The sequence below is a fragment of the Polypterus senegalus genome, chromosome 12 (assembly GCF_016835505.1).
Source record: "Polypterus senegalus isolate Bchr_013 chromosome 12, ASM1683550v1, whole genome shotgun sequence".
Classification (NCBI taxonomy): Eukaryota; Metazoa; Chordata; class Cladistia; order Polypteriformes; family Polypteridae; genus Polypterus; species Polypterus senegalus.
This window is the reverse complement of record NC_053165.1, coordinates 162,659,558-162,731,646: the sequence shown is the minus strand read 5'-3', so window position 1 is coordinate 162,731,646 and position 72,089 is coordinate 162,659,558. Positions and strand designations below refer to the sequence as shown.

Here is a 72,089-nt window from a genome sequence, read left to right as displayed (position 1 = left end):
AGGCAGAGGGGTGAAATTATGTTTCTTAACAAGGGGTTTAACTACAGCAGTCTTAAGACAGTCTGGGAAGACCCCCGTATCTAATGACGAATTAACTATGTCCAGAATATTGTCAATTAGCACGTCTGATATTTCTTTGAAAAACCTATAAACCAAATGTTTGTTGTAATGCCATTGTGAGTTGTTTTCATTTACTTTTCTTTTGTTCAAAATAAACAGGGTTTGCCTAGTTGGCACCCCTCATCACAACCCTCATCACTTGCCCGCTACACTGCACATGCAGGCCATCCAGTCCTGCCTTACTTCAGGGTCAGATTTAATTCGACCGTATGCTACTATTCCCCCAGCTCAGTGAGCCAACCCAGGGCCACCGTCCACATCTGAGGCTCACTGGCGGCCACACATCAGGGCCTACAGGGTGTAGCAGCAGGAAGACAAGTCCGAAATGCTCTCTAAGTGCTGTGTCTGTGCCCATCTCACTACTCAGCTTTTTATAGCTATCTTCCCAGGTGTTACTAGGGATGGGTCTCAACCACCTGTGGAGTGTGTCCCACTGACATTTGGACTCCTGGATGGTACAATACATCCCTCTTTCTAAAGTAGTTTATATATTGGATGCATTATATTTATGTTTATTTGCTTAGCAGACACTTATATTCAAAGGTACTCACAACAAAGTTTAACTGGAGATTATCTTGGCAGCACTGGGTAAAAATCTCTACCAGAAATGGTAGCTATTGTTTCATTTTTTTAAATCCCACCGCATTATGAATTCCTAGATCTCAAGTGCCGCAGTCACTCCTAACAGCACAGAGTGTAAGGCAGGAACCCGTTCATTACAAATCACACCAGGACTCACCTTACAGCTTTCAGTCAGTCTGTCATGCCCATCCTTGGAGTGTGGGAATAAACCTAAGTGTCTGTTCAAAAATCCCAGGCAGACACTGGAGAACATAACATAATCGAGTTACGGTTTGAACCTAGAACCATTTTATCATCCGTGATGACATTCAGCTTTAACCCGGCCAATAGCAGAACGCAGATCACAGCAAGTGTAGCCGACGCGAGTAACCAACCTCCTGCACACGCACGCCGTGAAGGCTTTTATTTTGACACACTCGGCGGGCCTCATAACAGGAAGTTGTAGTTCCCGCTACTTCCTCTCCGCGCAAGATGTCTGCCCGGGTGCTTGTAGGAGTTAAGCGGGTCATTGATTACGCTGTTAAGGTAACATGCAAGCTTTGCGATCCCGTTGAAGAGGGCTTAGAAAATCAGAGTCGTGGATTTGAATCACTTCTTCAGTAAAAAAAATTAAAGATACGTGCTTAGTTTTGCCTGCGTTGTGGGGCAAGGTCAGGGGTGACAGTGGTGTCCAGCAGCGGAGTCGAGTCTCTCGGCTGGCTGCTTGAGTATTGATTGGGCAGGTGGGACACAACGTCATGTCGGGCTTCAAAGTGCATACAACGCTTTTGTTTTCAGTAATGCCATTCGTGTGGCAGTCCTTACAATCATTTGCCGAAACGCTCACGCTTTTCTTGTCTTTTAGAAGGGAGTTTTCTACGCGATACGCGAATTCTATACCTCGCGCGGCTTTTAATCTTTGCCCCGCTTATCATGAGGCAGTGATGACAGGGTAAGAAAAGAAGAGCAGACTTCACAGACCTTTATAATACAAACAGGAGCGCCGTGGAAGTCAGTAAGCAGTTCCTTAGGTTTGCTGATGTTAAGTTGCAGACGGTTCTCAACTCTCCTCTGTCTCATCCCCCTTATGAATACACCTCAGTAAGCCTAGAATTACCTGAGAATTTCAGCAAGTGACCGGACCTGCCGTTGCATTTCTAGTCTTGAGTTGTGCTGAGTGAAGAGTACAGGAGGCAGAACTGTGCCTTGTGTGGCTCACACAGTCCTTGGGGCTCTCAGACTGTAATTGGCCTGACAGACAGTCCATCATCAGGCCACCACAGGCACATCTATCCACCTGCACATCTCTGTGTCTGTCCCTTGACAGGGATGGCTGGATTGTATTGAAGGCACTGGAGCCATAAAAGAAGACATTAAGTGTGTACTCACACTGGCACTTTGTTCTGTGCCCAAGCACATCACTCCCAAAGTGTAGTTTGTGTGACTAGTGTGATTGCTCCGTGCCGGGCCAACTGTACCGTGCCCTGGCCTGCTTGGATCAGAGATGGGCCCGAGCATGGTTCTTTTTTTTTTTTATACATTTTTTTGATTTTTATTGTACTCGCACAACATTCCGTACAAATAGATCAATTTTTACAAAAATAGCAGAGCACAGTTCAGTAGCATTCAGGAACAGTGTGAGCGCTAAATGTTTCGAAATGTTTTCCGAAATATCCTCCGAGAGCAACTTCTGCCAACCATCCAAGAACAGTTTGGTGACCAACATGATGGAGCACCAGGGCCATAAGGCCAAAGTGAGAACTGAGTGGCTCAGGGAACAAAACATCGACATTTGGGGTCCATGGCCAGGAAGCTCCCCAGAACTTTAATCCCATTGAGAACTTGTGGTCAATCCTCAAACACAAACCCACCAATTCTGACAAACTCCAAGCATTGATTCTGCAAGAATTGGCAGCTGCCATCAGTCAGGGGTTGGCCCAGAGGTTGATTGACAGACAGCCTGCCAGGGTGAATTGCCGAGGTCTTGAAAAAGAAAGAAGGGCCAACACTACGAGTAGGGACTCTTTGCATAAACGTCATGTTATTGTCTATAAAAGCCCTTGAAACTTCTGAAATGCTTGTAATTCTACTTCAGTACACCAGAGAAACATCGGACAAAAAGATCTAAAAACACTGAAGCAGCAAACTTTGTGAACACCAACACTGGGGTCATTCTCAAAACTTTTGGCCATGACATTATAATAAAAATGAAGAACAAATAGAATCGTCCAATAAACACAACAGAGAAAAATATCCCGAACAATATGCGAAAAAAAAAAAACGTTTAATGTTAGGAGAAACAACTGACAATGTGATTGATGCCAAATATATCGATAGGCCCTGCATACTCTTCTGTATACCATCTCCTTACATACAATTGCTTTCTCTAATGGAGGGGCTCCCCGACACCCTTTGAGTGGCTCAGCCGCTAGATAGCCAGTTACCCAGCGCCCTCCTCCAGGGGTTGGTGAGCAAAGTGAGCAGGGGGCAGAGCCCCCTAGTTGTTGTTGTTAATGTTTTTTTTAATCAAGGTATTCGTTAGATCTCTTCTACTTTTTGTTACTTGATTTGTCAGAGCATCTTTAGAGCATAGCCGCTGTCCATCAGAGCTCACTACTTATGCATGTCTATGTGCCTTAACTTTCAGATTCGGGTGAAGCCGGATAAAACAGGAGTAGTAACCGATGGAGTCAAGCATTCCATGAACCCTTTTTGTGAGATCGCCGTAGAGGAGGCCGTGCGTCTCAAGGAGAAGAAACTCATCAAGGAAGTGATTGCTGTGAGCTGTGGGCCCCAGCAGTCCCAGGTATTGTGTGCTCTTAACAAAGATAATCCTCACTGAGATGAGTATATAGTGCCTTTCCTGTCTGGTTATATAAATCGCATAGTAAGACAGAGACACAGTTGGAAACTTGCGAAGGGTAAATTTCATACAAACATTAGGATGTTTTTCTGCACACAGAGAATCACAGACACTTGGAATAAGAGACCAAGTCGCGTGGTAGACAGGAGGACTTTAGGGACCCTCAAAACTCAACTTGGTGTTATTTTGGAAGAAATAAGTAATTAGACTGGCCAGCTTTGTTGGGCTGTGCTCGTCTAGATTCTTCTAATGTATGCTTACTACATGAAGAAGGCTGAATGGCTGTTTCTGAAATTTTGCAAATGCCTTGCCAGTGGCCCAACTTAAAATATAAGCCATATGTCGTATCTGGAAGAGTAGTTATAATGAGGAGTGAGAGCAACTCTTAAAAACATTGCCAACACTGGGACTACAATTCCCATCAGGCAGCAGGAGTGTGCTGGACGGGATATTTTCACCTGAATGCAGAAAGATTTGTAGCAAGCACAGGTAGGTACAGTGTTTTCTACTCAGTTAATTTGGATAACAATTTAATTGTCTCGCAGAATTACAGCTTTTGTCTCAGGGTACATCTCTTATCTCATCTTGGGCTGCGTTTAGCCACGTTGAATTTTCAAAAGACAGTTTTTCCTTTGTTTATTTATACCCAGGCATCGGCAGGTACTTTTTTCTTTTTTTATTTTAAAGCATGTTTTCTATGTACCTAATAGTCATACTGCCTTTCTTAATTATATCTCTTTTGCTGTCCATATAATCATAGAGTGCCTTTCCTATTACAATTCTATTTAGTTTTTTTGTGAGTGCAGGCTTAGAGCACTGTAATAGGTACACAGGTCAAATATAATTAACGGTTTAGTAATTACTAATTATGTAATTGTTTTGATTTGGGAAAATGGTTCAAGGGGTTCTTTAGAATAAGTGGGCAAAAATCAGAGAGAAGAGGTCCGATACTTCAATAAAATTTACTTATTCAATTATAACATATAAATACATATGAATAGTATAATGCAGTAACAATAGGTTATAGAAATAAATATATATGCTTAAAGAGACAAACTTATACTTACAATAACATACATACAGTAACATACATCAAAAGACCCAGAGCCATCATCCTAGACCAGTAGACTGAGGGAGCCCGCATGTCAGTCTCGTCAGAGGATCAACCCCGTGTGCCTTTTATCAGATACCGGGCGGTGTGCGCCTTTCCTCACGGTTGAGCGTCCAAAGAAACTGAGGGCGGAACCTTCCCTTATATACTAATTGGGTGTCCTTGCCCAAAAGCGGCCTACGTGGAAGCAGTGTATGCAGAAGTGATCAGTTTCAGCATACCCCCTCCTTCCACGGGACACGGCGCTATTTTCTTCTACTCGGCCTTGAGACTAGTGACTGATACCAGAAGACACAGTAATATGCTTACATGTGAAAAAGCCTCTCGAAGTGAAAAACAACTCCTTACATAGCCTTGGCCGTATCTTTAGAACATTCCCGGCTGTTTTTCCCAAAACATTAGTCTCTGTAGCTGATTCTGCGCTGAAGCGACCAACGCCCATCTGCTCTCCTGATTCCCCCTTTCTCTCTTTATTTCACCTTTGCTTTTTACAGAGAAAAATCCTTCCATTACAGTAATGCATACCCATAAAAAAAAAAACAGATTTGTTAAGCACACTCTAAAGCGAGGCAGTTGATTGACACAAATGGATCCTAACAATATCTATTTGTTACTCTTATTGATGAACTATGGCCAGTTGACAACAGGAGAGGAGGACCAACTCCAGTCAGCAGCATCTCTGGAGAAAATAAACCTCTGGGCCCGAGGTCGGGTATAACAGGCCAAGTCCTGGACACCGCGGCCAACTGGCCTGCCTACACCTCCTGACCGTTCTGCAGTAAAGTCTGTTTATATGAGGACAGAATCTTTATGTTGTTTGATTCCAAGGCTCCTAGCATCGCATGGGCAGGACAGCGGTAGAGCAGTGGAACAGCAGAATACCAAGAAGAGAAAGACAATAGAGAGAGGGTTAGTAACAATTTATAATTATTATATTGCTTATATTTTTATACAAACAAGTGACAATCAAAAGATACCATATGCACAGCTAACCAGCAGCTCTAATCAGGGTGTGCCAGACTACAGAGTCTTCAGCCTGAGCCTAAAGGGGTATCTCTCATAAAAGCACTTAGACTGGCCCATGGCTTTGCGGCCCTGTAATTAGATACTTTATTAATCCCAAGAGAAATTCACAATTAAGGCTCGACCTCCCACTTTTAATTTACTTTGTCATTGCTTGGAACCTTTAGTAGGCCAGGATCATGAGATCTTAATGCAGAGTCTTGTGTGTAGCTAATGGTAAGTTCAGATATGTAAGCAGGGCCTTGACCATTTAAAGCTTTATATGTAAGAAGCAGGGATTTGAAATCCTCATGAAGCTTAACGGGAAGGACTTAGCAACAAGGGCAATGTGGTCGTACTTTCTAGTTCTTGTAATGATTCTTGCAGCAATGTTTTAAATTAACTGAATGCAGCACATAGAATGGTTTGAATCCTACTAGAAGTAAATTCACGAATGTATCTTATCTGTCAGATCTAGTGCTTAAAAGTTTGATATCATCCAAAAACATGTATTTTTTTTAAGGGACTATTAAATTTAGTCAAAACCATAGCCAAGTCATTTACTATTGTTGTAAATGGCTATTACTGTTTGAAATGACTGGTTTACAATTCATTATTCCCTTGTGACTGTAGAGCCTCATTTCCAGCAGCCTTTACTCCGGTGTCATAATGGTAAACTGTCTGAGCTCATCCTTAATTAATTAAAACATTTCACTGTAATCTGTACATCTGACAACACGAAGTGGCTGATATTATGACGAAGTCAAAAGGTAAGAAGAAATCATTTGAAGTGGTTGTTGAAGGAAAAATAAATTGTTTAAAAGGTTCACTGTAAACAATTCTACAATATGATAGTGTAAGAAAATATATATTTTGTCATTTTTATTATTTTTTTTAAAGTTGTAACTTCAAAATTTTAGGAAACAATTCGTACAGCTTTGGCTATGGGAGCGGACAGAGGGATTCATGTTGACGTCTCTGGCAAAGATTATGAAAATTTAGGGCCGCTTCAGGTATCGAAGATTCTTGCAGCACTGGCTAAGAAGGAGGACGTCCGTCTTATAATCTTGGGGAAGCAGGTAAGACCTGCTGGTTGTTGTTCATTATTTTTTGGCATTATGTTCAAAAATAATTGTAAATGCACACACTTTTGATCATGAGAATATTTTAAAAGGACTAGGGGGCTCCGCTCGCCCACCCCCGGGTTTGGTTTACCGGATATACAATTTAAAGCGATTGTTACTTTCATGGATATTGTTACATATGCATTATTTTCCCTTTTACTTTAAAACTTTAGTAAAAACAATATTTGGAATAAACTTTTCTTCAAAATCGCATTGAATTTTGATTCCGTGTTTGGACTTACATCGTGACAACGCAATGTATAACTGCCTGTGAGTGAATATCGTTTCTTTCTCTCTAATAAATAAAATGACTTTCTCGAATGTTTGTCCATGCTTTTTCTTCTTCGCTTTGTCATTGATGTGTCATTAGAACGTATAAAATTATCGTTCTGATAAAATTTATAAGAGCTGAGAGTGCAGGACGTGTGTCTGACAAAAGCATTCACACGACTGAGGTTAAATGAAAATAGTTGTAAGTGTGGTGTGACTTGAAAGAATCTCATGTTAAAAGTCTCCGTCTCATGAAACTTCCTACCGCACCAACGTGCTTGGAATTGTTTAATTCTCGCTGGCAACACGAATTAGACGATCTACAAGTCTCCGATTTAAAATTTAAATTCAATATATTCGATCTCTTTTCGCTGTTCCGTTATTTCACCAAGTAATAATTTCCGTTTGTTTGCGCTAATGCGATCTTTACAATCAGTTTTTTTTGAGACTTTTGAATTGTCGTACTTCCATTATCTCTAACCTGCTCTGCATGTGTACCGCGACAACGTTTTTGAATTCTTTACGACGTTCTACTTTGTCATCTACTCTTTGTCCATTATTTCCGTCCCCGGGCATGGTCAAATCTCTCGTGGGACGTATAATGCTGCTCGCATTGTGTTTGGGGGGCTGATCGCACGCTAAGGAGATGCGGTTGGATCAGCTGCTGGCGAGCTGCGTGTTCTGCTTGTCATGCTGCGTGTCGATCGTTTAAAAGCCTGTACAGCAGCTGTCCTTTTGTCTCACATTGAAGTGTTGCTCATGGGACGTCCGAGTGTCTTCCTAGAAGATCATGTCTCGTCTCCCTCCCAAGATTTTTTTTTTTATAATTAAGAGATGTCCAAAATGACACAATAAACAACATGTCTTTTCATCTTGCGTGTAGGTTTATTTCTTTCACAGACGAAAACAACAACAAACTGACCTGAAGAGTATTAAAGGCCCTCTTGTACAGTCATGCGCCATTTTACAGACGACTGAGTCAAGGCAATTCATATTTACGTCCGAGGGCCACAGGGAAACAGTAGGGTGGTAATGTTCTAGAAACTGTCAAAAACAGCTGCCATAATAAATCTTTTGTTTTTGCCATTAGTATTGTTTTGCAGGATCTAATATGTTTGCTGACTCTCGGAGGGCCCTTTAAGGTTTATTTGATTGGTGCTTTCCTAATTCTTATGCATTTGACCCACATCGCCTTTATTACACCAGTGTTTCTCAATCTTTATATTCCTGCACCACAGTTTTGCTTTTTTAAATTCATTGATGACACACCAGCAGCACTTGAAAAACGGATCACGTAGAAATGGGGAAACGTATCGCACAGCACTGCTAGTATCTTAGGCCACCCACCATGACCCACTCGGGAACCAAAGATGGCAAACGCAGACCCACTGGCTGTGAGAAACACTGCCTTACACGGACCTGGCGGCCGACCGCTGAGAGGCGAAGATCAGTTTGTGCTACTCCATAGCAGCAGGTGCCGCGTGTGCCCCCCTGACCCACACCAGACCCACAGAGCCTCAAATGCAATGCCCTGTACACGTTGTTACCCGAAATATGGCCAAGTGCAGCTGTGAGTTGGCACATCACTCTACTTGGTTGGTTGGTTTGTTTTGTTTTGGTTTTTTTTTCTCCAGCCTAACTGGAGTTTGTTTTTATTTTGTTTTTTTTAATTTTGTTTTTCTCTGCCCTCCTGGCCATTCAGCCTAACTTTTTTCTTTGTTCCATACTGTACAATCTTCTTCTTCTTTCGGCTGCTCCCGTTTGGGGTCCCCACAGTGGATCATCTTGTCCGCATATTCATTTGGCAAAATTTTACACTGGATGCCCTTCTTGATATAACCCTCCCCATTTATTAGGGCTTAGGACTGGCACGAAGAAACACACTGGTTTGTTACATACTGTACAATATAATTGCCTAATCTTGTTTGTCATATTAACTTTTATTTCATTTCATAAAGCACTTTGAGCTACCTTGTTTGTATAAAAACATGGTATAGAAATAAATGTTGATGGTTATAGAAACTTTAGCAATGACGATGGCATCCAAACATTTCTTGTAACCATCTGTAAGCTCTGTGCCCATTTCTGCTGCCTGTTTCTCCCATTCTTTAGTTTGAAGTTGTTCTCACTCTTAAACATTTGCAGGATTCCTTTTCTCAGTAGCAGGTTTTAGCTCTTTGCGAAGGTTTTCCATTGGACTGAGATCAGTATTTATTTTTGTCTGTTATCCAAATTGTGCCCAATTAGCCATTTTCCCTCCCCAGTGTCATGTGACTCGTTTGTGTTACAAGGTCTCAGGTGTGTTAAATTTGGTGTTATAGCTCTCACGCTTTCTCATGCTGGTCACTCAACATGGCACCTCATGACAAACAACTCTCTGAGGATCTGAAAAAAAAAAAAAAGAATTGTTGCTCTACATAAAGATGGCAGAGGCTATAAGAAGATGGCCAACACCCTGAAACTGAGCTGCAGCACGGTGGCCAAGACCGCACAGTGACAGGTTTAACAGGACAGGCTCCACTCAGAACGGGCCTCGCCATGCTAGTGCACGTGCTCAGCGTCATATCCAGAGGTTGTCTTTTGAAAATAGACATATGAGTGCTGCCAGCATTGCTGCGGAGGTTGAAGGGGTCGAGGGTCAGCTTGTCAGTGCTCAGACCATACGCCCGCCGCACATGGCATCAAATTGGTCTGCATGGCTGTCGTCCGAGAAGGAAGCCTCTTGTAAAGATGATGCACAGTTTGCTGAAGACAAGCAGACTAAGAACATGGATTCCTGAACCATGTCTTGTGGTCTGATGAAACCAAGATAAAATTATTTGGTTCAGATGGTGTCAAGTGTGTTTGGTGGCAACCAGGTGAGGAGTACAAAGACAAGTGTGTCTCGCCTACAGTCAAGCATGGAGGTGGGAGTGTCATGGTTTGGGGCTGCATGAGTGCTGCCGGCACTGGGGAGCTACAGTTCATTGAGGGAACCATGAATGCCAACATGTACTGTGACATATGATGCCCTCCCTTCAGAAACTAGGCTACCGGGCAGTATGCCAACATGATAATGACCCCCAAACACACCTCCAAGACGACCACTGAGGGTAAAGGTGCTGGACTGGCCAAGCATCTCTCCAGACCTAAACCCTATTGAGCATCTGTGGGGCATAATCTCCATGAAGCCGTCATGGAGGAGTGGAAGAGGATTCCAGTGGCAACCTGTGAAGCTCGTGAGAACTCCATGCCCAAGAGAGTTAAGGCAGTGCTGGAAAATAATGGTGGCCACACAAAATATTGACACTTTTTGGGCACAATTTGGTCATTTTTCACTTGAGAGTGTACTCACTTTCGTTGCCAGCGGTTTAGGCATTAATGACTGTGTGGGGGACAGAAAATTTACACTGTGATACAAGCTGGACACGGACTACAGTACTTTACATTGGATCAAAGTGTCATATCTTCAAGTGTTGTCCCATGAAAAGACAGAATAAAATATTTACAAAAACGTGAGGGGTGTAGTCACTTTGTAAGATACTGTAATTTCTGGTATTTTATAATGTCGGTCGTATAAGTCGAATGCGGAAAACTCCTGCTATTGGTCCAAGAGATTATGATCTGCTAACGCCCGCCTGAGAGAGTCACCACGGAGCACACAACCTTATTTTTTCTATGTGGATGCGGCAATGCGCTGTATCAGCAAGTCTCTCGCTCTACTGTGCCTACGTGACCACATGGTGATACCCGCACTATTCCGAAGTGGCGTTTGCACTGTTTTATGTTTTTTTGTATCTCACACCCTCATACACCTTTATCGTAAGAGCATCCCTTATCTACGATGGAGCGTTCGATCAGAAGAAAATATGAAGCAGGTTTTAAATTGAACGTTGTTGAAGTGGCAAAAGAAATTGGTAACTGCACTGCTGCAACAAAATTCAATGTGTCTGAGAAACTGATACGAGATTAGAGGAGGAAATTTAAGTGTCGCATTTTTGAACGGGCGTATAAGTCGGGGTCTGGGTTTATGGGTTTCAAGACCCGACTTTTACGCCAGTATATACAGAATATTTTTCTTAAACAATTAAAGAACAAAAAACAATGTAATATCCTCCCTGGCAAAGCTGGGTACTTCTGCTAGTCTAATTATAAACACTAGTTTGAGCCTTATGTGACTGCCTAGCTGTAAATTTTGCCAATCTATACAGTGATCTTAAATTGTTTGCTTGTCGAGGACAACATTTCTACACTTGCTGCAGGTTTTAATGCATTTTTGTCTTGCATTCAAGTCACGTCATCTGTTGCAAATGCTTTATGTAATATCAAAGTGAGTAAAAAAGAGGCCCGATGTAAAGTGTTGCAAAGGGTTTAGAAATATAAATATTGTGTGAGCTGCATACATTGTCCTGCTCCATTATAGGTTTATGTGTGCAGAGTTCAGCATTAACACTTAAATAGATTTTACATTCTGAATTTACTGATGCAGTTGATTCTTTTCTTTTTATCAGGCGATTGATGATGACTGCAATCAGACCGGTCAGATGACTGCTGCCCTGCTTGACTGGCCACAGGTAACCTCATTTCTGTGTTTGACATGCACACATTTCTATTTAAATGTTTAGAGTAAGCAAACATATGATGCAGATTAGGACAACATTGAAAAAATATTTATGTTTTCATAAAGTGAAAGTGGAAACACATTTGTTTGAAAAAGTGCAGGAGTTTGAGATACGGGCTTTGAGGAAAGATTGAAGGAGTTGAACCTTTTTGTTTAAGCAAAGAGAAAAGGCAAGATGACTGTAGTATTTAAATTATCTAGAGAATTAGTACAACGGATGCAAGCTGTTACTTTAAAATTAATTCTGCAATAACATATATATTATCACAAGAACGACCATAAGACATGGAAAAGGTTTGGGGAAGCCACCCGGATAATTTTTCCTGGCTGCAAAACTGCAACAAAATAATAGACATGTTCACACAACTGAGTCCAAAACAGAACTGATTAACTGGAAGCAAGACGGCGGCTTTAAAGGCCAGTGGAGGAAGTGATGTCATCAGGACCAGAGCCGGATGTGATGTCATTGGCTGCCCCAGAGCCGGGTGAGGTTTCCCTAGAATGGTCTGTAAAGGATCGAGAGGGAGAATAAGTGCACTTCAATACCCCCTGGTCTGGCGTGGAATTACATGTACTCAGGCCCTTTAGTTGTCTCCTAAACACGCGTGTATGACTATATATATACTGTATGTATGTATCTATACTAATAAAAGGCAAAGCCCTCACTGACTCACTCACTCACTCACTGACTCATCACTAATTCTCCAACTTCCCGTGTAGGTAGAAGGCTGAAATTTGGCAGGCTCATTCCTTACAGCTTCCGTACAAAAGTTGGGCAGGTTTCATTTCGAAATTCTACGGATAATGGTCATAACTGGAAGCTATTTTTCTCCATTTACTGTAATGGAGTTGAGCTGGATGGTCTTGGGTGGGGTTTCGTGTGACATCATCACGCCTCCCACGTAATCACGTGAACTGACTGTCAACGCAGTACGTAGAAAACCAGGAAGAGCTCCAAAAAGCTCTGAAGAAAACATGCATTATATAATTGAGAAGGCAGCGAAACAATAAGGAGCGAGCAAATGACATACACTCACCTAAAGGATTATTAGGAACACCTGTTAGATATAGATATATATATATAGATATATATATATATATATATATATATATATATATATATATATATATATATATATATATATATATGAGAACAACACTCATATCAATGACAAAACAATTACATTAACAATCATGTTAAGTTATTTTTAAAATTTTTCCTTTTCTTTTTCATAACTTCTTTAACACACTACTCCTCCGCTGCGAAGCGCGGGTAAACAAACCCAGGGCGTCAGTGAGCCCCAAACCCCAACACGATCACACAAACAGAGTCCTTTATCAATAAACAAAGGTTTTATTTAAATACCAAATACAAAACACTGGTCTTTTCCTCTCCACAATATACTCTCTCACCACCGCACTGCCCTCCTCCAGTCGACTGTTGCCTCTCTACCACCCAGCTACTGACTCTGCCTGAGTAAGGGAGTGCAGTCCCTTTTATTACAGACCCGGGAGTACTTCTGGTGCCGGGGCGATTGCCAGATGGAAGTACTTCCAGGTCACGCAGAAGTCCATTATTTGAGTAGGGAGCTTGTTTCCCTGGAATGCCCTCTTGCGGCACCCTGTGACACCAGCAGGGTTGCCCTGCCAGACTGCATTTCCCGGCATGCCCTGCTGGCTTCCCATTGGGTGGGGATATCCGAGACTGCTGCCTTCTAGCGTGCCGAGGGAATAACAGTTCCCTAGCGATCTCTCTGCTTCTATAGGGGCTGTCCGTCCATTTTTTCCTTCTGGGTCTGCTTCCTTTCCTGCCGGGATGTCCATCCAGCCCGTGTGGGATCTACAAAATATCTATGTATATTTATATATAATTATATTTATATATATATATGTTTATATATAATTATATATATATATATACTGCTCAAAAAAATTAAAGGAACACTTTGAAACCACATCAGATCTCAATGGGAATAAGAAATCCTCCTGGATATCTATACTGATATAGACTGGGTAATGTGTTAGGAACGAAAGGATGCCACCTCGTTTGATGGAAATGAAAATGATCAACCTACAGAGCCCTGAATTCAAAGACACCCCAAAAATCAGAGTGAAAAATTGTGTGGCAGGCTAGTCCATTTTGCCCAAATTGAATTGCAGCAACTCCAAATTATGCAGCACTTTGTATGGCCCCTGTGTTCTTGTATACATGCCTGACAACATCGGTGCATGCTTCTAATGAGATGACAGATGGTGTTGTGGGGATCTCCTCCCAGATCTGGACCAGGGCATCACTGAGCTCCTGGACAGTCTGAGGTGCAACCTGGTGGCATTGGATGGACCAAAACATAATGTCCCAGAGGTGTTCTATTGGATTTAGGTCAGGAAAGTGTGGTGGCCAGTCAATGGTATCAATTCCTTCATCCTCCAGGAACTGCCTGCATACTCTCACCACATGAGGCCAGGAATTGTCGTGCACCAGGAGCCACTGTACCAGCATAGGGTCTGACAATGGGTCCAAGGATTTCATCCTGATACCTAATGGCAGCCAAGGTGCCTTTGTCAAGCCTGTAGCGGTCTGTCTGACCCTCCATGGATATGCCTCCCCAGACAATCATTAACCCACCACCAAACTGCTCATGCTGAATGATGTTACAGGCAGCATAATGTTCTCCATGTCTTCTCCAGACCCTTTCACTTCTGTCACGTGCTCAGGGTGAACCTGCTCTCATCTGTAAAAAGCACAGGGCACCAGTGGTGCATCTGCCAATTCTGGTATTCTATGGCGAATGCCAATCGAGCTGCATGCTGCTGGGCAGTGAGCTCAGGGCCCATTAGAGGACATGGGGCCCTTGGGTCACCCTCATGAAGTCTTTCTGGTGGTTTGGTCAGAGACATTCACACCAGTGGCCTGCTGGAGGTCATTTTGTAGGGCTCTGGCAGTGCTTATCCTGTTCCTCCTTGCCCAAAGGAGCAGATACTGGTCCTGCTGATGGGTTATGGACCTTCTATGGCCCTCTCCAGCTCTCCTAGAGTAACTGCTTGTCTCCTAGAATCTCCTCCATGCCCTTGAGACTGTGCAGGGAGACACAGCAAACCTTCTGGCAATGACACGTATTGATGTGCCATCCTGGAGAAGTTGGACTACCTGTGCAACCTCTGTAGGGTTCAGGTATCGCCTCATGCTACCAGTAGTGACACTGACTGTAGCCAAATGCAAAACTACTGAAGAAACAGTCAGAAAAGATGAGGAGGGAAAAATGTCAGTGGCCTCCACCTGTTAAACCATTCCTGTTTTGGGGGTCATCTCATTGTTGCCCTCTAGTGCATCTGTTGTTAATTTCATTAACACCACAGCAGCTGAAACTGATTAACAACCCCCTCTGCTACTTAACTGACCAGATTAATATCCCATAGGTTTCATTGACTTTATGCTATACTCTCATTAAAAAGTGTTCCTTTAATTCTTATATACATATTATTAATTCTTATATATATACAGTATATGTTTATATATAATTATATATATTTATATATTATAATTAATAATTAAGATTAATATATATATATATATATATATATATATAGATAGAGAGAGAGAGAGAGAGAGAGAGAGAGAGAGAGAGAGAGAGAGAGAGAGAGAGAGATAATAGTTGCAAAAAAACAACAATAACAACTTAATAACTTATTTTACAGCTAAAAAGGAATACTGTACATGCAGATTTTTAATTGATACGATAAATTGTAGTTATTTAAATTTGTTCCCCCCTGTGAATTAGAACACAAAGACACAATTGGAAACTTTTAAAGAGAAATTTTGAACAAATATTTTCAAAGTTTACTCTTGCGCATAGAACTATAGACATAAGACTTTAGGAATCTTCAGATTTCGACTCAGATATATTAGCTGAATAGAATTGGCAAGTTTAAAGGGCCGAATAGCTCATTTCCATCAGAACTGTTCTAATGTTCTAACCAAGTGTGAACCTTCCGTTAGTTTTACTAATAAGTCAAAAATTGGTTGTTGTCTTCTTGTTATCAGTTCTAAGGCAGGGCTTTTGATTGCCAGTTCCTCCATTTTATTCCATCTTTTATCATCCAGCAGGGGGCGATTGCTCCCTGGGAATACACTGGTTAGAGGTTGCTGCTTTTACTAAACTTGACTTAAGGACGCGTTCGACTCTGAGAATTACACCTGTTTAGTCTCGAGCAGAGGGTACTGAGTGAGGGGACGTAATCTTGATATTTAAAAATCCTCAAAGGCATTGATAAAGAAGACCCAGCAACATTCATATTGTGTATGTATATATGTATATTGCACATGTTTTGTTTGTTATATTTTATTTATCAAAATCATGTTTATTGGTGTATATGTGTGTTTTTTTTTTTTTAAACAGGGAACATTTGCATCACAGGTCGATTTCCAAGAGGACAGCCTGAAAGTGGAACGTGAAATTGATGGAGGTTTAGAGACAATAAAGATCAAGATGCCGGCAGTCGTGACTGCAGACCTCCGCTTGAATGAACCCCGTTATGCCACATTGCCAAATATCATGGTCTGTATTTATTTACTCTGATCATTTATTGGCAAATATTGATGTTTAAATGGAAATCAATAGTTCTGCAGTTATAGCATAAATATTTTTTCCTACTAACTTCTGTTGGAGTTGGGATTAAATGACTCTTAAAAATTTGTCCTCAGATGCCTGCAGAGAAGGGTGACCCTTTTTAAGTGCTGCAGCACAAAAACTTCATTTTGAAATGACCCCCATGAGTCAGTGGCACATTGGTCAGCAGATCAACAGAAATAGATAGAGAATGGAGATTATACACTTTTATGAAAGGACGTTAAATTACCAGATTAGGATACCAAATCTATCGTTGCGTTTCAGTCACTTAATGCTTTAGGCTTCGGTTTTGATCCTGAGACAGGATCCGTTGGTCTAAAGGAGTCCCAGGGTCTGCAGCGTTGTTCATAATGACCATCAGTTTGATTTTCATTCTCTCCTCCATCACCACCTCCAGTGTGTCCAGAGAGCTTTCCATAACTGAGCCAGCCTTCTCAATCAGCTCGTTGATCTGGTGGGCCTCTCTTGAATTGTTGTTACCGGCCCAGCACACCATAGTGCAGAACGTCGCACTGGCCAGCACAGAAACGATAACATAACAGATACAACAATTTACTTCAAAATCAGTTCCGAGAAAACGTAGTAAAATAGAAATACAGGAGCAAACAATCAAAACAAAATTATTCCTGTCCAAAAGAAGAAGAAGAAAAGCACAAGAATAATCTTTAATATTTTATTTATAATAGAATTATTAATAGCATATGAGTCAATTATGGGCCTGGCATGCATTTTCTGAAATTGTATTAATGAAAAGTGTTGATATATCCTCAAACGGAAAATGATTTTATTTTTATTATTATTTATTTATTTTTTTATTTTTTTTTACTAATTTGAGATCATCTTGAGTATTGCATACCCACTAAGATGTAGAAGGTGGTTTGGGATTCTTCCAGTTAACTAAAAAAATAAATATACCCACTAGTAGAGTGCTAAATGATACTACAGTCAGTTTTTCCTGGTGGAGTTTGATCCTATTTGAGAACAGACCTGATATCATCATTAATGGATTAGGAGTGGCTTTGGCACCAAACCTAACCAAAAAGTATGTCCAAAATGATGTTAAAGCTTTTCCTGATGTTAAAGTCATCTGACTTTGTGGTGTTCTAGTCTGTTTATATTTTTAATTGCCTTCTCCTGTAACCCCATGGGTTTTTTTGGTTAGGAATCACTGATTTGCGTAATTTTGTTTAGTGGTTACTAGTGGCTTTATCAGAGGTCACGAACAAAGTGACATCAGTGGTCACAGGGTATAAAATTGAATTCCAGGGTCACTTAATTTCCCAAGTTTGTGGATATCTCACAAATAGAAAATAAAATCTAAGTTCATTTATATTTTTCTGATTTCTTTTTACGTTTACGGTTTGGACACTTTGATTGCTTGTCTTGTGACTTTTGCTTGACTCCTGTTTATCTCCTGCTCCATCCTCATGCCCTCGTGAAATAACATCCAGCCCCGCCCCTCTCTGCACCGCCACGCCCAGCCCCGCAGCTTTACCTACAATAACTGTGAAGATGATCTGCTGTTAGTGCCAGTGACACGTTCGTATTGACATTTGAAAATTGTCCGAGACTAGTCCTTGTAGCCGTACAAATTCAGCTTTGTTGTTGTACATAAGATGACAAATGTAATTTAAATGACTTTTTTTAGACACCACAATTTTCAAAAAATGTGTAATTTGGAGGAAGCCTGTATTCTTCTTTTAGTTGTGTTTGGCTCAGGTGCCTCACATTAGCCTGGTGATGGCTGTCCATCCGCTCTTCTTCTGTAATTTAACAGATGTCCTCTTTCTGGGCCAGTAGAGTGGCTGCTGCTTTCCTGGCACCTCCATTACTCTCCCTTTGTCTTTCCCTCTCTCCATAGGTCTGTTGTCCATGGTGAGGAGATGCCTGTTCGTTTTATTTTTGTTTTAAAACCTGCCGTATTCATGTCACTTTTTCATTTTGTTCAATTCAACAACAGCTTAATTACATTGAAATAGAAATGATAAGGCATTACTGTGGCTTCTCTGATAAAACAAGTTGTGATTTGTTACTCAGTTAAGTAAATAGACAATGTCATTTTAGACAAAGGCTGCCCAATGAGATTATATTTGTTTTCTTTTCATTTTTGTATTTCCAGGAGCTGAAGAGATCACGCTCACATATGCTTTTACCTTGTAGACTGTAGTAGTAGGGTGTTGTACCCTGTTAGCCATTATGGATGCAATGAGAAGTCAAGCAAAATGACCCCTTTAATTGTCTAACTAAGAAGATTACAATACGCAGGCTTTCGAGGTAACTGGGGCCGCTTCTTCAGGCAGGATGTAATTCTTCGTGTCGGAAGAAGCGGCCTGAGTTACCTCGATAGCTTGCATATTGTAATCTTCTTAAGAGGTCATTTTGCTCGGCTTCTCATTACCTTGTAGACTGTAAATGAATGAGTTGCGTGAATTCCTCTAACATCATAGCTCATAAATGTCATGCTTTATCATTCTTAGAAAGCAAAAAAAAAGAAGATTGATACCGTCAAGCCGTCTGACCTTGGGGTGGATTTGAGTCCACAGCTAGAAGTGCTGAGTGTGGAGGAGCCTTCCCAGAGGCAAGCAGGGGTGAAAGTGGAAACAGTAGAAGACCTCATAAAGAAACTCCGGGACTCGGGCAGGATATAGATTGCATTTATGGAGAAGGGTAAGCTAATCTTCTTTTTCTTCTTTCGGCTGCTCCCATTAGGGGTTGCCATAGCGGATCATCTTGTTCCATCTCTTCCTGTCCTTGTCATCTTGCTCTGTCACACCCATCAGCTGCATGTCCTCTCCTAATTCCATGCCAGACCAGGAGGTGGTGGAGCACACGCTACCGTGGCTGTCCATTTGTCTGTCCAGGATTTTAAATCCCTTGTAGCTCACAAACCGTTTGACCTATTGACCTGAAATTGTAGAATCAACTCTTGGCAGCAGGGCGGCCGTTTGGCGCATGCGTATGGGTACGGGTCTTATCCCTACCACCTTTGCCATCACTTCCTCTACTTCTTCATATCTTAAATCATTCTTGATGCAGATAGCTAGAGGACGCTACCACCTTTGACGTCAACTCCTCTGCCTTTTCATATCTTAAATCATTCTTGAGGCAGACTAAACACTTAAGTAAAAAAATATGAAAAACATACTAAGTAATTACAACACAAACACTGACTTAATCAGTTTTAACGCAAAAAAGATGCAGACGAAAGAAGAGAAGAAGTTGGCCGCTAGGGTGGAGACGAGAAGAGCTGCTCAGGAAGCAACAACCGCATCAACCTCTGAGGAAACGAATGCTAAACGTACAGAGAAAGACGATGAAAACTGTAAGTCAAGTGTATTCACTGCGCGTTATTGTGCAGTCCGCCGTTACTGGTACAGTGGTACCCCTGGTCACGACCGTAATTCGTTCCAAAACTCTGGACACGACCCGAACGTATTTTCTCCATATGATTGTATGTAAATACGATTAATCCGTTCCAGCCCATACGAACTGTATGTAAATTTTTAATTACTAGCAACAGGGAGCCCAATCGAATCGGGCTACAAATTCTACGTTTGTGAAATCCATACTTTCTCTGCAAAGAATGATTTGTTTTTTTAAGTCCTTGAAATGATTTTGTTATCATGGCACTGATTTGTGCTTAAAATAAACGTTTTCGGCCGATGTAATGAAGAGCTTCCTGTTTAAACGGGGCTGCGAGACGTGAACTCAGCTCTTCGGCGCACCTCATTTGATTTTTTCCGGCAAACAAATTTTCAAAACAACCCGTATTTTATGACTCTAATCAGAGTCGGAGTAATAATTATGTTGGCGCGGTCATTTTAGATCTGAGATCGGATAAAATTTAAACAGTGACCGTTGTTAATACCCAGCCGTCATTACTCAGTTTGCCAATAGATGTCCAAAACCGAACTGCCCAAAGATAGATTTCGATGTACCAAACAAATGGCGATACGTTCTAAATTACTTACGGTTCCGGAGCTGTCGAAGGGTTTAAGTCAGTCGACGATGTTAGTCCTGGAAAGTACGCCCCACCAAACCAACGTTCCAAAAGCCAACCAAACTTACTGTTATCTGCTTGAACCAACACGACTTACTATACTCGGCCGTCCAGTGGCGTCACTGAAGCATTCGAACATTCTTAGCCAATCAGGCAATACTGCGTCCGCGTTTGCCATGTGATGTTCTAACTACAGAGGCAGGGTCTCATTGCATGGTTCTAACTTGTATTGAGTCGAGGTATTGACGCGAACACCATACATACGGATAGTATCAAATTATATATAAGGATACCATAGAATGCACAGTGTAATAGTAAACTAAATGTAAAAACATTGAATAACGCTGAGAAAATGAACATTGCAAGAGTTCACACTACACTCTTATGAACCGCTCGCTGTAAACACTTTTATTTATGAGTTTTAAGCACAGGGAAGAAAATGAAAGTTTGAAAAATCCTTAATTTATAGAAAAACTAACCCTAAACAACCAAGAAAACTGACCTTACATGAGTCGAGTTCTGGTGTGAAGGAAGTGAGGAGGAAGTTGGGTGGAGAGGAGGTTACAGTTTTGAGGGAGAGTCCAGCTTGGCGAAGGAAGATTTCGATTTAGATTGATTTAGACAGATTTCTAGTAGATTTTGGCCTCTTGTACTCGGCGGCAAGATCGGTAACATGAACGCCACGCTTATATTTTTCAATGATTTCCTTCTTTAATTGGATTTCAGTTTTCTTTGAACCTTTCTTCTCACCAACACTACCACTCTTCACTTGCTTTGAGTCCATAGTTAATTGCAGAATTAATGCAAAAGCACACGAAACAGAGCACAAAGAGTTCACAGCGAATGCACGCACGTCTGACCGAGAACAATGTACAGGTAGAGACTGATCACTTGTGGAAATCATCAGTGCAAACGAACCGTTTTTGTTCTCCACCAGAGCGTGCGGTCGTGAACAGATGCAAAAGTTTGGCAAATTTTTTGATTGTAACCCAATTTGTACGTGTTCAGAAACGTTCATGACCAGAGGTTCTACTGTACTGTAATAAGAGCCAAGACAATATATGAAAGTTTGGGGATTCCACTCCGTGTAGTGTCGGGTTTGTACAAAATAACTCAAAACAACGAGTAGTCGTTAAGCACTGAGTCAAAACATAGACTGCAACTTAAAACAAATGCTCTGGCTTTATAGTTGAGGGAAAGGAAGAGGTGTGTCTTCGGGCGGAAGTGAGGTCAACCGGGTTGTGAACTGCTACCGGAAATGGGAGGAGATTTAGGTGGGTGTGTCTTCTGGAGGTCTGCAGGAGAGGGAGAAGAGGCATTAGTACAATGAATTAACCCCACACTCGGTGTTTTACCCCTTCTTAAGCCCTTAGGCCGGGTTTATACTTCACGTGACACGTGCTGCAGCGGATGCTCCTGCTACGCAAGCATTGTACTGTTCATACTGCGCGCGTACTTTATGTAAATCTGGAGGAATCCACCAGGTGGCAGTGCGAGATATCATCACGGTGAGAACAGGTTTGTGAATTGCCTGGAACAGCCATTAAATTCCAATGATGCCTTACCGCCATATCTCTGAAAAGAACGTTTACTGATTAAATTCATCAATCCAGGGATGTGCCCATTCCAGCTAGCATTGGGCACGAGGCAGAAACAATCCCTGGACATGGCATCAGCTCATCGCAAGGTAAATACGAGCAAACTCACATACACTGACGTCCACTGACGTCCGTTCAGTGTCACCAAATCTGCATATCTTTGGAAGGAAACCAAAGCCCACTGTGGAAATCCAGCAGGAAAACATGGAAACTCAAGGCAGGGAATATCAGCAACGTGACTTCCTGCAAGACAGCAGTGCCACCGCTTCACCACCGTGTCACCCCCATGTGTGTAATTATTAACAGTATTCATTATTTAAACGAAATTAACGATTTGTCTGTAAAATGTAATATACATGTGCTAATGCATTTCATCATGAAAGTGATATCAAATATAAATCTAAGGATTCTAAACGTGCAGAGAGTTGGAATATCATACGTTTAATGTGTTCTGTGTGGCGATTTCTGCTGTCAGGTCGGGAAGAAGCCCCAGATAATAAAGACAGCACAGAAGACGGTACGTGAGATTTTTAAAATGTGTTGTGTCAGTACGATCAGGAATATGCAACACTTGAATATAGAAGCACCACAATTGCATCTGTATGTCGGCATTTGGCTTCACCACATCGAACCATTCATCAAACATCGAAGCGCGCACATCGATCTTGTAGGATCCTCAAAGCTGCTTTCTGTCACATCCATCCATTATCCAACCCGCTATATCCTAACTACAGGGTCACAGGGGGTCTGCTGGAGCCAATCCCCCCGCATCATTTTAATTTACGAGGACCTGCTCAGAGGACGCGTCAAATGAACGCTGGGAATGCGTGGCAGCCGTGATGCGTGAAGTACAAACGAGCCCTTAGACTGCTTAACCTTGTGCACGTGTGTGACAATACATACACACGCACTTGGGTCTGAACACACACCACGATGAGCACATAAAAAGAAAGAAAAGTTCCGATTTGGCTGTCACAGTGAGCCCCCTGCAGAACGTATTGCTGTTGGTATAAGTGTTACCACCAAAACAGCAGAGTAGGAAGGGGGCTCATGTACCGTATGTGAGGTTGTGTTTCTGATGCTGTTTTGTCTTTGGGTGGATCTGTAGGTCATATTTAATGTTAATAAAAGAGCTTAGCTTTACATCCTGTGACCGATTAGGGTTTTGCTCGCACCCTTGCACCCTCAAGACACCACGTCAGACACCAGATAAAAGTCCAATAATAGGATTTATTATAATAATAAAGTGCACAAAGCACGCTCCTCTCCACAATTCCCAATAAACAAACAATACACCAATAACCAAATCCTCCAATCTCCCAGACGCTTAGCCACCCTGCCTCCCAACTCAGCTCATTGTCTGAGAGTTCCCATGATCCTTTTATACTCCCTGACCCGGAGGTGTTCCTGCCCAACAGTCCACAAGTCCTTATTCCTTCCGGGTCAGGGTAAATAGTCCTTTTCTCACCCCGGAAGCCCGTCGCTCTTCCTATGACGAACTTCTGGGTCATAGGGCACGAAGAACTCTTCGGTCCTCCCTGCAGCTCCCTCTTGTGGCCCCCATGGCATCCAGCAGGGCGGTGCATAAAAACTCCATTGTCCATGATGCCCTGCTGGTTTTCTGGGGACCTCCATGCTGCAAGGAGGGCTCCACCTGGCGGCTTGGGGGTATTGGCCGGGATAAACAGCCGGCCATCCTCCACAATCCGTTAAATGTTTCACTCTGTCGGAATCAAATCAAAATGTCATTTTTCTGTTTTTGTGTTTCTTCTTTTCTTTCTGCAGAATTCTGTCCTTGTGAAGTCCTAGCAGTCTTGTGATATCAGAGACGAGGCCCTTTTGTCGAACGCGTTGGCTGTTGAGTCGGTGCGACCGAACCACCCTTTCCTTGCTGATGGAGTCTCGTGATTGCGTCATCATGGACAGACAGAATGGGAATTTCCTAGCACATATAGTTCAAGTGGTGGTCATCTTCACCCAAGTGCTTAATTCACACTTGATTGTATTGGGGGGAGCACGATGCAGTTTAAAATAAATCGGTTTGTAAGCATCATTTGGTAAATTAGGTACATTAATTCACTGCAGATATCACAAATACTGATTGTATCGGGAGGGCAGTTTCTAGTGCTGAGCTCTTTGAGGTTTAGAGCTCACGTATTTAATCTGAAGATCATAAAGAAGCATAAACAATCCTGATGATGTTGCTTTGCATTTGTGCACCGCCTCATGAACATTTGGAGTCGGGTCGATTTTATAGTTTTGGTACAAATCTGCAGTTGGTTTGAAATACTCCGCTTTTCTTCCTCATTTGATGGAAGGTGACTTTAGGTCTTCATTTTTACTGTTAATGGTGGTGAAGTGGTTGCAGATCCTGCATGCTGGAGTTATTGTGTATGTGGAGTTTTTCAGGGCCTTTCCGCTGGTAACCACAGCTTTCTCCCACAATCCTTGTTTGTGTGCGTTATGTAAATTGGCAGTTACAGGTTGGCTGTGTGTGTGTGTGTGTGTTGCCAGGTGGCACACACTCAACACGAACTGGCAGGCTCTGTTCTCTCCTCTGAAAATGCGGGCCAACCTGCTCCACTCGTCAGACTGGCTTGCATGTAACTGATCAGGGACTCCTTTCTTTGTGAAGTGGGCAGACATTGTGGAAGGCGCACCGAGCCGCGGTGGCTTTATTATCAGGACATCTGAACATCACCCAAACTGTTTAGAGCTCGACTTGACTAATTCAGTGTGTCAGCAACATTAAGCAGTTAAACACACTACATTCAAGCAAACTTCATTTTTCTGTTTCCCTAAATTCCTACATGATTATGATCAGGCTGACATAACGTTCGTGTTCAGCTTGAAGCATAATCACCCAAATATTTTCAGGAAGCAAAATCTGTGGCTAAGGGCGCACACACGCCCATCGATGGTGTACAGCTGCGTTTCTTCGTTTTTTAATTTTTTTTTTTTGTTTATCATAGCCCATACTTACCCTTTTTAGTATCCTTGACATCCATTCCTCATTGAATGCCGGGATGACCGTAAGTGCGGGGTGAGGGTGTCGTTAACACGGGTGTCGAACTCCAGTCCTGGTGGGCCGCAGTGGCTGCAGGTTGTCATTCTCACTCTTTTCCTAATCAGTGCCCAGTTTTCACTGCTAATTAACTCCTGTTCCCATCATTTTAATAGCCCTTGTTTTTTATGGATTTAGTCCTCTGAATTGATTCCTTTCTTTATTAAATGGCAGCCAAACAGAAATGAGGCGTGAAACGAGCCAACAGATGACCAGGTAAATCGGGGCTTCAGACTCCAACCAGTTTCACAATGAGCAGATGATTCTTGCTGTTAATTAAACTCATTATTTAATTCCGTGGCTTGTTGCTGCTCTCATTCTGCCACAGCAGACATTTCCAGAACTGTTCATTTTTCTGTTTTTTCTAAGACCAACCTCACAATGTTTTGGTGAGCTGAGAGATCAGCCTTACTGATATTTTGTGATGGGCACAGGTGAGCAGGTCATATGGATTCTTGTTTTGCGTCTCGCTATTGTTTGGCTGCCAATTAAGAAAAAGGAAACAACTAAAGGGCCTGAGTCAAGGTAATTCAAACTAAGGCAAAAGAAGGTAATTAGCAGCTGAAACTGGTCACAAATTAAGAAGACAGAATGCGGCCCTCCAGGACCGGAGTTCGACACCCGTGCCTTAGAAGAATTGAGAATCGTGGACAATCGTTGGGGCAGGGGGTGGTTTCCGTCTTGGAGAACTGAGGCCAATCGCCAGACCGGGGGGTTTGGAGTTTGGTTCCCGTTGGAGAATCATGGACGACTGTCAGAGTTGAGGAGGGAGACCCCGTTGCAGAATTGTGGATGATTGTCAGAGAAATTTCGATTGCTTAATCAACTCGCCGTGACCCATTTCACAAACCATCTGCAACCCACCACCATTAAACTCACAACCTAACTGTAACAACCGAGGCATACGTTAAAAATCACTGATGCAGAGACATGGAGACACGTGACAAAGCGTCTGGTACCACATTGGCACACCTTTTATGGTAGAACACCTGGAACAGAATGTGTTGCAACAACAACACCACCCACCTGGTGAGACAAGAAGACATCTTTGGGTGGTTAAACAGTGAGATGGCTGCTCGGTAGTGTGTGGAGACTTCAGGCGCTGCTCTTCTAGGCTGCGTCTCCATTTTGCTTTTTCTGTGGAGGAGCACCTGACCAAGATCTTGACAAATAAGATGTAACCTGACGTCTCCCTTTTTAATTTGTCCTTGGTCACTGGCATCTCACTAGAGACAGTTGTCACACCGAGTGCACTATGGGGCCTGAATGAGAGCAATTCCATGCCCCTCTAACAAAGTAAATGGGGTCTTTTTTTTTTTTAAAGCCGGCCCCAGCGTTTAATAGCTAAAAGCACCAAAACTAATAATAAAGCATATTGATCCTTAATCTAAGTTCTCAACAAGGTTAGCGCACTTCGTAAAAACCTGCTTTTGATTTGCGCCCTTAGCCTGCCTGCCTCCCAAGAGCGCGTGTGTGACACGCTATAAAGACGTATTATGTCATCCTCATTTCCAGAGAAAGAGAGTTGGCAGCCCTTCACTAATAGAGAAAACGAAAGGCATTGTGGCAACACGCAGACAAAATGTACGCCTCTAAAACAGGCCGGTTCTTACCAAGTGGTTGAGATCCTTGCATATGAGAAATCCCAGATTCCGTAATATTGACTACCAGGAATATTAATGAGAAAAGCCATTAATAAATTTATGAAAACTCGAGAAGGTTCATACAGGTGCTGAGGACGAGGGCCTTGAGAGGGGGGTACCTGGGCCGGCAGGTCCGTATGTCTGTTGCGTTCCCAGCATGAATGTGAAGCTAGAGGACCGGTCCCTCCCCACATATGGAATGTCATGAGAATTTCTGGAATCTCACCGAACAGGATATTCCCGTAATCGTCAGACAAGCTGCCTGGAGATGAAGGAGTGAGGAAGTGATAACCCCGTTTCTCAGAAAACACAGTCGTGGTGACACTTAAGCTTTCTTTGACCTGAAATGTAAAGAATGGAGTGAAATTCCTGCTAAGACAGAATCGCAGCAGAAAACAGTCAGGCAGGTTTGATATCTAGCGGGTGACTAACAGACCATTCAGTGCGCTTACTTGAGCTCTAATGAGCCGCTTATTCACAGAACGCTGATTTCTAAAATGCCACACAAAGCCTTCGAGGAGTCGAATTCACGGAGGTTGAGCTTTCCATGAACAGCCAGCTTAGGGGGGCCACGTAAACCCTTAACCGGGTTACTGATAAGGACGTTGTAGTCTGCGCAAGTCCACTCTGCTCTCTTCTTGAGCACACACTTTGACTTGTCACGGGTAGAAGCGTCCACACATTAAAATTTCCTGATTCAAATGTTCTGGTGTTCTTAATATTTCAGAAATCGTTAAATGTGTGGCGATGAGCTGAACATACGGTGCGTAACTCAGCAACACATTAAAGTGTATAATGTGCGTTACGTCATTTGATTACTTTTTAAAGTAACGAGTAACCTAATGCGCTGCTCACTTTATCGAAATAAAAATATCGCCGTTATTCCCAGTTAGGCGAGAAGCCCACGTGTCGGTATGCCGGTCCTTTGCAGGGCTCAGGCACAAAAGTCAGGTCAGGTTGAGGAACAAGTCGGGGTCCTGGTTGGCTATCCCCCCCAAAACAGACACACGATCCAGTCTTCTTGGCCTGGGATCCTCAACAATGAGCCGGATCATCCAGTAATGGCACCACATGGCCGTAGTGCCATGACTGACGCTCCCTCACAATGCAGGTCACATGCCTCATTTGGGACCCCGTGAGCAACACAAAGTCAGACCAGCAGGTATCCAAGGACCCTCATGAAGGAGTCGAGTCTTCATCTCAGGTCACTGGATGTCATCCATGTCTCACAAACAGGAAGTACCAGGACAAGGACAGCGCATTGCCGCACCCTCCACACAACAAAACATCTCAGAATCCCAATTGGCAACCCCTCAGGTCAGACAGGCGGTCCAGTCCCACCCCCAGGAAAAGACCCTCAATATGCCGCAGCCAGGTGTTATGTGGGCGTCCCCTTGGCCAGCCACTCAGGTCCTCAATAATGAGCCAGATCACCCTCAGGAAATGGCGCCACATGGTGTTAGTGCCATTACTGACACCCCCTCACAATGCAGGTCAGTGCCTCATTCAGGACCCTCTGAAGAGACACACATGTAGGAGTCCAGTCTTCGTCTCAGGTCACTGGATGGCGTCCATGTCTCACAAACAGGGAGCACCAGGACTCTAAAGACTTGGACCTTTGTCCTTTTGTCACACACTCCTTTCTGGTGACCTCATGACCCCCACATGCTGTCCCAGTCCATCTACTGACTTCATAGGAAGTGTCACCAGAGTCGCATGAATGTCACCGCCGAGGTCAGCAAACCTCTCAACGAGCACAAAAGAGTAACAAAAACCTTGAAACACATTTATAAAGTTGTCACAGGCGTCTTGCTTGTTTTTGGATCCACGGTGGTCGATGAGGACGTTTAACTCATTTTTGGCAAAAATCAATGACGTTGAAGCGTTTTGACTCCACAAGATTACTTGCCTGTTTAAATTCAGATTTTTAAGAATTCCGCTTTCTACCTTAACCAGGTTGTTCACCTTAATCCAGTTGTGTGTGTGTGTGTGCGTGTGTGTGTGTGTGTGTGTCTGTGTGTGTGTGTGCTTGTACTGGACACGCACTCCATTAACGCTTGTCAGAAATATTAAAGAGGTTATACAAGCAGACTGGGGAGATGAACGTCAAAGTCACACAATTGCAGCTCCTAAAGTAGGCCGATTACCAAGCGTCCGGGTATGTCGGCCATACTAAGGGCCCTTGCAGATGGGAGCTTTCAAAGTGACACGAGAGACTTGGGATTCGTCCACCGTACTACGTTTTCATTTCAAAGTACCGTTTATAGACAGAAAAACGATCTCGGCCCGCCTAGCATTTTCACATCGTTTTTACGAAAGTATCTCCGTTCACACTAAAAAGACACGAAAACGCATCTGATGCAGCTGTTTGCCTACACCTTCATCTAGACATTGAAGAGTTTGATGACTTCCAGGTCAGACTTTTGTGGACGGTTTGCGTTTCCACACACACAGCAGCAAAGGCGAACACACAAAACCTATCAAAATTGGATTGACGATGAGGGTGGACTTGTTACTGAGAGTAAGGCGAGCAAAGCGGCTCAGAAAGTGTAATGAGCGGGACCCAATCATGGAAGGGCTACGTAACGAGCACGAACCAATCAGAGCGCGACTTGAGCTGGCATTTTCAAAGAGCTCCGTTTGTCACCAGGTTTGCCAGGCCTGCGGTTTTCCCACCCAGTTGGGCGTTTTTTTTTTTTGATCGTGTTGTGTGATTTTGTGGTTTCTTTTTTTGAAATCAAGCTCAGTATTTCAGGTCCTTTATTAAACTCCCTCCTCCACTCTGCTTTAAGTCTTCTTGTTGACTCTCTACGAGCTTTGCACCCTCTGGATTTGGGCGCTTGATGCCGTTCTTCCCAGCAGATCCTCCATTAGATTGTTTTAACCGTTTTATCATCTGTCATCTGCCATCTCCACACATGTCCTACAAGGCCACTCAAGGGCTCTCAGTGTCTTGTCACAAAGTCACTCCAGCGTTGTCTTGGCTATATGCGTCAGGTCATTGAAGTGTCACCCCACTCTGAGGTGATGTGCCCTTAGGAGGAGGTTTCTTCACTGATCTCTCTGTATTTGGTTGCATTCATCTTCCCTTCATTTTTTTTTTTAACCACTCTTCCTGTCCCCATGACGGGAGGCTGCCAATGCCCTGCTTCATCCTTGGGATGGGGGTGAGCAGTGCCCGGTCTTGAGGTTCTGCCCAGACAGTTTCATTTTTGTCTCATCAGATTAGAGAATCCTTCTCCTCTTGGTCTCAGGGTCCTTTAAATGCCTTTCACTCAAGAATGGCTTCCTTCCAGCCACAATACCATAAACGCCTGACTGATGGAGTGCTGCTGAGGTGGTCTTCCTTCCGGCAGCTTCTCCCTTCTCAGAAGAGGACTTCTGAAGCTCGGTTAGAGTGACCATTGAGTTCTTGGTCACCTCCACGACCAAGACCCTTGTTTCCCATTTACTCAGTGTCTGCTGCTTTTCACAATGTGTGCCGCCAATGCCAGCTGCCTATCAGCTGCCAATTCACTCGGCTTTTTGAACATTTGTTTAGCTTCGTGACAGCCAGGTAGTTTTTCATGTGGGTGTTCTGATTGTAATCAACACAAGTGTGACAGAAACTCGGATTGTCACATGTCCCGCCCCGAAACCTGCTCAGATCACGGCTAGAGGTGGGAGGGGCCCAGCCATCTGGTAGGCTCTGTGGGCGGGGCCCATCCATGTAATAGGCTCCTTTGTGGTGGGGCCCAGCCCTCTGAAAGACTCTGTGGGCGGAGCCCAGCTATCTGATAATCTCCTATCACAGTAGTGACAGGGAAGGTCAGCTTAGCTTCGATCCTGGTGGGGTCCCGATGGCCACAGGCTTTTCTTCGGACCCCATTGCTCAATTCAAAGCCAATCCCTACTGATAACACAATTTTTTTAACACTATGGCTTGTTAAAGTTTTCCTTCTGACGCGTCAGGTTATTTTTCAAGACTTTTATGCAAGTAATTTGCATCCTAAAGCAGATGAGTCACTGCTAGTCTTTGACGTTTTTCTCTTCCTTTTCTTTCCAAATATTTTATGACAATGGATACCTCTTAACTGATGCCACATCCAGGGATTGTTCCTGCCTCCAGCCCTGTGCTTTCTGGGGTGGGCTCCGGCTTCCTCACAAGCGGGCTTTGGATCGGGTCACCCAGGTGCACCTTGGGGACCATCTTCCTGGCTCTGGTAAGCGATACCACCCCTGGAGGAGAGGGGGCGCTCATGTTCACCGTCACTCCTTTTCCACCTGCAGCTCTGAAAAGCCACCGAGTGAGGACAACTGAGCCACCCACAGACCTGACGTTCTCCAGGAGATGGTGTCTGACACTTGACCCGGAACCCAACCTGGCACAAGCTCCATTGTGGTGTCCTGGCTTCCCAAAGCTAAGGAGCCATTTTGTTAGTTGGGCTTAAAAAAAAAAAACACCATTTTTGTGTTGGTGCCATCATGCCCGCTTTTTGTTATTGCTTTACTTTACTAAATGAGGAAGTGCAGATTGGTGGCCCAACATTTCCAAGTGACTCGTGCCAGTGTGTCCACCGATCACAATGGCTACTCCCCAAAGTAAATGAAGAAGTGAGATGGTGAGCTGCTGTCCCCTTCATGTCCATGTCCTTCTGAATTAGCAGACGGTTAAGGAAACAAGAAGGCACTGAAACGAGTGACTTTGGCTGTTTTAAGACTAAAAGAAGCCAAGAGAAGACGGGGAATCTTCACAAGTGAGTTCACTGAAGTGAAGCACAACAGTACTGTGTGAGCCGTAAGTGCGTCAGTGGTGACAAGTGACTTCAAATTCACAAGAATGTGGTTTTTACTGTTTTTGTTTTTTAAATGTAACTTTCTCAAACCATCCATCCATCCATCCATTATCCAGGGCAGTCATCTGGCACAAGGCAGGAACAACACCTGGATGAGGTGCCAGGCCATCGTATGGCAAACCACACACGGTCAATTTAGCAACACCAATCCCCCTAACCTGCATGTCTTTGGAAATCTGTTCTGATTTAATCTCACAAAGCGGCCACAGTGGTGTGAGGCCTTCAATAAGAAGACGGCCAGAAAGCAGGCCTGAATCCCACCAGCCTGCCCAGAGGAGGGGCACCAGAAAGCAGCATACCCTCCAGTAGAGTGGCCGCCATCAGCCTACACCGCAGCATCATGCATTCCTAAATTAAAGCTGTCTAAACACAAACAATAAAGCTTTCCAAATGCTCCATGAGGGAGAGGATCACCGGCAACCCCTGGCTTGTGTAGAAGAATACGTGGGGGGCAGACGGAGCCTAAAAAATTCCCAGAACTGGTCGGTTGATGTAGTTATTGAGTGAGCCACCAGGTGCCGCATGTCTGCAGCCTTGTTAATCAGTCAGTCGAGGGGCATCGTGCTGAAAAGCTGGCGTACGCACAAGAAGAGCGTGGTGTGCAAAGAGGCGCTGCTGGGGGGTCTTTTCTGCCCAGTGCTCTCATGCAGTTCAATGCTTCCATTTTTTTTTTACTGATTGATTGATTGATTGATTGGCTGTATTATCTGTCCTAAGTGAGTTGGTATCCATGTTGTTTTATGTTTTTATGCTGCTGGATTCGGTACCCTTTATTAATCCCCAAGGGGAAGCTGTCTTCTCGCATGACCTTTGTGCATCAGAATTTCACCCTAGGATTAATAAAATTGATCTAAATTGACCTAATCTGTTCTAAAATGAGCATATGTGATCTCCCACGCAAATGTTGGGCTTTATAAAACAGAACTTGATGAGGGGACTTGTGCATATTTATGGCCATTCTGACCCAGACATATGTAACGCTTTGGTAAAAGTGGGAAACAATGACACCCCCGCCCCAATCAAGTAGGGGAATGCCAGCTAAATGACGACTCACACGTGTAACAACTCGTGTCACAGCGCAGTTATTATAACATGACAAACATAAGACCCAACTCAAGGACAATGACCGTGACGCCCAGAGTTTATCCATCCAATTCTGCGGATTTGCACCGAAGAACCTTTTTTGGATTTTTTGTCAGTTTATATCAGCTGCCTGTTGTCACTTCTCAGGGGACTCTCCATCATGGCTGCTGTGCTGGAAGCCATTAACAGACTGGCGAGTCCCGACCTTCAGTGTCCGGGCGGTGTGGGTGCACATACAGAACATGTTTATTTGCCAACCTATAAAGTCGATTTCCAGCCATGTCTGGTTTGTCTAGTTTGATTGGAGCTCTCGACTGCACTCGTATCGCAATGGACACCTCGTGGCAATGAAGCTGCTTTTGTTAGCTGTTAGTGGTGACATTCCATTAATGGCACCTGTGACGGCAAGACTAGAGTGACAACGTCGGTGGCCCGGGTCAGTCTGTGATTCGTTTATTTTGAGGTAAAGTAGCTGGGACAGACGTGACGGGGCTGGACGTGGTGGCTGACATGTTGCTAAGGTGGCTGGCTGAACCCTCAGTGTTCCATGTGGCCGGTGCTATTCACTGTGCCAGCAGTCACGTCATTACATGTGCCAGGTGAGAGCGGCTACCTGCTCAGACTTTGGTGCCCGGACCCCCAGAATGCAATGCTATAATGCCCCACATAATCTTGTGCTCTCACTTGAATGGGGGTGACGGGGTCTCGACAGGAGCTGCTCTACCAGCCTGTGAAGTTCTGCTGCATTGTGATTTGCATATTCATGAGGCTGATTAGCATACTCCATATATGGAGTTTCAGGGTGGCATTCAAGGCATATCCACATACACACCATCACAAGGTTGTTAAGAGTTTATAAATTAGAAATTGCATGGAAATGTGTGTATGACAGGTTTTATAAATATGATTTTTCTTTTTTTATTTTTGTTGGGCATATGCATTTTCCTCCTTTTTTGTTTTTGTTTTGGTGTGAACATATTTCATCCATCCATCCATTTTCCAACCTGCTGAATCCGAACACAGGGTCACAGGGGTCTGCTGGAGCCAATCCCAGCCAACACAGGGCACAAGGCAGGAACCAATCCCGGGCAGGGTGCCAACCCACCGCATGTGAATATATTTTCAACCTCAAAATCCATGCAATGTTTTATAAATGATTGGAAGGAATGGAGTCTGAGACCCTTCTCTTGCCTGGCTTTGCATCTCTTTATTGCTTTTCAGAATCACAATCTCGTTTATTGGCCAAGTGTGCACACATAAATGGAGTTTGACGACTCTCCAGCTACCTGCCAGGCGTCCACACAACTGAGAAGCGCACACCTGAGATAAACTCGAGAAGTACAATACAAAGTGCAGAAAATCCTGAAGTATGTACACATTAACTCTGACATATTATATGGGCATTGGTGCCCATACCGAGCAAGGACAGCAGAGTTAACCATCTGTGAGCTTTTGATAGTCTCAGGAAAGAAACCATTCTCAAATCTGCCTGTTTTGGTGTAGTTTAGTGTCTAACGCCTGCCAGATGGGACAAGTTCACAAAGGCTGTGGCAGGGATGTGAGGGGTCTCTGCTGATTTTTCCCTACCTGCTTCAGGGTGCTGTAAGGTGGGATGACAGGCGCCAGTGATATTTTCAGCAGTCCTCACTCTTTGTCTTGTTTAGCTGCTGATCCAAACCACCCCGTGACGGATGAGCTAAAAACGGACTCGATGACCGCCGAATCAGCAGCTCCCGTGGTAGACTGAAGCCCCTCGGCTGTCACAGGAAGTCCATCCGCTGCTGTGCCTTCTTTATTATGGGGTCTACGCTGGTCTTCAATGTCAAGTCCCGGGGGATCGCAGAGCCCAGAAACGTGACCCCAAAATTGTTAAGCATGGAAAGCAGAAGTAATAGATGGGGGGTCTGCTCCAGCAGTCCACTGCCATCACCATAGTTTTGAATGCGTTTAGCTCCAGATCCTCCTCGGCCCAACAAATGGTCAGTTTAATCTGATGATTAAAAAATAAAAAGAGGTGAAGGAGTAGAACAGCATCAGCTCAAAATACAGTCTGGAGGGGCTGCTCCTTTAATGGCATGTTTGCCGTTAATTGGATACCCCGTTTTATCAAACAACTCGCTTTCACTTTGAGTCTGTGTACTCGCATTTTAATACCAGGTGACGTTTACTTGTCTTTGTGATGTGCACGTGCCTTATGAACGGGAATTGGGAGTTCGTCCTTTAATATATATTATATATATATATATATATATATATATATATATATATATATATATATATATATATATATATATATATATATATATAGTTTCATTACGATTCATTTGATTGCAAACAATATTGAGAGTTTTGTTATTGGTTTTCATTATTCACATAATTAACCGGGAATGGTGAATAACAAAGGTGACAACTGGTTCAGCAAGTTCACCTTAATGTACAGCTAAACGACATTTCACCAGCGCTTGTCATTCATTACCTTTAAACAGCTGCGCCTAATAACAAAATTCAAAAGCTGGCAGATTGAGGGTTACTTAACTTCATTAATTTACAAGAAAAGTAAAGTATAATCGATATGAAATTTGTAAGAAAGCCGATTTACATAACAAGTACACGGAATGTGATTTCAATTTACATGTTTCGTAAACCTGAAGACCTGCTTTCTAGTGATGAACTTGTTTGGAACAAAAGCCTGCGGCGGCGACGCCTCCTCACCTGGGCACTCAGAAGACGTCAACGCGGCGCGGTCGGTGAACACCTGGAAGTAACAGCTGCGCCTTATTTAAAAAAAAAAAAACACGCCCACTTGCGGTCACGCCTCCTATGACAGCGACATCATTTTACAGAGAGCGCCTCCTGTGCCAGCCACACCATTTGACAACCACGCCCATTTTCAACTGCTTCATCATACTGGCGTACAACGTTATTGACGCCTGCCGCTCATTTTATAAACAGCGGCTGCTTTTAGAGCAGCGTATTAAAAAAAAGAAACTTATCTAACCGAGATGTTAGGGTCGATTCAAAAAATGTAACAGTGCACGGATAAGCAAATACGGGCCATTTATTTTTTAGGAAATCATGAAAGAAGGGTCTTCCGGTCCTCTTCAAGAGTCCAAATACACGCGCTTAGGGTTAGCGATGCCTAATTGGCACCTGTCGTGTTTGTGCGTGCTCACCTTGTGATGTCCGGGTCCAGATTGTTTGGCTCCGGCTGTCCCGCGACCCTGTTCTGGATAAGTGGGTATAGAAAAAGGATGGATGATATAAAACGTAGGTGGATTCCGCTATTTGCCATAATGCCAATCCGAAAGCAGTGGTAGTGCTGCTGCCTCGAACTATGGAAACCAAGGTCCGAGTCCCGGGCCCTGCCTGCATGGAGTTTGCATGTCCCTCACCCCCCGTGGCTGCGTGGGTTTCCTCAGGGTGCTCTGGATTCCGTCAAAGTCGAAAGACGTGTAAGTTAGGTGTGTTGGAGTTCGCCCTATCCAGGGTCTGTTCCTGCCTTACACTCTATGCTAGTTTGGATAGGCTCCAGCCATACCTCCGCGCGACCCTGCACAGGATTGGGGAGAGGGTGATTGTTCGTAAATGACACGACGTGACTTACTCCACCACTGAAAGAGTTAAACAAAACAAGGCGCAGTGGCTCAGGTGTCGCGCAGTCTCAGAGGTGCAGGTGACGCAGCGGGTGGGGCTCGAGAGAAAGTCACTTGACAGCTCGACGTGAGAAATCTTCTGAGTGAACGAAATCCGATCTGCGGCCATCAAACAGTTCGTCTGTGACAGCTTTCGTTTGGATTGTATTTATGACAAGTGGACGCGTGATCATGAAATATGGAAGGGCGCGTATGCTGCATAAAAAAGACAACAAAGGATTTTACACGATGACCTGGACTGGGCACACGCTGGCGTTTCTGGCTCTTCTGGTTATCGTTCTAGTGCCAAGTAAGCGAAACTTCCTTTTATTTTCCATACATTGCGCGCTTCGTTATATTCAGTTTTCGGACCTAATGTTAATATTCTTGGTACATGACCTGTATAGTATAGCTGATCTCTCTCTTTCACACGTGCAGACCCTCCTGCCCACCCGTCCAATGAAGTTAGAACTTCTGTCCCCTGATGTCGGAGAGTCCAGCCCGTTCGGCAGCGCGTAAAACCCACGGTGGGCAGCTGAGTGCGTAAAGTGCGCAGACTCCACGGCCCACCCAAATGATATGATGACGGAATGACTTTCCCCTGGGGTTGCTAAGACCCTAATAAGTACTGAAGCCCCTGCCTCCGCTCTCATTTTAACGAGATCTAACCAGTCTATGGAAAGGCAACACGTAGGAGCCGCTTACGTGTATTTAACGGGCTGCCGTGCTTTGTCCTCACGTTCAATGCGAATCGATCGCTTGTGGTGTGGTGGTGGGCCAACACCTCTTCCGATTTCAACACACACCCTTAAAAATAAATGGGCCGCAGCGCACCTTCAGACCGGTGCCATAGGCTAGGGGTTCTCACACTCGTGAAGTGAGGACCCCCTGTGGCTGCAGCTTCTGTTTTTAATTGGACCGCTGGGCTAATTGAGTGAACTGTTATTTCCCAGATTCTGTGTTTTAGAAACAATATAGGAAACTAGTTTCATAAAGAAAATATTTAAATGTGCTAAACAGTTATGCAGGAATAATGTATTTTTAAACAACATTTTCCTCTTGATTTTAGTCTCCTTTTCCAGGTGTTCTGATTATTTAATGAATCCATTAATTACTAATTTGGGGGGGCGTGTGACGCTAAAGTAGTTTCAGCTTTCACGATTCACTGCCAGTGTCTTCTCTGCTCGTTTTTATTTGACATTATTAAGATACAATGAAGGGATCGAATTGCACAGAGAAAGGGCAAAATAGAATGAAATTAACAAAAGAGAGTTGAGCATTTAAATCCATGGCAAAAACAGAAACATTTCTGAATGTCTTATTAATGTAAAAAGCACACTGTTGTGTTTTTGTGAATGAAGAATAATCGCAAAAAAAACCCCCAGGTAATTAACTGAGATCAGCGTTACCAGTCCGTGATTATGAAACGAACACCGGTGGCCCCCCAGGACCGATTTTGAGGACCCCTGCCATTTTTGGTTTCTGGGACACACATCCACATGAAGGCCCCAGAAACAAGCCCTCTGTAGCGGGCGCCACGCAGTGACCAACCAAAAAGAGATGGCGACGAGATTTTTGAAGGACCCTCGCTGGCTACGGTAACTGCAGACATTAAGACGGCGGGGGGATTGACTACTATCAGTACACCCCCATCCACTTTATGGAGCCGACTTTGTGCTTTCACCAGGAACAAATCTCCTGAAGTTGGGTTTACATGGTTAGTTCTGCTGGAGCCACTCCTGGGTGGTCGTTCACAGGGTCCTACAGCTGTTTATTCTAGGGATTCCCACCCTTTTCTACGTCTCCTAGGAAATGTTTTATTTTTGCACCCCCTACCCCTAAAAGTGACATCACATTTGAAGTTTGTCTAAAGTTTGTGCCACACGTTGAACCACATGCAGTACTGTGGGTGAACAACCACAACATCAGCAGCATTTATTTCTAGAGGACATTTTCATACAAATTCAGGTGGAGCTCAAAGTGCTTTACAAGATGAAGAAAGAAAAATATATAAAAAATAAAAATAAGATTAGGCAATACTATAAATAACAAAGAATAAGGTAAGGTCTAATGGTCATGGAGGACAGAAAAAAAAATAAAAAACAGATGGGCTGGAGAAAAAAAATAATCTGCAGGGGTCCCAAGGCCACGAGACCACCCGGCCCCCATTGGGCCTTCTACCTAACATAAATGATGTAAATCAGTCCTCATGGTCTTCAGGGTTCACATGAAAGAAGAAGACAATGATGATGAAGGTCATGTGGACCTCTGGCCTTCAATCCATCAATGGAGGGACTGCATGGCACCCTGATCAGGAAGGGGGGCGGGCGGGGGCATAGATGATCACCATAGAAAAACAGAAAAAGAACAGCAGAGAAAGTAGGGGCTAGTATGGATTACGGTGCCGTGATAATAATGATAAGTCTGTGTGTGTGTGTGTATACAGTATATATATGTCTATGTCTATAATATGCTACCATGGCTGTCCGTTTGTCTGTCTAGGATTTTAAATCACCTGTAGCTCACAAACCGTTTGACCTGAAATTTGGTACACATATACTATGTGATGTCTACTGTCCGCTTTTGGGGTGATGATTGACCCCCAAAGTTATTTCTCTTTTTATTTTACTGTAGAATAAACTGCGGGCAACAGGGTGCTCTTGTAGCACATGTGTACGGGCGCCATTCTCATCCCTACCACCTTCACCATCACTTCCTCTACCTCTTCATAACTTATATTATTCTTGAGGCAGATTGGAGTGCCAGCTTAAGTGACAAACTAAAGAAAACACGCTAAGTAATTGCAACACAAACTCTGACTTAATCAGTTTTAATGCGAAAAGATGCCAACGAGAGAAGAGAAGAAGCAGGCGGGTAGGGTGGAGAAGAGAAGAGCTGATCAGGAAGCAGCAGGCACATCAACCTTTGAGGAAACGAATAATAAAATACAGAGAAAGAAAGAGTCTGAAGACTATAAGTCACTGCACCATATCGTTATAGCAGTGTGCCATTACTGGTATATGTGTGTGTGTGTGTGTATACTGTATATATATATTATTTATATTATATATAATATTTCTTCCCAGCTTTACTTACTCAATGCAGTCTTTAACATCCAAGTGAAAGACATCACAGCTACAGTTCAGAACAATTATAAGAAATCCAAAACAAGACCTACTGAGATTAATAAAGGACCCCCATAAACTCCATCAGGTGTCAGTGCCCACCATTTCCATTGCTTTTACTGGTTTCATTCCACCTGTGCTCAGTTGTAATGAATGTGATTAGTGAAGCTGTTCCTGGTCCATTCATCCCCTTGCTTGGTAGAGCGACTGACAGCAAACAACTGACTATGGGGTGCAAGCAGCTTTCAAAAGATCTCAAGGGTAGAGTTGTGGACAAACATGAGGCAGGAGATGGAGACAAAAAAACATCTCAAAGGCTTTATCAGTCCCACGGAGCCCAGTAAAGTTCATCATAAAGAAGTGTTTGGTACTACCAGGACCCTCCAAACTGGATGGAAGAGCAAGGAGGAAACTGGTAAGAGAGGCGACCACGAGGCCAATGGCCACTTTGAAGGAGTTACAGGATTTGATGGCACAGAGTGGTCATTAATGGTGAGCAGGTGACAACGATTTGACAAGCGATCCACCATGGTGACTTGTTCAGGAGGGTCACACTTCTCAAGAAAGGCCACATGAAGGCTCGTTTGAGCTTTGCCACCTTGAAGATTCTGATGCCAAGTGGGAAAAGGTCTTATGGTCAGAGGAGACCAAAATCAAACTCTTCGGCCTCAACACCAAATGGTACACCAATGTAGTTCACCATCCACAACACACCATACCTACAGTAACGCATGGAGGGGCAGCATCCTGTCGTGGGGGTCCTAGGGCTCTCATTAGGGTAGAAGGAAAAATGGATGGGGCAAAATATGGTCAATTTCTTGAGGGAAAACCTGCTACCTTCTGCCAGAAATTTGAAGATGGACAGAATGTTCACCTTTCGACATGACAACGACCTGAAGCACACAGCAAAACTGACCACACGGTGGCTGAAGGAGAGAAAAGGGAATGTCCTGGTGTGGCCAGTCAGAGCTCAGAGCTAAATCACAGTGGAAATCTGTGGAAAGATCTGAAGATAGCAGACCACCAACGTGACCGAACTTGAACAGTTAAACAGTAAAGAAGAGTGGGGGGCAAATACTGAGTGGGCTCAACTGAGATGTGCAAAGCTGATAGAGAAGAATCACCAAACATACTAAATGCTGTCATTAAAGCAAAAGGGGGGTCAACAAAATGACATTGACATGGGGGGGTCCTTTATTAATCTCAGCAGGTCTTGTTTTGGATTTCTTATAATTCTTCTGAACTGTAGCTGTGATGTCTTTCACTTGGATGTTAGAGATGGCACTGAGTAAGTAAAGCTGGGAAGAAATATGAGTTTGTGTGTTAAGGCTGTAAAGCAAAAAAAAAGGGAATATTTCGAAGGGGGGATTCTCTTCTATACCCTGTGTGTGTGTATATACTGTATATATATATATATGTATAATATGTGTGTGTGTTATACAGTATCTGCCAAACAATACAATGTGTACATGACGTGTGTTTCGCTCTTATTGGGGCTCCTCAGCTATACGCACTTTTTTTCATCTTCTTACAGGGATTTGCATTTGGCAGCTGTGGTCTCACCGATCTGTGAGCTGCTTGTTGCAATTGAGAGGATGTGGTGGATTTTTTGCCAACTGGCTGACCAAACCACACTTGTTACTTCGTTGGTAATCACCTAAATAATCAGACTGAGATTCAGAACTAGAAATATATATATATGTGTACGTATGCATGTGTGTGTGTGTGTGTGTAACAAGTCGACAATTTCCGTAAGGAATTTGACAAACGAGAGGAGACCATGGAGTCCATCAAGCTCATCTGTTTGTTTGACAGCTCAGCTGTCCCCAGTATCTCATCCAGATCCTTCCTGAAGGTTCTCAGGGTTTCTGCTTCAGCTCCATGTTCTCGGTGGTTTTTTTCCCAGAGTCCCACAGCTCTGAGTGTAAAGAAGAGCCTCCTGGCTTCAGTTTCCCTGTAATTCCCCCTTTCAGCTGAGTGAATGTTTCTGGATCTCCTTTTTCCTTAATGCCTTTAAGGATTCTAAAGAGCTGGGCTTTGAGCCCATGGGGTGCACTTACTTTTTCACAGAACTTTACAATCCCTTAAATCTTTGGCAGTGTGCCGAATGTGATGAACGTCATGGCTGACCTGATTTTTTAACAATTCGTGGTTGTGTTTCTTTCAGGTCCCTCGGATGGTGTCACCATTTCCGTGATCGGCTCTCCTGTGAACGGCCTGGTGGACGGCAGTGCCACTCTCTCCATCTTCTTCATGAGCAGCTCACACCCAGCCATCGCGTGGCAGGTGAATGAAATAACCATCGTCTCCTGGGAGGTCGGCTTGAGCAGCTCTCTGAGAGTAACTTCGAACTATAAAGGCCGCGTGACCACCTATGACAATGGCTCCATCACCATCAGTCCCCTGAAGCTCACTGACACAAACGTCTACAGTGTCTCAATGACAGCGACAGGGGAGAAGCCAGGCATGAACAGCGTTTCTCTTCAAGTTTACGGTAAGCAAAGACATTTTCATGGCCGTCTGATACAAAGCCGCTTCTGTGTTGAATTCTTAGCCAAATGCACCAAACCTCTTGATGGCGTAATGGAGAACATCAGGCTGAAACTGGACGTGGTGACTCACCGGTCAGTGAATGGCTCCCAGCACAGCAGGCACGACCGACCAAAGCTTAGCTGGGATATCTCTGTGTTGGCCAGGTCCCTGAGAAGTCGATAGAAGCTGACGAAAACTTCATCAGTGCAAATACGCAGCACCGGTCCTCTTAAAAAGGGAACCAAAATACAGCCGTAATGTTGTCACGTTTGAGGTGTCCTACGCTTGTCACGTCAACACGCATTCTAACAACGACTCGGTGATGTGAATTATGACAAGCTGGATTGGCTGTGGTCCCCTACTTGATCGAGGGGGTGGTGGCTCGCCTTTGTCCCAGTTTGTCAGAAGTGTTGTGTATGCACGGGTCCGAGCTGCCGTCAGTATTTGCGCAGATTCTCCTAGTCAGGTTTTCTTGTATAAATTTTGTGACGTGGCGTCCGCACACATTGAACCTCTTTTTGTGCGTACGCAAGCTTTATGGATGAGGCCTCTGGTGGCGAGTGAGCCACTGCCAACAGCGGAGGAGTTCAAGTATCTCGCCATCGTGTTCACAAGTCACATTAAAAAAAAAATTGGGAGTGTGACCCCCCCCCCCCGACTTTCTTGTATACTGAGAGATAGGAAAATGTCATCAGGACCACCTCCAGTTTCACGATACTTCTCAAATGTCACATCTCTTTGTTACTCATCAGAACTAATTGTTAATATGGAAACACAATCATTTTGTCTCTTTTAAAAATTAAAGTTTATATTAAAATGATATTTTCGCACTTAGGGAGGTCGAAAATGGTGGTGGGATTTTTTCACGATGACCTGTGCATTACCAAGATTACGTGCAAAGTCAAAAGAGTTAGCGACACTCAAAAACATCGAAAAAGTGTTACTATCCTTCTATAAAAAAGCGATCGGGATTGTCCTTCCGTCTCGTGAGTGCTACGCAGGCGCAGAGTTTCACACAAGCCCCGTCTATTTTGCAATGCATGATGGGATTTGTAGTTTCATTTTTCCAGGTTAAAGATGATTTTCTACTCCAGACTGTGCGATATCTTCTTCTTTCTTACTATATAAAAGCTGTCGGGATTGTCCTTCCATCCCGTGAGTGGAAAGCGTAGCGGTATTCCGCTTATCACAAACTTACTACTTGCAGCTTGCGGTACGAAGCGACATGATGTGAGCAGAGTTCTGGTGCTCCCATCGTTCCCTTGCTTTTGTGCGTGATGTGCTGGAAAAATAGACAAAATTATGTCTCTGGAAATAATTAATGTTGATGGAGTACAAATGCCTCACTGCGTAGTAAATATCAGGGGGGTTCAAAAGGGTTTAAATTAATTTTAAATTTCATCACAAAAATAACAAACTACGAGTATTAAAGTAATCCCGCTCAAATGCAATATAACCAAATTAACGAGTTTGTATAAAATATCAAATTGATCAACATATTGAATTGCCTTAAGAAGTGGTCAGCTTAAAAGTCGGTCGCCTTAAAAGGCGGGTCAGCCTAGTTATATAATACTAGCCGTCCCCCGCGGCTTTGCCCGCGTGTTAGTGAAACAGGACAGTGAGGAGGGTCCAGCCCAGCTCTCTGCTCCTGAAGTCACGAAACCCCCACTCGGCCCATAGTCTCTGTCTTGGATCAACGTGAATATATCGCTCCTGCAAGCGAGCTCTGATTCTTAACGCGATGAGAGAAATCGCAAAATCAACCGGAATGTTCAAGCAAGCTATAGAAAAAAAAACCCAATCTAAATCTGTTAAGTAGTTCTCCTGTTCATTAGCTAAGGTACGCCCTGAGGCCCTTCCCTCAGCCCACAGCGCGTCTCTTGGATTCATGCAAATAAGTCGGTGCCGCAAACGAACTATGATACTTAGCGCAACGAGAGTAGTCGCAAAATCAACCGGAATGTTCAAGCAAATTCTAGAAAAAAATCCGATTTAAATCGGACAGAGATACAGACAGAACGCGATTGGATCACGAAATATTTAAAACTGTATCTTAGCGAGCACCTATGTGCCAAGGGTAACCTACTTTCCAAATTTCCTCATGGTTCGGGAGATTTCGTGATGAGTGAGTCAGTGGGGTTTGGCTTTTATATACTATATATAGATTTGTTGCATTAATTGGCTAGAGGTTAAACAGCATTGAGCTACATTTAATTATGATAATGATGGTGGAAAAAAAAATTAAATGAAACATATTGTCAGGAACACGATGGAGACGTAGCAGCTTATTGTTGCCATGACATCTTTATATTTACATAGCATGTTCAAGGTGTACATGTTATTGTTAAACTGATAATGTTTAAATTAAAATAAAACTACGGGGCTCCGCCCCCTGCTCGCTTCGCTTTCAATTGCACCTGGTCCAGGCTGATTATTACTTTCCTTATTTTCAGAATTTGCACGTAGATTATTATTGTTCTTTTTCGCATTCTTTTCTCTCTAACGCTTTTAGGTTTCTTTTCGACGTGCTGCCTTTTCTTCTTCACTTAGTCGTTGATGTGTCATCTATTACCTATAAAATGATTGTCCTGATAAAATATATAAGAGCTGAGAATGCGGGAAGTGTGTCTGCCAAAAGCATTCACACGACGGAGAGGTGAGATGACCGCAGGCGGTCTTGTTTGAAAATAGTTGTAAGTGTGACGTGACTTGAAAGAATCTCATGTTAAAAGTCTCCGAATCGCAGGACTTCATTCCAAAAAGTCTCTTCAAAAAGTCTCATCTCGTCCCAAGATTTTTTTTATTATAATAGAGAGATCACAATAATAGTTACTGAAAGAATACGCGTTATATCGAATACCATTTTTAATATCGGGTACACATTTATATTTCCACGGTACAAAAAATTTGCCAGGTTGTTTAAATAAAATACGATTTCCGGTGGAGTAATTTCTCTCAAATTTAACATCTGTTCACTTTTTATCATTATAAATATCGATACAACATCTGAATTATCCATCTGTAATTAGCACCAACTTAACTTGAAAATTTGCAAAAGTATTCACTTCAAGTCCCAATTTTCCGGTTGTGCGATTTTTCTCATATTTCCTATCTACTTATTTTTCATCATTTCTAATATCCGCACCAAATTCAAATCATATATCTTTATTTATAGCCATAGTGTACTTGAAAAAAATTGGAAATGTGTTCAGTTGAAGTACCGCTTCCAGTCGCCGGAGGTGGCCCAAACGTTGACAGGATTTCTTATTTTTGATATAAAGCAGGGGTACAAAATCTCACTGAGACTGTGGAGGTCAAAGCACACAGACAGACAGACAGACAGACAGACGGACAGAATTTCAAAAATGGTATTTCCAGACTCAAGAAGGTCTAAAACGTTTGTATTCATCAAAATCGTGAAGTCAAAATTTTCCATGATTCCTATACTTCCTCTTTAGTATGCATACGAGAAAGTAAAACATGGAACGTGAGGTGGCCAAGCTGCTTGGGGTAAAGGCAGCCGTCCTGTCTCAGTGCACGGTGGTGAAGCGAGAGCGGACTCTAAACACAGAAATCTGGGTTTGCTGGTCGATCTCCATACCCAGTCCCTCCCCTAATGGCTGACAGAATGAGACCACTGGCACAAGTGGCAGAGCTGCTGAGCTGACACCTCATGATAGGCTCAGTGTTTGGTGGGACCCTCAGAGTGGATGTCGTTGCTCTTCCAGCTCCTGAGCAGGTGGTTTGGGTGTGTTGTAAGGATGACCCCTGGCTGCTCCCCCAAGAGTTATTCTGGGCATGTCGTACTGGGTGGAGACCCTGAAGCAAAGCCAGGACACGCCCGAGGGAATGCCTGGGAATCCCCCAAGAGGAGTGAGAATCTGGGGACAGGAACGTCTGGGTGGGCCTGCTGACGTCATGACACTCACTAGGAAAATCGGGTTAAGAAAATGAAATTAGAAATGAATGTGAGGCCAGGTCAAGAGGGAGCTGACTGAACACCACAAAATGTTCACTGACCTACAAGAGGGAGAATAACCATCAACCCCTGGGTTTAGAACCAAAAAAAGGGGTAAGCAGGGATCGTTTATAGATCAAAGATTTATTTATCAAGAATAGACTACTGAAAAATGATCCAAGGAGGCAAAAAAGGCAATCCACAGTAAACCCACGGCAAGAATTTTACAAAAACCCGTAAATCCGAACAGAAAGCAATGCTTACAGAGACTCCAGAGTGAGCCAAGTGATCTCCGACTCCCGAGCCTTCTCAGTGGACTTACACAGCCAGTGAGTGGGCTCAGAAGTGGGCGTGTCTGTGTGGCCCCGCCTCCTGGGGCTCCACCCACAGAGAAGCAGGAGCATACGTACGGCTAACGAGACCTTTTGAAGTTGATTGGGGGGCCACAGAGTTTTCATTCCCATGTTTACTTTTGAATTCCCCGTTCACTTTAATTGTTATCCATTAATTTGTCCACCATTTTGTATTCTTATGATTGCTGCCATTTTGGCTCCTGTCGTCAAGGAATTCTGAATTTTGCTCTAAATTTAATTTGGCACAAATAGTTTTGCTCTTTGCTATTCATCACATTTTCAGAGCCACATCTGGTGTTATGTATCCTAAAGCTGGAAAAAGGATACCAAATTTATGGTGTAAAAATAAAACCAAAAAACCCCAAGGGTCGCTGCAGAGATCAGGTGAAGACGAGAAGGCTAAGGGGCGATGGCTGAATGTTGTACATGTGGATGGTGGTGACTTTGTCATTCCTCACACTTCTTTTTGTTTCTTCCATCTGTCAGCTATGATCGAAGGAGGCAGCATTGCAGTCAATCCTCAAACCCCATCAGAAGGCAAACCCCTCGTGCTGACATACGTCACCACCCAAGGGGACGGCGCGGCCACCTGGAAGCTGAACGGAGTCCCCCTGGCCAACGACTCCAATCACGTCATCTCCGACCACTCCCTGATAATTAACAGTGCCAGCCAGAAGGACAACGGGGTCTACACCTGCCTGCTGGAGAACCCCTTCAGCAGCCAAGCCTTTAACACGACCGTAACTGTAGCATGTGAGTAACCGGGGGGCCGCCAATGTCACTTTCACCACCTTTTATGTGACACGTCTTGATGTCCATCTGCTTTGACTGTGTTCTGATCGTTTCATTTGATTAAATGGGCCTGCTGCAGTATCCGACTCCACATTGACCGAGCGATCCTCCCTGTCTTCCCGATTTCTTTGATTATTGCAAGTGTTCAGTGCTGAAGATGCCGTGATCCAGCTGCTGTTTTTAAGTTTTTACAGTTGCTGTTCACCTTCTAAAAATAATTGAAACTCCCTTTTGGATGTTTTTAGTTGTCACATTGGTTTTTGAATTAAATGCATTAAAAAAAAAATACTGTATTCACATGCTATTGGTCAGATGGTGAATACGAGTTTTCTGAGTTTGTGAACGTTCTATGAACTCAAAGCTCAAAGTTGGGCAAATCTGGGGAAAAAAAACAACGTTACCCCAATTCAGAGAGTTGAGATGTAATACGGGCTGGATGAGGGATGGATGGATGAGATGTATAAGATGTTACACTTCCTCCTTGGTAAATTGTATAAAATAGAGAAATTTAACCTGGTCTACTAGAAATGCTATTTTTGGAATGAAGCAATACAAAGATTTAGATACACATGTTTAGTCTATTTCCACAAAAAATATTATTTATACTTTAACAAGCTGGACTACTCATCTAAGACAGGCTGAAAATGTACGTAACCAACACAGACCTCAGTGCTAACGTTCACAGTGCACCATCTATTGCACGGGTGTCGAACTCCAGTCCTCGAGGGTCGCAGTGGCTGCAGATTCATTCTAACCATCTTCTTCATCAGTGAGCCATTTTTACTTCTAATTAACTAACTTCTTTTGCCTTCATTTTAATTAACTTGACTCAGGCCCCTTAGTTGTCTCTTTTTCCTTAATTAGTAGCCAAACAAAAATGAAACATCAAACAAGCCACCATATGACCAGCTCACCTGTGCCCATCACACAATATCTGAAAATAAAGAAAGGTGAGGGTCTCAGTAAGGCTGATCTCTCAGGTCACCAAAACATTTTGATGGTGTGCTTAGAAAAAAAACAGAACAATCAACAGATTTGGAAATGTCTGCTGTGGCAGAATGAGAGCAGCAATAAGCCATTGAATTAAATTCAATTAACAGCAAGAATCACCTTCTCATTAAGAGACTGGTTGGAGTGAAATTGGTTGGAGTTTGAAATCCCAGTTTAGCAGGTCATCTGTTGGCTCGTTTCACATCTCATTTCTGTTTGGCTGTCATTTAATGAAGAAATAAATCAATTCAGAGGACGGAATCCTTAAAAACAGGACTGTTAAAATGAAGGGAAAAGAAGTTAATTAGCAGTGAAAACTACTCACTGATTAGGAAATGGGTTAGAATGAAAACCTGTAGCCACTGCGGCCCACCAGGCCCGGAGTTCGACACCCCTGATCTATTGGAATGTACTTTGTAATGCCTGTAATAACAAAACACATTGCATTCTTCGTTTCAACAGATGGTGCATTACAAACATTTGTAGTAATAAAACACATTGCATTGTTCATTCCAGCAGATGGCACATCACAAATATTTGTAGTAATAAAACACATTGCATTGTTCATTCCAGCAGATGGCACATCACAAATATTTGTAGTAATAAAACACATTGCATTGTTCATTCCAGCAGATGGCGCATCACAAATATTTTTAGTTGTGAAATGTACTGCATTTGTAGATCCAACAGATGGCACTTCACTATGGGTGAAGAGAAGATACAGTTAGCATCAGTCCCTCCTCTTGTCTCGGATTGGAATCGCTTGCCTCTTCAGAGCCCGCATGGTGGTCACCAGACGCACAAATGCATGACAATGTTTATCAATTAACAAAATCCTTTTAGTCCTTCATGTGCTGTCGAGTATATCCATCCATCCATCCATCACTAACCTGATCCCCAAAGATTACAGGCTTGAATGACACCGTCTCCAAATCTCACTATTAAATAACTGAAATAAAACTAAACAGATTCTTTATTTATACAGTAGGCGTGATGTTTCAGCCAGGATTCCTCCCATGGCTTGTTGATGATTTCTTGTTTACTGTTCGCTTTTGATTCTTTGGTCTCTATTAGTATTGTTATGCACTTACTTTAGTTTATGTCCCTGCCCATCACCACCAGGGACTGTCCTCAGCCGTATACAGATGGGTGTTTCCCACAGTTCATTGTGGTTCATCATCATCATCATCATCATCATAATACATTTTATCTGTATAGCACCTTTCTCATTCACCAGGAGTCCTTGAGTGTTTGTTGAGGTTTTGCTCTACTGTGTGCTGTTTTTTGTGTTTTTTGGATTTTTGACCATTTTGTTGATTGTTTTTTCTTTTTTTTTAAAATTATTTATTTATTTTACTTGTCTTGATTGCATATGGAGTTGCCTTTTTCAGGCGTTGTATGCCTTTGTGTTCTTTGGACCTTCACATTGTGAAGAAGCCTTTTTGTGATACTGCCATACACTTTTTATTTTGAATAAAGATCCTGTGCTTGCCTTTGTTTCTCCCCCTAGTGGCCATTTTTGGAACTCTAAAGTGCTTTGAGCTCCCAGTTCATAATAATGGGTTTTTATCAGTTGAGTGCAGGCAGCGCCGTCTTTCTGTGCGATTTGAGCCCTGTAAAGGAGTGGCATGGGTGACTGAGGACTGGCGTGGTGCCACACTGAACCTAACAGCTGATTTTTCATCAGAACGGTTTTGGTATTACCAGTCCAATGACTCTGTAAAGGCTTGTAGGTGGCTGTGAGGTGCCACTCACTACTTTTCATTCATCAGGTACTGCCAAAGAGTGTAATGACCCACCTTCTCTCTTTTTTTATTTTCAGATGGGCCCAACAACGTTGCAGTTCTGCCATCCACGTTCTCCAACTCCACTCCCATCAGCTATGCCCTCGTGGGCAACAATGTGAGTCTGCAATGCAGTGCTGACAGTTACCCCCCAGCCACCATACTGTGGAGCGTCCCAAACTCACCCAACAACCAACTGGTCAACAGGAACCCTCTGAACTTAACCAACATCCAGGCGAACCAGGCTGGGAATTATACGTGTACTGCCTATAACAGTGCCAGGGGCAGCGGTGCCACCAGCTCTTATGCGCTGAACGTGTACCGTGAGTATCACACTGGAGCTGAAATGATTTAAAAAGATTATAAAGAAAGTGATCTGTGAATCAAGAAAAGCAACAGAGGCGGCGTTTGTAAACCACTCCTGACCTGCTGGCCGATGTTTTAGCCACATCCTAGAATTCCTAAACACAAGAAATCCCAAACAGTGACTCAAAATATCCACTAGAGGGGGAAATCCGTCAAACCCTGGCAATGAAGAATCTTTAAAAAATAAGGCTCTGAAGCAACGAGGCCCAGCAGGGTTACAGGAAAGTCAAAAACAAAAAGCCACAAATCCATAAGGTGAAGTCAGGAACCGAGTGTCTGGTTGGCTTTCTGTTGGTTATTCCCAAAGTTTTTATTCGTATTCCTGACTTTGCCTTCGGGGTTGTGTTTTGGGACTTGTTTACCTCAGATGGCCTTTTACACAAATCCCTTTTTTTTTCTTTGCTCTTTCCTGATTTTTATTCATAATTTGTCATTGATTCCTAGTTTGGATTGTCTTTACAAGCCAGGGTTTTACGTGTCCTCCCTCCCTTGTGCCATGATTTATAATTTTGTTTTAGTTATTATTCCTTTCCTGAAGTCTTTACAGATGTGAAGTGTATTCCCTCCAGCGATTTTTATCCTGAAGGGTCAGGGACACCGAGAGCGGAAGTCACTGTTTAGACCTCCATATGGAGACAAATCTGAAGGTGCAACAATGGACCTCAGGCCATGAGTGCTGTTTAGATCCTGTGCCACACTTTGTTCTTCTAATCCTAAAAGTATTTGATTTTCTTCATTTTCTCTCTCTCTTTCTTTTTTTGTTCATGTTGTTATTGCAGAGTATCCTGCTAGTAACATCAGCTGCTCCGTCTCCACACTGAATCTCATCAGTCTCCAGTTCCTCTGCGCGTGGCCTGGCGCCATCCCTGCAGCCTCTCTGTCATTTGTGGGGTTGAATCCCCCTGTCACTGGCGCCGGGTCCCTCACCACTGTGGTCGACGGCTCCTCCGCACCAAACCTGAAAGGCAAAACGGTGACGTGTGTGGGGGTCCACCCGCTCCTAGCGAAAAACTGCTCACTCCAGATCAGTAAGTACAAAGTGGGGACAGAAAAGGGGGGTTCTACGACATGTCAGCTTGGGCAACTCACCTTAACTGAAGGGTGTTAAAAATAATACAACTTACAGCTGTCAACGGGCAGGATGGGCAGCTCAGGTTCACCCTTACCAACAACTGGCAGCGTCTCTGAAGGGGGGAGACCTGACAACTGCCCTCATGTTATGGGCTGACATCTTACAGGAGTCTCTTTAACTTTATCCACTTCTTAAAATGTGGCATATTGGCATTCATGGGAAGCGCTTTGACCCTTAGGAGCTTCTCATCCTCATCTTAAAATGCCTTCTGTTTATTTGAAAAGACCAACGTGAAACGTTAAATGGTGGGAGTGCAACCTCCACGGTCAAATTGTACTCTGCATGTCGACCGACTTTGTGTGAAGTTTTATTGTGCTGTGCTAAATGTGTTCTTGGAGCAAATGATCTGACTATCTATTATATAGTGCCTTTCACATCAGTCTATCAGTATGTGTATTATATAGTGCCTTTTACTTATCTATCTATCTATCTATCTATCTATCTATCTATCTATCTATCTATCTATCTATCTATCTATCTATCTATTTTATAGTGCCTTTCATATGTTTCTATCTATCTATCTATCTATCTATCTATCTATCTATCTATCTATCTATCTATCTATCTATCTATCTATTTTATAGTGCCTTTCATATGTTTCTATCTATCTATCTATCTATCTATCTATCTATCTATCTATCTATCTATATATCTATCTATCTATCTATCTATCTATCTATCTATCTATCTATCTATTTTATAGTGCCTTTCATATGTTTCTATCTATCTATCTATCTATCTATCTATCTATCTATCTATCTATCTATCATTACTAGCTGAAATACCCAGCGTTGTTTGAGAAAAGCATAATTAAAAAAGACACAACTTTAAAAATAACAATAAATCAACAATAAATAAAGACTCACTAAATGTGCTTGTCTTGCGGTCCTGCATGTATGTTATCATCCAGCCAACTCTATTTAATTTAAGTAACAGGCGGGCGCAGTGGCGGCGCTCAAACATAAAGAATGCTGGCAGTCACCTCCAGTTCGCCCTCTGGTGGTCGTTCCGAGTGTCGACTGGATGATAACAGGCATACAAGAGCGCAAGATCACGCACCCTACCCAGAAGGGGTGGGTTAAGGTTGATTTCACCCGACAGTATTTTTAGTCGACCATTGATAAACGTGTACCAAGTTTCATGAAAATCACTGCATCCGTTTAAAAGTGATGCTGGAACATACATACACACATTGACTTATATATATATATCTATTATTATATTTATCACTCCTACTGTATGTCATGTTCTCATGGCGTCTTGTCTTGTACGTTATGTGCTGTTAATTGTATTTGCTTTCTTATGTGTTTGGCTGTAACACCAAGGTATGTTCCAAGTGATGATCTTATCTGACATTAAAGTTGAAGTTTATTTTAATTTTGTCCAGTTGTAGTAAAGGTGGTCTTGACCCAGCAGTCTAAGAGTTTAAGATTTTTCCGCCCTCACCACAGCTGTTGCACAGTCCTCCATACTGCTTGTTCATCTCCTTTGCCCCGCCTGACTCCTCTGTTATCTTGTCTTCTGCTTTCCTAGGTGGTCCTCCTGCTTTCAGCCCCCTTCACACGGCCACATTGGACCCCACATCTGGTAACGTTTCCCTGATGCTCTTTTACCCCATCAACGTTCAGCCACCTGCCACTTTCCAGTGGTTTAAGAATGGCACTCAGCTGAATTCGGGTGGCAAGTACGTAATAAGCAACAACAGCAGCGTGCTGACCGTCCTCAACCTCAACACCTCCACTGACCTGGTCACGTATTCCTGTGTGGGCAGCAGTCCTGTGGGAAATCAGACAAACACCTTCCAGCTAACAGGTATTTACTAATTATTATTATTATGATTGTTCAAAACGTAATCAGGGATTGTCCCATTGGCACTGCCTGTATCGGCCTGGACTGTGACATTGGTCGTCTTTTTGCCGGGCTGTGTCTATGAGTGTAAATGTTTTATGTCCTCGCTATGTGACACATAAATTTAAATGGCTGTGACCTTTCTGTCATCTTCTGGCTGTGTTTTGGTGTCTATGTCGTGTCTGTAGGCCTTTCTGTAGCATCTGTGTGATGACACCAGCACTGGGGGGGACACTACAGTGGGCCCAGTGGTCCCCTTGTCCATTCTCCACCAGTGGTGTGTTTCTCCATTCACTTCTGCGTTTTATTTGTGTGTTTATTTTGTACGTCGTGTGTGTTTGGTACGGCCGTGTCAGGAGAATCTCTCATTCTGTTTGTTACGTCTGCTCTGTTATGGTGGCTGCTCTTGCCTGTCCCAGTCGAGTTTCTGTGTGCCATTTTCTAGTCCTCCTTCTCTTGTCTGTATGTGCCCACTCATTTTTGTTACAGTGCCAGCTCATGATGTCTGCCCTCTGATTGTGTATGTGTGTGTCATGCCATGTGACATGTTGGACTGTTTCTTGTGGCCATTATCTGCATGTCTTGACTTTAGGCTTGTTAAGAATTTAATTTCTGCAGTTTCTCGTGTTTATAACTTGATCCCGTGTTGCCCAGCATAAGCTCTTCTGTATCGCCAAGTCTCGGACCCGGGCAGGGTCTAAACTTGAAGACATTACAGCTGGCCATTTCACGCCATCTTATCCACACCAGGCTGGTCAAGTTAATGACGCTGTGTGCCATGTGGTGTTTGCTGGGTCCAGGCTTGTGTGCTTGTGATGTCCTCCTTTGGCATGGAGGTCAAGCGGTGTGGACTTTGATGTGTGTGTGTCTGTCCTCTCCTCCTAAATGCTAAATCTATGAGCCTCCTTCCTCCCTGAGTTGTTCTGTGGGTGCTTTAGGGTGCTGCTCTGTGGCCAGGTGTGGGAATGACGGGTCAGGATGCAGCGAGGAAATTTTGAGGTGCCAACTAGGGTCGTCCCCTTTAATAAAACTGAAACAGTCAAAAATGAACACTCAAAGCATGCGTCCTTTCAGTGGGGATCTCAGAAATGAATAAGGGTTGGTGGTGCCCCAGAGGATGGACGGCAGTCCTGGCCGTGATGGAATAAAATGCCTTACCTGGCCAGGATGCATAATAGAGGGATGGCACGCTTGTGGACATTAAATGGCCAGGATAGCATTCTTGTGGACATTACCTTGCTGGGATGCCATAATAGAAGGATGGCACACTTGTGGACATTACCCAGCCAGGATGCCATAATAGAGGGTTGGCATGCTTATGGAGGTTACCTGGCTGGGGTGCCATAATAGAGGGATGGCCCGCTTATAATGCCCATCCTGATTGGGATGCCCATAGAGACAATGGATTGATAAGGACTGAAGGCTAGGAGCAGTGCATCCCCGTCAATACTTGATGGTGACATCCCTCACTTATGGTCCCAGTTTGGACACCGGCAGGGCTGCACAGGATTTAGAGTCCAGAGGTGCAGCCCTGTAGGAGTCAATGAGGGACAATAGACTGTGCTGCTAAGGCAGGACCTCCCTGGCTTTCATATGACCCAGAAGTGCTTCCAATGGGCTATGCTGCCTCACCAGAAGTACTCCCAGGTCCACCATAAAAGGAGCCCGCTGCACAGACACTGGGGGTCCGAGTCGGGAGGCAGTGGCCGATACATCAACTTGGCCGAGGAGGAGAAGAAAAGGAAGTATTTTGTGCAACCAATCGTGTCTCAAGTGTTGTAAGTTGCCTGGGATAAACTTGCACCATCATCATCATCATCATCATTGTCATCGTAAAGGCGTCTGCCAAATAAATGCAGATTTATGCGTATTTTTTCTATTTTTTGTCATGTTTGAATGATTATTTTTCCATTATTTTATGTCATTTCTGTTCTTATTTAGTGTTTATGCTCCTTGTGTTTTGTGGGTGGTGCTGCAGAGGCGTTGCCACCATGATGTCACTGCTGAAGCCCCGCCCTCCTCCTTTATATTTGAGTTTGGCGAGTTGGTCCTTCGCTGCTCCACTGATGTTTGGAGGCTTTCTGGTTTTGGGTTTGTTGTGATTGATTACTGAATTCCTTCTTATGTATTGAACTTTTTAGGCAAATGCCATTTTTCTTGTTTACCCTTTTTTTTATTGTTTAATAAATTTTCTGCTCATCAAGATTATTTCTTTAGTCTTGTCTTATCGAGCCAGAGATCTGATGGCTTCTCCGCCTTGAATGGCATTTTGTTGTATTTTAGGACATTAAAAGTATATTTTAAAGCTTAAAAGCCAGGGCTTCATTTTAGGCCTTTGTAGGCCGAAGCCTCCCTGTGATGGTTGAGCTCCTGTTATGGGTCTGATATGCTGGGATGAGCCTCGGCTGCGTAGATTTGAATTCATTCCCTTCATGATGGATGGAGAGTGGGAGCTAGCGACTGTGTGGCAGACTGGCATCCCTTCCAGGGTTGGTTCATGACTGAATTTGGAGTGCTGTTTGGGTGGAAGGCATGAAGGGGCCTCTCAGTTTGTGTCCTCAAGGTCTCCTTCTCTCACCGTCTCTCTTCAGGTCCGGCCATAACAAGAACTGGAGTTGTGGCTAACAGTAACCGCACCATCATCACCCTCACCTGGGAGATCCCACTCACGTCGGTGGTCTCAGGATTTCTTGTGCAGAAGTTGGGTCCAGCTCTACAGAGAAGCTTCAACGCCCGAGACACCTCACCATCCTGGGAGACCATTCACACCAAAGGCCCCAGCGATCGCAGTGATGACGTCCTCGGCCTCAACCCCGATCTGACCTACCAGTTCAGAGTCATACCTGCGCTCGGCCAAACCCAGGGGTCACCTTCAGTGGTGCAGACCATCGGGCCGGGTGAGTGAATTGAAATGGGGGTTTGGGGCTTTGAGACAATCGGAGACGTTAGGAAGACCACACCATCGCTGCCGAGCCTTCGCTTCCTTAAGGAACAACCGCAAAAAGGCAGAAGTTCTGACTTTGTTAAATGTTTCAGTGTTGAATTTGTTTTCCATTTCTTTTCCTATTTTGAAGTGTTTTTATAGAAAAGACAGACTGGTGTAAAATGAACAACATAATACAGACATAAATATAAAAAAACAAAAACAATAGGATCAATCAGTGGAGGTGACAGGCGCAGCATGGCCGATTGATAGACTTGAAAAGTACAAAATGAAAAGAAAGATAAATGGATATGGTGCTGCTTACCTTTAATATAATAGAGAGAGATATCAAAGGTACTGTAAGATACACAGACAGACAATGTAGATGGAAAGATAAGGCACTGTGCAAGAGACAGATAAGAAATGCAATATATGATAGATGAAAGGCACTATATAATAGACAGATGTCAAGGGCACTATATAATTAATTAATTGATAGATAGATAGATGTGAACTATCTATCTATCTATCTATCTATCTATCTATCTATCTATCTATCTATCTATCTATCTATCTATCTCATATAGTGCCTTTCATATCTCTCTCTCATATAGGGAAATGGATATGAAGGCACTCTATAATAAACAGATAGATGTGAAAGATCCTATATTAAAGGGTGACAGTCATGGCACTATAAAATGTTAGATAAATATGAAAGGCACTATATAGTAGATAGAAGTGCAACGCACAGTGTGATAGATAGACAGGTACTGTAAACAGATACTGTAGATGTAGAAGACCCCCTATTATGGGGAGGTAGATATAAAGGCACTATATGATAGAGAGAGATAGAAAGACACTATCAAATGTAAGATAGACTTGAAAGGCGCTATATGCACAAGAAAGATATGTAAGGCACTGCACAGCAGATGCAGTAATCTACCAGTCAACAGTCTGCACACATTGAGACCTTTTCGTGTTTTTGATAGAAGCTGATACTTTTTTTTTTTTTTAATAAATCAAGACTCAGTTCTATTGTTTTCAAAATCCAGCTCTGACATTCCTGTTGTTTCTAAAGGCTATCACTGCTGATTTTTACTTTATTGTTCACGTTGGACTGCAGAGCCGTGTTTTCGTCAGCGGTTCCTTCGGTGTCCTCATGGTGAACTCCCTTACCTTCTCCCAAGTTAGATGTTTGACGTGCTGATTGGTTATTAGAGAAGCCTCAGTCATTGCATTGGCGCCGCTGACACTCGTCACTCTCTTCACTTGGGCTGTGAGATGTTCCTGGCGTTCCTAAAGTTCAATTCTGAGTTCAGAAATGAGTGAAACGAAACCTCTTTGTCAAGTAACATGTCCGCCTATTGTTTCCTTTTTTTCCCCCCAGCGCCGACAGGCCTGAGTCCCGGTGCGATTGCAGGTATCGTCGTCGGCTCCGTCTTTGGTTTCCTCCTCCTGTTGCTTCTCCTGCTTCTTCTCATCTGCTGCTGCTGCTGCCGAAGGAGAGAAAAGCGAGGTGCGTATTTGTGCAGACGCCTCTTCTTAGTTCTTGACAAACAAATGAGCACCGGGGAGTCAAGTCCACTTTTTCTAACTATTTAGTAAAAACTTTGTTAACACTACGCAGCCACGTACAGCACCCTGAGTGAGACACTGGCGAGGTACACCCTGGTGGTCCGCACTCTCACTTCGGCACATTTGTTAATCCTGGTTGCTGTTGGTGTTTTTTATTAGTAATTGTTGTTATTCTGTATTTATCATTATATATTTCCATGTATTTCTATCTCTTCCCTTACCTATTGCTTATTGTTTTTTTATTTATAGTGTTGTGTACCTTTACTTGTTTTCCGCTCGTCCCGTGTTTAAGTGTATGTTGTGCCGCGGTGGTCCTGTTATTTCGTGCCACCGTATGCAGCAATGCGGTGTTTGGTGACAGTAAAGTCACTTGACTGGACTTGATGGGACGGGGCAGGGAGGACAGAGCCGACAGCTTGGAATGCTCAGGAGATGAAAAAGCTTTTTAGTTTTTTAACGGCACAGACAAAAGTAGAAGTTGAAAAAAAAAAAAAAAACTTGCCAGGGTAAAAATATCAAAAATAAAAAATAAAAATCGAGCATCTCATCCAAAAAAATAAATAAATAAATAAATAATGGTGGTTAAGAAGTAGTGGTAAAAATACAGCAAAAAGTAAAATAATAAAAAAATACTAATGATAAAGTTACAAACTATTTATTTATGTATTATTATTATTATTATCAATATGCGGACAGATGATCCTTGTGGTAACCCCTAACTGGAGCAGCCGAAAGAAGAAGAAGATTATTATTAATAATAGTATTATTATTATTATTATTAATAATAATAATATTAATATTTCTTTTTTTTTTTTACTAAAACTAGGCTAGTTGAATGTGCTGCTCTGAGATCCTGCCTTTCCAATGAGGTCAAATGAATGAAATGGCCTTGCAAGCCACAAACAAAATGGCCACAGAAATGAATGACGACCTTCTCAAAATGGCGTCAGTAAAAGGGACCAAAACAGCAGTTGAAATGCAGCGAAATCAAAGCACTCCGAATCAGGCGGAGGCTCAGGCCACTTTTTAATTTGGTACGCTCATCATCAGCCGGCACACGTCGACGTAAGAATATTGCTTGTGTTTTCTCATTTCGTATGCACATTTACTATAATTTTATTTTTTTTTTAACCACCACATGTTTAAAATGGCAGGTCAAACAGCACAAAATATTTTTCTAGAAAAGCTAATGGGGCAGAAGTGAGTGACAGGGTTGAGCAAAGGAGTAGCTGAAAACTGGGACAAAAATGCCAATGGGAATTTCAGAACTGGCAACCAAAAGTAAAAAAAAAAAAAAAAAAGTTGGAAGAAGGATTTGTCTGCAAACAAAAAGAGTTGCTGAGAATAAACAAACATCATCTTTCGTCTTTTTGCAGAAATTTCGGATACTCCTGAGCAAAATCGGGAGATCGTGTTAAAAACAGCAAAAAGAGTCAAAGCCTGGAAATCAGAAAACAGCAAACAAAACGAGAGACAAACTTTGCAGTCAAAGGGTTCGAGCAAAGGAGCCAAAACCAAACGAAATTCACGAGTCATATGTTAGCAAAAAAAAAAAAAAGTTGTTTTGTTTTCCGAAGATTGGATAAGGAGGAGAACCCCCAGGTTACCTTTAATCCTGTCGCACTGATTTCAAACAGGTCACGACCTCTGAGGCCACGCCCCTAGAAACACTGGGCACAGAAATAATGAGGGGCACTCAAAATGGCGTCAATCGAAGGACCTAAAGTGGTTAAAAACAAAAAAGCACACAACACCTAAACCGTTAGGAAAATCGAGCAAATAAGAAAGGAGCGGAATGCGAGACCCCCAAAACCCCCAACTTAAATACAAACTGGAACCGTTTACTATGCAAATGAGCAAAGGAGCCAACAAGCAAACCAAATCACGACAGCAGGTCGCCATTGTCGTCAACTGCCAGTAGCCACAGGACCTCAGGTGAAATGTCAGGGTGCCAGCCGAGCCACCCTGTTTACCTCTTTGATCCAAGAACAAAATAATAAGCCCGCGCAAAAATCAAACAACTCAATAAAGCCGTCGGCTATTACAGCGTTTCTTAATCGGGCTTGTCGTCTGACTTCCTTCGTCCTCTGTTTGTAGCTCCTGGTCTGGAGGGGCGCCGTTAGTTGCCCTCACTGGGCCGATTCTCTGGGTTGACGTTGGAAGAGGAGACAAGGCAGTTAGCGATTGTGCCCCCTGGTGTCCCTGGGTGGTAGGAGCTGGGAAGGTGACCCTCTGACGCACAGGAGTGGCACCATCTTTTATACTCCCATGGCCGATGACGTCACATGCACCAAAATCAGCTCGCTTCAGACGTGCCGCGCTATCTGCTACATGGCCTGTGTAGGAAAGTCGCCGAGATGGAGAACATCCGCTCTTTTTCAGCGAGGAACCTTTTAGAAAATGGTGATCACATCCTGTGACGTCCTGAACATCTTTAATTGTTCGGTGAGCCGCTTGTTTTTGACCACCCGTGTTGGAGTTGTAGAAGTGGTGCTGCCTCTCGGAGCTTGAACTCGTCTGCCACCTCCACCAACATTAAAAATGATGCCCTAGGAAAGAGTACTAACATACAGAATGACACACAAAATCTAGATGATGGTGTGGATGAACCTCCTGGAGCTCACCAGAAATCATTGAGACCCTCGGTATGTCCTGCACTTTGTTAATCTCTTGTGTTCTTGTCACCCTTAGATAAGAAGGAGAAGATTCCTGCTGGCCAAAAGCCCGTGCAGGTAAGCGTTCCCCAGTCCTATCTCTGTCTTTTGTTTGTTTCAGTAGGAGTTGTGGACCCCCAGAACGTCCATCATCAAGGTCGAGTCTGGAGGCCCTAAGCCTGAGTAACCCCACATCTGTTTCTTTGGCATCTCTTATAATGGAGCTCTGGCTGATGATGGAAGTTTTCATTTTGTAAGTCTGCAGTGAACTTGGGAGTGGATGATGTCCTACTGGGGTACATGTCAGGCTGTTAGAGATGGCATGGTGGGCTAACGCTGCACCTTACAGCCCCGATATCCCAAGATTCAGATCCCAGCCCCTTTCTCCTGGCACTCAAGTGTTTCCCAACAAAGACACAAATGTTTCATTAACTGGTACAGCTAAACTGACCTCTGATGTGCCGGGGTGTGACCTCCACCCTGTCCACTGTTAGGTCCTACCTTGTGCCCATAGGATACGGGACAGACTCCTGCACCCATAAGTATGGATTTCTCTCCAGTAAGCCAAGACGCCAACACTCTTGATAACATCTCTGTCCTCAGCCAAATGGGACGTCCTCATTAAAAACCAGGAGAAAGTTCAACAAGTTGGACCAGACCAGGTGAAGCCCATTACCATGGGTGACCTCCATTTAAAAAAAAAAAAGCGTAGTCGTTCCTTTACTGAGCGCCCATTTCATCAGCAATGGGGGATTTGATCCTCCTGTGGTGCCCAGGATTACAGATCCTCAGCAGTCAAGTCAGCCTCGCCTTCCATGGTGGCATTCTGTCGTGTCCAGAAGTGAACGGACTCTGTCTCTCTGGGCACATTGGTGGGATTGGTTGGCATCAAGGTCTTCTGGATTGTGTTCTGGAAGTTTCATCTCCTTTGTTTTGCCTTTTCCAGACACGTCAGAAAACTCAGCCTGTCCGAACCCCCAATCCACGGCTAGTTGGTGGTGTCATACCAATGAGCAATGGGGTCGGTGGTGTCATACCAATGAGCAATGGGGTCTCCGCCTCTGCCAGAAGGCCCCCCAGTACAATCTCCTCATTGAGCCAGGTAAGCATGTGTCATCCTTTGTGGGTCAAACGTTCATCCAGAGTTTTCTAATTATATTGTGGCTGATAACTTCAAGCCCTCCCTTCAGCACAAAAGTGACGAGGGTGGGTCTGCTGTCTCACCGATGCAGCGTCCTGGGTTCCGGTCTTGTGTCCTTGTGGAGTGTGCACATTTTCCCCAAAAGGGTCTGCGTGGGGCTTCCTTCCACGTTAGAATGATCTTGATGAAGAACTGGCCTTTCATGCCTGCAGTCCTATTCATCTAGAATCTCCAAAGTAACAGCAAATTGAGATTTGAAGGTCCTGTCACACACTCGTCCCGGGATTGGGGGGGGTCTTGTCCGGCTAATGCTGAAACTCCGGTATAGGGGGCCAATCAGGTTTACTAAAGCCAGTTATCCCATCCTTACAGGAGCACTAAGATCTAGTCCTCTTCCGGCTCCAGACCACACCCTCCAATGACCTCACTTCCGCTTTCCTCTCCAGATGACCCGCCTCTTCCTTCCCCACCACCCCGGTCCTCTTTGGTGACTCGGTCCCAATTGATTACTTGGCAGAGTTTCACGCGGCTCTGATCCCTCATCAACGTCTTACGCTGTACTGGATGGATCCCCAAACCTTTATCTTTGTGTTCTCTTTTACTTACAGTCCATAGTGTCCTGCTCGACCCCGGACTACTTATCCCTCCGTGGTCTTCCTCGACAGCCTGGTTTGGTTGCATTCACAGCTCGATTTTCCTTTTCTTCCCTTTTAGGTTTCATCACAGGAGTCGTCGTCCACTGAACCCCCCAAGCCAGTCACCCGCGTGGCGACCATCTTGTAGCTGTGGAGGCCACACTCCTTTTCCATTCCTTGCCATTCCTGGGTTTCTTTGACAACCGTGTGATGCCCGTACCATTGGAGTTTCTGTGCGTTTATCTTCATATCTGTCAAATATCTTAGTCCCAGCTTCTCTTGTGCTTCCCAATATGCTTAAAAACATCAAAACAAGCAAAATGTCGAAAAACGGGAGGAGACCACCGAGCCCATCGAGCTCATTTGGCCGTCTAATAACTGAACTCGCCCAACATGTCATGCGGATGCTTTTTGAGTCTTGACTCCACGACTTGACAGGTTCTTCCAGATGTGCTTCCTGGCTTTCCACTTGATTTCCATTACAACACCGCAGTAATTTCACATACGGTTGAAGCGGATATGGTGCCCTCCTTTCTTTGGTGTCACCTGAAAGAGTGGCATGGATTAGGGATGTGTAGCAGGACAATGAGAACAACAGGATCAATTAGTGACTTGAAGCCCCCAGGCCCGGTTTACAGTTTTGAAGGACAGTTTTGCCCAAGGATGAATCCAGAGGGGCAGCACTGTCTGCCAGCTCCACGGCGCCCCCATCTGGACCACCCTTTAGTTTCTCTTTCTCTCTCTGTAGTTTTGCACACGACTTCATAGTGGTGCCGACTCCAAAGGCACATGGGCTCGGACATTGGGTAGCCCAGAGTGAGTCCAACAGGATGAAGAAGAGGACCACTGAAGAAAGGACTGACCCTGCTTTGGGCTTTAGGGTCGTCAGAAATATTTTTGATATGATTTGTAAATATTCGAAAATGTATTATAATCTTTCTTAAGTATTAACAGCGTATCTGTCGTTATTTTAGTGATCTTGGGACAGTCGTCTTGATGGGCCGTAGGATTCAACTCGTAAAAATAAGACCCTTGAAGAGGAGCCTCAAGCACTGACCCCTCCTGAGTTTCGGTCCTTTGCTTGTGCCCTTCATGTCCTCAGTGGAGCATCTGAAGCTCTTCTTGCCAGGCTTTGTGCTACCTGGACAGGTTACTTGCTTGTAGTTTTCCTCACATATGGTCATTATGATGTACAGTATGGTTACCAGACCCCTGTGGTCCTGGTGTTATTTATTCATATTCTATTACTGAGAGGTGAGACAGCGTTGGTTTGGACGTGTGCAGAGGAGAGATGCTGGGTATATTGAGTGAAGGGTACTGAGGATAGAGATGCCAGGCAAGACGAGAAGAAGAAGGCCTAAGAGAAGGTTTATGGATGTGGTGAGAGGGGACACGGTGGGGGGGTGACAGAGCAAGATGACGAGGACAGGAAGAGATGGAAAAAGATGATCCACTGTGGTGACCCCTAACGGGAGCAGCCGAAAGAAGAGGAAGAGCAGCAGGTGTCCACCTGAACTGTCCGGTGATGAAATTCCAGTTCAGTTGTCCAAACGTCTGCCAGCATGAAGACATAAATTGTGTGAAGAAGAAAAAGAAGAAAGATTTAGTTGGGCAGAATGGGGGTGCAGTGCATGGCTGTCTCTTCCTCTAAGTGAATATTTGGGGTCCCAGCTTATAGAGACCCCAAAGAGACTAGAAATGGCTCTGATGCCGTAGTTCACATTGATGGGAGGTTCTTGCGTAGTTCAGGTAAAGCTTAGCGAGTCCCAGGCTTGGAGGAGTTGGGCTCGGAGGTCGATGTAATTACGGTTAAGCCCGAGTCAGAGTCGGGGTGACGTGCAATGATCTGCTTTTAGAGCAGGGGTGTCCAACTCCGGAACTGGTGGGCCGCAGTGGCCGCTGGTTTTCATTCTCACCCTTTTCCTAATCAGTGCCCAGTTTTCACGGCTCATTAACTTTTTTCCCCTTCATTTTCATAGCCCTGTTTATAAGGATTCAGTCCTCTGAATTGATTTGTTTCTTCATTAAACTGAAATGAGCCGTAAAGCAAGCTGACAGATGACCAGTTAAACTGGAACGTCAAACTCCAGCCAGTTTCACTCCAAGCAGTTCCTTAATAAGAAGCCGATTCTCGCTGTTAATTAAAGCCGTTATTGAATATCAGGACTTGTTTCTGCTCTCGTTCTGCCACAGCCGACCGTCAATTTTCTGTTTTTTCTAAGCCCACCGTCAATATGTTTTGGTGACCCCAGCAGACCAACATGACCGAGACCTTCACCTTTCTTTATTTTCAGATGAGCTGGTCATGTGGCATCTCGTTTTGTGTCTCATTATTGTTTGGCTGCTCATTAAGAAATAAAGAAACAACAAAGGTGGTCCGAGTCACGTCAATTAAAAACAAAGGCAAAACAAGTGAATCAGCAGCAAACACGGCTGACTGATTAAGAGGATGGTGAGAATGAAAACCTGCCCACCAGGATCGGAGTTGGACCCCCCTGTTGTAGATTATTAAGTCCAAGTAATGCTCAGGACGGTATTCTGCTGCCATCCAGTGGATAAACGAACTGTAAGCCGCAAACAAATCATCAAGATTTCTATGCGATGTGCCCACTAAGAAGGTACCTCATTAATATTTATGAGTGGGGCGGAGCCTCCAGCCATCACACAATGGTGCGTAAACGAAAAGCTGTAAAGGCAGTTTTAGCACAAACTGAAATGGAAAACCATTAGCTGGGTCAAGTGACAGTGATGATGATGTGAATTGGTCATCAGACGTTGACACGGACAGTGATGGTGGATGACTGGACCGCTGTGACATGTTGGGTGACTTTGGTCACCTGAGGCTCCAGGGTGAGCAGGTAGGTGTTGGCCAAATGGTTGTGATCAAATAGAAGGTCAAGAAAGAAGCAGTTGTTGCTGTCATTACCTGACTGTGTCAGTTTAAGTGACTGAAAACTGCTGTCCTTGTCACAGCCTGCCGACCTCCACGTGTAGTCCTACTCAAACCCGACAGCCAGTAACATACGGCCTGAGCACACAGCTGATGTACGAAGGGTTAACGGGTATGGCCTGTTTAGTCACAAGGCTTGGCCCTCTTTCTCCTTCTTTCTTCCATTCTGTTGTGGTTTGTAGAACATGAGGTATCTAATGTTTGTGAGGTCCAATGTCCCCGTGTCCCTTCTTCTTCGTCACTTACCGTACACTCACAAATGAGTACTCATTGGCTGTCAACTGTCATGCACACAGAGCCCACTCGTATGACTAAAGACAAACCAAACCTTTTGATTTTGTCCTAGTGAGTCAGAGACCAGTTGGTCTCACATTAGGTGATCAGCGTCACCAGAGCGTGACGATGACTGCCACCGCCTTAATAAGGTTATGGAAATGAAGGCTACGCATGAAAATCAATGCAGAAGTCTCAAGCTGTGACATGACATTAAGAACCCACTGTACTCTTGTCATCATGTCTGGGTCTTTCTGGCTGAAATAATTTAGCTCCCAGTGGATCGATTTCGTTAAAATTATTACATTCATCCTTCTAGGAAGTTTGCCAGGGAAAGTTTAATTTTCAAATCAGATGCCCGAAACGGAGCCTACTCTACAACTTCCACATATTAAAAAAGAATTCCTTTTAACAGCCTTGGTTAACTTTCAAAACTGGCTTAAAACGGCCAGTAGAGGGCAGCAAGGCAAAGGAAAATGTGGACTCTGTAATCTGTTTTTTTTTTTTTAATTTTTACATTCATTTGCATCAAATGCAAAGCAGCTACTGACGTCATCATTTGATAAGGATTGGCGAATTTTTGAAATTTTAAAACAGAAACTTTCAGTGTGACCTCAATTAATGAATCATGGACTGTCTGTGAGAAAGGCGACTGCAAGACTTACATAGAGAGATAGAGAGATCGGAGAGAGAGAGAAGGCACTATAAAACTAAATGATGAATAAAAAAAATTAAAAATAGATGTGAGGCACTATATAGATAGATCGATACACATATATGAAAGGCACTATATAATTGATAGATACAAATGAAAGGCACTTCATGATAGATTGGAAAGGCACTATATAATAGATAGATATGAAAGGCACTATATAATAGATAAATAAATGTGGAAGGTATTTAAAAGATTGATATAAATGAAAGCCACTATATGATGCATAGGAAAGGCACTATATTATAAATAGATGTGAAAGACCCTATATACTGTAGATAGATAGATAGATAGATAGATAGATAGATAGCGTAGTTGGCAGGATTAGATAGATAGATAGATAGATAGGAAAAGTACAATATGTGAAACATGCAGCTATACCACATTATAGTGCCTTTCATATTACTTATCAGTTTAGATACATATGAAAGGCACTATATAACTGAGAGACAGAAAAGAACGGCACTGTATAATAAATACAGATTCAGTAGAAAGGACACTATAAAACTAAACTAAAAAAGTAATAAAAAAGAAAAATAGAGGGCATTATATTTAGATTGATAGGAAAGGCACTATATAGATAGATACACTATATGAAAGGCACTATATAATTGATATATATAAATGAAAAGCATTTCATGATAAATTGGAAAGGCACTATATAATAGATAGATATGAAAGGCACTATATAATAGATAAATACATGTGAAAGGCACTACATGATAGATAAGAAAAGCACTAAATAATAAATAGATGTGAATGGCACTATATAGATGGATCGATAGGAAAACTACAATATGTGAAGCATGCAACTATGCCACATTATAGTGCCTTTCATCTTACTTATCAGTTTAGATAGATAGATATGAAAGGCGCCATATAATTGATAAACAGAAAAGAAAGGCACTATTCAATAGATAGACCGATTCAGTAGAAAAGACACTATAAAACTAAACTAAAAAAAGTAAAAAATGAAAAGTAGAAGTGAGGGTACTATATTTACATAGATAGGGAAAGCACTATGTCGATAGATGTGAAAGGCACTATATAGAGAGACTGATAGATAGAAAGACTACAATATGTGAAGGATGCAGCTTTACCACATATTTATAGTGCCTTTCATATTACTTATCAGTTTTAGGTAGACAAATACATAGATACGAAAAGCACTATATAATAGAAAATGTATGAAAACTACAAGTGTGTAATATTAGTCATCAACTGAAGAGACGCCTGTCCTAAATGATTATATTCCCCATGTTTAATTTATTGCGTGTTCATTAGAACCAGAGCACAATTTCAGTGTTCAACCAACAGGCCCACCTGATTACCAAAGGGTATCTCTCATGCTTTAAAACTGTGGCAAAAAAACCACAAAATATTCGTATTTTTCTTTTAGATGATTTTTATAGACCTTTCTAAACGCAGAATAAGAGGAGATAAAAAAAAAAACAGCTACTCAAATAATGAGAGCACTTTGACAGAATAAAAAGCAGGGAGAAACAAACACCTGCCGCCAGGGGGCTCCCCAAGAACGTGGTGTTCGGACAGTTTTGGCCTCATAGGAACTGCGAATCATCTAAAAAAAAATCTCATGTGGAGTCCCACCGTTGGGTAGAATCGTCCACCACACAGCTCACTTGTGTCTCATACTTTTGGAAGAATCTGAACCCACCTTCCATAATGAGCATAATGAAGTCTTCATCTATCATGTGCAAAGAACCAAGCGTGCATGAAAACAAGCTTCTCCAAGCTGCGTTGTGCAATTTAGGGATGTAGTGGGGCTGGAGCCTATTATTGCAGCACCGAGCGCAAGGCAGGAACCACCCCGAGATGCCATCACCCCTTTTCGGGCCTATCATGGCTACAAGCAAAAGTCAGGGGGCTGCTTTCAGTGAGAGATTTGGTTTATATGGCGGATGTACTTGCGCCCCTTCTGTGGCCGCAGGAGATGACCGAAGAGGTTGAGGCGACACAAGTGCTTTTGGTGTTTATCTGATGGTCTCAGAAGGCTGAATATTCTGCTGACTTTCTTTAGTATCAGAAATAGAAACGCGATAAAGAGTCCAAGATGAGCGGCTCGGGCTTCGTGGAAACGATAAAGAGGCGGCCGCCCTCACTTTGCGCTTTGTCGTCTCCCCTTTAGTGTCATCAATAGGTGCACTTTTTATGTTATTTTATGTTTATTTATTTATTTGCTATTCATCTATCTATTTCAATATTTTGGCTTATTTGATTTAATGCTGAAGCTGGAGGCTCCCTATGTACTTACGTTAAACGCCCCTCTGATGGCAATTGGGTTAATGGGCGCCCAACGGTGTCTCATTTATCCATCCATCCATCATTCCAGTCTGCTTATACAGAGCCCTTTATTAATTTTAAATGCAGCTATTAAAAACAAACGTGTTGTATTTTGTCAGCATCTGTCCATTGCATTTACCGTGTAATATTCAAATTGCATTTTCGTTTTGATTTGCCGTCGTATTTGTATGATATAATTGTCCAGAAAGTTGCAGAAATAATAAACTGAAGGCTTATAATAATGAAACACTTTATTAATAAAAAGAAAGTTAAGTAATGCTAACTACAATTTTAATAAGCCATCACAATTTACAGTTCTGCATGCAGCCACCATTCTGTTGAGCTGCCAAACGCCATCATCGCGAAGGACGAATTCTCGTTGACGTCACAACGCCATGTCAGTCAGTGCCCGAGCGTCCCTGTTAACAATCACAGTCTACAAAATCGGGGCATCAGGGGGCCCGTCAAAAGTCGCACAATCCGAGTCAATAACGACGGAGGGGCTGCAGTGAAGTTAATGTGCTGAGACAGGGAGGGGGCCACACAGCAGGGCTAACATCAGAAATTGTGTCTCCCACATTTTAAAACGAACAAATCAATAATAAAAAGCACCAAATGTCCCTTCTCTCCTATGTACTGCCACGACAAGGACATCAGGAATCGGAACAAAGCGTGAACAGGTCGATCCTGACAAAATCAAATAAAAACGTTGAAATGAAAAGACCAGCTTGCTTTAAATGAGCGCTTTAACGGTGTCACTCATTTGTACCCTGCACGCCTGTCACCGGAGCGCAGACTTCTTGACGGCTGATAGCATCGCCAGCGTGCCGCCCACAGCTCCGCTCTTCACCGCCTCGGCCGCGCATTCACTTCGACTTGTGACTCAAACGCGGACCACGCCGGTAAGTTTGTCCTTTTTTGTCGCGCATTTTGATTTTCTTCCTCATCATGAAAAACGGTTTAAAGGTAAAAACAACGCGCTCGGAGCGCAGGAATGTCCTCCTAATTCTTATTGCTTATGCGTGTTTTTAAAACCTTTTAGACACAAGACAGCCCGTGTAAGTCGTGCATTAGTAAGACAGACGGACTAACCGGTAAGTCTTTTCTTAGTTTCCGTTATTGTCACTTTATTAATATTAATCCGTCCATCAGCACACTTGGTCAGGGCGCAAGAAGACAAAGCCAACCGCGGCAGTGATGAACTTAAAAGGCGACAAAGGACTGCGCTCTGCTTTGGCTCTGTGATCGCGCGGTGCGAATGGAGGACCGCGAAGAGAAATAAACGAGCGGTGTGTGCCGCCTGTCTGTGCCGGGGTTGGGGCGGCTGGGGCTCCCCTGGGCACCACAACAGACATCGATGAGTCAGACAGTCGTCCTCCTTACCAAAAGCTCCCAAGTAAGCTGACAACTCAGCAAACGCTCATTTTCTCCAACGATTTTCTTCCTGTTACAAAATCAGACTGATTTGTGGGCACAACTCCCGACTGAAGTAACTCGCATTCTTGGTGTGTTCTTATTTCACCTGAATTTTCTTTATTTTACTTTTCTCTCCTCAGATTTCCAGTCATGCTGCCCAGAAGAGGACGCTTCTTCGTTTGCTTCACTCCTCCTGGTAAGTCCGTTTCTATGAGAGCGGCAGGTGTAGCCACAGGGGTGGCGCAGTTGTTGGTGGGTCTGCCCCACAGTGTGAGCCCTGGTTTGCTCTCTGGGTGCATGGGGTCTGCACCTTCACCCCGTGTCCACCATGGATTGTTCAGGTCACTCCAGCCGTGCAACCGTGTGCATGTGTGTGTGTGTGTCTGCGTAATTTTAAGACGAGGATCGAAACTCAACAACTGTCTTGGCTTGAAGTTGGACATATTAGGAAAATTATAAGACTTAAGACGCCCCATGTCCAAAAAGGCTGCACTATAAAATGGCAGAACTGGCTGTGCATTTTAAAAAATTTATAGAAAACGCTTACCTTTAGAGCACACTTTCACGTGGCAAATGCTTCAGCAATTGCGAAGAAATAACTTTGACTTGGAAAATCCCAAACGTCTCCTTTAAGTGATTTCTAAAGCGTGTGTTTCTTGTTTTAGGGTTTATAACTGGTGGCTTTCTTTCTTTTTCCCTGCCAGGCCTTTTGCTAATGGCTTTGTGGGGAGCCGACAACATGCCAGCTTCATCTTCAGCACCGGACCAAGGCTCCTGTCTGCCCATCCACTGCACCTGCAACTTCTCTGCAGCTGCAGCCCCCCAGTTTGTAACGGTGGTCTGGCACCAGTATGCGGATAAACTGCAAAGCACTCTGGAGCCTGCTGATCAGCCTGTCATGGACGCCGAGGACATTCGAGTTAATTGTGGCCTTCTGGTTGACAACTGTAACGGGACGTGCGGTGCCACCCTGTGCTTCAGGACTCACCCGCACCCTCATCCCGCCTCTGGTAGGGATGCAAGTTTAAAGTCCGTTCACAGTACAGTATGTTAATACATGAGTAGCACAGCTAGTTAAATATAAAATATTTTTTGTGGAAATAAACTAAACATGTGTAGTAATAAGCTGCATCACTAGAAATGTTTGTTATGCACCATCTGTTGGAATGACAGTTGCAATGCGTATGCCCCGCTGCAGGCCATTTAGTATGGGAAATTGTTAAAGCAGTGTTAACATTTAAGATGCACCATCTGCTGGAATGACAAATGCAATGTATTTTATTACATCACATGTTTGCAATGTGCCATCTGTTGGAGTGATTTATGCAATGTATTTTATTAACACATCCATCCATCCATTTTCCAACCTGTTGAATCCGAACACAGGGTCACGGAGGTCTGCTGGAGCTTAACCCAGCCAACACAGGGCACAAGGCGGGAAACAATCCCGGGCAGGGTGCCAACCCACCACAGGACACACACAAACACCAAACACACACTGGGGCCAATTTAGGACCACCAATGCACCTGACCTGCATGTCTTTGGACTGTGGGAGGAAACCCACGCAGACACGGGGAGAACATGCAGACTCCACGAAGGGAGGACCTGGGAAGTGAACCCAAGTCTCCTAACTGCAAGGCAGCAGCGCTACCACTGCGCCACCGTGCCACCCTTTATTAATACACGTACTACAAAATACATTCCAATAGAGGGTGCACTGCAAACGTTGTCTCTGAGGTCTACGTTGGTTACTTAAATTTAAACCTGTCTTAGACGAGAAGCCCAGCTACTATTTTTGGAACTAAACAAGACATGTGTAGTAATTAAATGCCTCACTAGAAATGTTTGTGATGCACCATCTGTTGGAACGACAAAATGCAATGCGCATCCCTCTGTTACATGTCGTTTGGTAGGGGATTCTTAAAAGCAGAGCTAATGTTTGTGAAGTAATACGCCAAATTTCCCCCTGAGACAAATACATTTCTCTCTCTCCAGACCTCAGCATTAACGTTTAACAATAAAATGCATTGCATTTCTCACCATGGAGCTAATCTTGCTTCCATCGTCTCTTTAGAATTCACCTTAATAAAAGGACCAGGGTCTCTATGTCTACATATTTGTGTGCCCATGTGGTTTTTACGTCTCTATCACAACAGATGGCACATGGCATTATTTTTTGTAGTAATAAACATTCCAACAGGTGGTGCATGACAAACATTTGTAGTATTAAAATGCATGCTACAAGTGTTTGTAATGTGCCATCTGTTGGAATGACAAATGCAATGCATATGTCTCTGCCATACTGTATGTTGTGAAAGCAGCGTTGCTACTGTTTATGCCTTGTAACCAACATTTTAAACTAAAGGTAATATTTTAATGAGCAGCTAAATTTAAAAATGTGCTTTTCTGTTTCTTCGCACATAAAGAACTGATAAGATAGCCCTACAGAGTTGGGTCAGCATTATCAAGGCCCTGGTGCTCTCGCCCGTTACAC

At 43.5% G+C, this 72,089-nt stretch overlaps 3 protein-coding genes across 3 annotated transcripts in view; all 3 read left to right on the top strand.

The window, feature by feature from the left end:
- The first annotated feature begins 1,130 nt into the window (after positions 1–1,130).
- etfb (electron transfer flavoprotein subunit beta) lies at positions 1,131–24,069 on the top strand. Its single transcript, XM_039770586.1, has 7 exons — positions 1,131–1,227; positions 3,329–3,487; positions 6,578–6,736; positions 11,542–11,604; positions 16,049–16,207; positions 18,757–18,946; positions 23,663–24,069. The coding sequence occupies exons 1-6, from the start codon at positions 1,174–1,176 to the stop codon at positions 18,925–18,927; spliced, it is 765 nt and encodes a 254-aa protein (XP_039626520.1). The 5' UTR covers positions 1,131–1,173; the 3' UTR covers positions 18,928–18,946; positions 23,663–24,069.
- Positions 24,070–36,140: 12,071 nt separating this feature from the next.
- vsig10l (V-set and immunoglobulin domain containing 10 like) lies at positions 36,141–62,893 on the top strand. Its single transcript, XM_039770585.1, has 11 exons — positions 36,141–36,444; positions 41,427–41,753; positions 46,589–46,855; positions 49,707–49,991; positions 50,814–51,062; positions 52,700–52,978; positions 55,606–55,911; positions 57,325–57,453; positions 60,204–60,244; positions 61,113–61,268; positions 62,022–62,893. The coding sequence occupies exons 1-11, from the start codon at positions 36,306–36,308 to the stop codon at positions 62,088–62,090; spliced, it is 2,247 nt and encodes a 748-aa protein (XP_039626519.1). The 5' UTR covers positions 36,141–36,305; the 3' UTR covers positions 62,091–62,893.
- A 5,765-nt stretch (positions 62,894–68,658) lies between these two features.
- LOC120540096 overlaps positions 68,659–72,089 on the top strand; it is a 10,712-nt gene continuing 7,281 nt past the window's right edge. The window contains exons 1-3 of the mRNA XM_039770583.1: positions 68,659–69,080; positions 69,735–69,790; positions 70,299–70,604. Coding sequence (XP_039626517.1) covers positions 69,745–69,790; positions 70,299–70,604 — 352 coding nt within the window. The 5' untranslated portion in view covers positions 68,659–69,080; positions 69,735–69,744. The remainder of the gene's footprint in view (positions 69,081–69,734; positions 69,791–70,298; positions 70,605–72,089) is intronic.

Coding starts and splice junctions, on each gene's coding strand:
- etfb (XM_039770586.1), top strand. CDS start 1,174: ATGTCTGCCCGGGTGCTTGTAGGAGTTAAGCGGGTCATTGATTACGCT. Junction 3,488..6,577: donor GTGGGCCCCAGCAGTCCCAG/GTATTGTGTGCT, acceptor TCAAAATTTTAG/GAAACAATTCGTACAGCTTT. Junction 16,208..18,756: donor CCACATTGCCAAATATCATG/GTCTGTATTTAT, acceptor TATCATTCTTAG/AAAGCAAAAAAAAAGAAGAT.
- vsig10l (XM_039770585.1), top strand. CDS start 36,306: ATGACAAGTGGACGCGTGATCATGAAATATGGAAGGGCGCGTATGCTG. Junction 41,754..46,588: donor CGTTTCTCTTCAAGTTTACG/GTAAGCAAAGAC, acceptor TCCATCTGTCAG/CTATGATCGAAGGAGGCAGC. Junction 61,269..62,021: donor CAATCTCCTCATTGAGCCAG/GTAAGCATGTGT, acceptor CTTCCCTTTTAG/GTTTCATCACAGGAGTCGTC.